The 71,829-nt window shown below is 38.1% G+C and overlaps 5 protein-coding genes across 6 annotated transcripts; 2 read left to right on the top strand and 3 right to left on the bottom strand.

The window, feature by feature from the left end:
• Positions 1–12,515: 12,515 nt before the first annotated feature.
• LOC103403972 (auxin-induced protein 22D) lies at positions 12,516–14,215 on the top strand. The gene is made up of 3 exons (XM_008342822.4): positions 12,516–13,165; positions 13,282–13,590; positions 13,696–14,215. The coding sequence occupies exons 1-3, from the start codon at positions 12,975–12,977 to the stop codon at positions 13,769–13,771; spliced, it is 576 nt and encodes a 191-aa protein (XP_008341044.3). The 5' UTR covers positions 12,516–12,974; the 3' UTR covers positions 13,772–14,215.
• A 3,217-nt stretch (positions 14,216–17,432) lies between these two features.
• On the top strand, positions 17,433–17,912 carry LOC139193030 (uncharacterized). Its single transcript, XM_070815988.1, has 2 exons — positions 17,433–17,595; positions 17,686–17,912. Exons 1-2 carry the CDS (start codon positions 17,433–17,435, stop codon positions 17,910–17,912), a joined length of 390 nt encoding a protein of 129 aa, XP_070672089.1.
• Positions 17,913–25,235: 7,323 nt separating this feature from the next.
• Positions 25,236–27,434, bottom strand: LOC103403973 (putative pentatricopeptide repeat-containing protein At5g37570). Its single transcript, XM_008342823.4, has one exon. It carries the CDS (start codon positions 27,371–27,373, stop codon positions 25,397–25,399), a length of 1,977 nt encoding a protein of 658 aa, XP_008341045.3. The 5' UTR covers positions 27,374–27,434; the 3' UTR covers positions 25,236–25,396.
• A 476-nt stretch (positions 27,435–27,910) lies between these two features.
• Positions 27,911–39,023, bottom strand: LOC103404014 (alpha-mannosidase I MNS4). Its single transcript, XM_008342872.4, has 17 exons — positions 38,778–39,023; positions 37,635–37,754; positions 37,425–37,517; positions 36,779–36,865; positions 35,872–35,962; positions 35,324–35,379; positions 34,987–35,059; positions 34,579–34,688; positions 33,636–33,686; positions 32,932–33,020; positions 32,767–32,848; positions 32,549–32,662; positions 30,162–30,241; positions 29,884–30,019; positions 29,560–29,630; positions 29,178–29,421; positions 27,911–28,862 (listed from the first exon to the last, which is right to left on the bottom strand). The coding sequence occupies exons 1-17, from the start codon at positions 38,907–38,909 to the stop codon at positions 28,623–28,625; spliced, it is 1,869 nt and encodes a 622-aa protein (XP_008341094.3). The 5' UTR covers positions 38,910–39,023; the 3' UTR covers positions 27,911–28,622.
• Positions 39,024–42,968: 3,945 nt separating this feature from the next.
• LOC103403974 (rRNA-processing protein EFG1-like) lies at positions 42,969–47,393 on the bottom strand. Of its 2 annotated transcripts, none has more exons than XM_008342826.4 (8): positions 47,126–47,393; positions 46,643–46,772; positions 46,386–46,513; positions 45,971–46,109; positions 45,573–45,687; positions 44,644–44,707; positions 44,228–44,542; positions 42,969–43,274 (listed from the first exon to the last, which is right to left on the bottom strand). In XM_008342826.4, the coding sequence occupies exons 1-8, from the start codon at positions 47,261–47,263 to the stop codon at positions 43,269–43,271; spliced, it is 1,035 nt and encodes a 344-aa protein (XP_008341048.3). In that variant the 5' UTR covers positions 47,264–47,393; the 3' UTR covers positions 42,969–43,268. The 2 variants fall into 2 exon arrangements, with proteins under 2 accessions (XP_008341048.3, XP_008341047.3); XM_008342825.4 differs by having other exon boundaries at positions 44,228–44,548; positions 47,126–47,392.
• Positions 47,394–71,829: the final 24,436 nt, after the last annotated feature.

The raw sequence follows: 71,829 nt of genomic DNA, 5'->3' as shown, positions 1-71,829 counted from the left end.
TCAAGCATGAGAATAAACAGTTGCACAGGCTCGCACATGACTATGCTACAAACATGAAGAGGAAGCTCGATCAGCTGCAGGAATCTGATGGTCAGATTTTACTTGATCATCAGAGGTTTGTGGGTTTGTTCCAAAGGCATTTATTTCCTTCATCTTCTAGGGCTGTACCGCGTAATAAAGCTCCAAATGATCAACATTTGGTGCCTCCTCCTTCTAGGGTTCTGCCTAGTACTGAGGCTCCGAATAATCACCCTCTGGTGCCTCCTCTTTCTGGGCTCTGCCGGCTGCTGAGACTTCTCCTGAGCAACCTTTGTGAAGGCTCCCTCTTGTTTGTTTATTTTGATTCATGTATATGTATATATTTGTAACTTATCGGAGATATCAATAAACAAGCTTTGCTTCATTTCAACGTATTGTGTTAAATACACCAAGGCCTTCTTCACTAAGTTCTTTGAATTTTTTTTCTTTTGTTGAAGCTTGTATGTTGAAGCTTTGAGAGTGAAGCATGTATGTTGAGGTAGTGCTCCCTTAATTTCCCGAGTGAGGAAAACTTCTTAGTTGGAAACTTGAAAAATCCAAGTCACTGAGTGGTCGTGAGACTTCCGGGTATCAAGGTGCAATAGCATATGGTAGGAGTCCCCCAAGTCTCCGGTTTAGAGAGTTAACGAATGAGGCATTTCCTTTCTAAGTGGTAGCCCAAAACTCCTTCTTCATATATATTTGTTATGAAAGTTGTTAGGCCCAAAGAAGAGGAAGCCTAGGCAATTTTCTTTTGAATTGTTTTTTTCAAATTTTTTTTTTTTTTTTTAATTTTCGAATTTCCGAATTTTTGAATTTTTGAATTTCTAAAGAAAAAAAAAATATATATATATATATATATTTTAAGCTTTGTAGGTGAAGCTTTGGTGTTGAAGCTTTGCAGGTGAAGCTTTGCAGGTGAAGCTTTGTTGGGTACCATGAATTGATTTTGCTTCACACTATCTTGATCAAGATAGTGTGAAGCTTTTGTGTTGAAGCTTTGTAGGTGAAGCTTTTGTGGGTGAAGCTTTTGTGTTGAAGCTTTGTGGGTGAAGCTTTTATGGTGGGTGTAGCTTTTGTTGGTGAAGCTTTTGTAGGTGAAGCTTTTATTGTGAAGCTTGTTTGGGTGAAGCTTTTGTAGGTGAAGCTTTTGTGGTGGGTGAAGCTTTTGTTGGTGAAGCTTTTATGGGTGAAGCTTTTGTAGGTGAAGCTATTGTGGGTGAAGCTTTTGTGGGTGAAACTTTTGTGTTGAAGCTTTTGTAGGTGAAGCTTTGGAGTTGAAGCTTTGTAGGTAAAGCTTTGGAGTTGAAGCTTTTGTTGGGTACCATGAATTGATTTTGCTTCACACTATCTTGATCAATGATAAGAGAATATTTATGCGACTGAGTTAGCTTGTTCTCATGCATTTATGTTGTTATTTCTTAGTTAATTATGTACTTTAAGCTGTTTTCGTGTGTTTGTAGGTCCATAGGCCTTATAAAGCAATAAGATGCATTTTGGTGCATTTTGGAGCAGTTTTGACTTGGAATGAATAGCACATGCATGGAGCAAGATGGATGGACGAAATTGAAGTCTAAAGAGGCTAGGAATGTGTTAAAGAGAAAGAAGAATTAATGTAAAAAGGACAAAGAGCTCAACCACAAAGGGGTGTCACTCCACCATTCACCTTTCCATCATTGCCGTGCACCACCATTGCACTCCCTTTGGATTCCTATGCCGTGCATCATCATCCATGTTCCCTCCATTGACTCATTTGTTGCATCATTCCACTTCCTTTCCTTTGTCTACCATGTGCACAATATCCTTTCACCTCCTTGCACTCATAGATTCACCACTTACTCACCTTTCCACCCATGCCATGCATAATCATCCTTGTTCCCTCTATCCTTTCAGATTTCATGCATCATTACATTGAATCATTGCACTCAATTGCTACACCATTCCTTGTTCCCTCCATCATTTCATATTTCATGCATCATTACATTGAATCATTGCACTCAATTGCTACACCATTCCTTGTTCCCTCCATCATTTCAGATTTCATGCATCATTGCACTCAATTGCTACACCACTCCATGTTCCCCTCCCTTGCCATGCACTTCCTCTATAAAAGGAAGTGTGTGTAACATAAATTTAGTTCATACTTGGTTAGATCATTCACTCCCATTTCAACACAACCTTCATCCAAACACATCCATTCATATTCACATCCATTCCTCCATACAAACAAACCTTCAAACACTCACCAACACCTTGTGCCGTAGCAAAGGAAGGGAAGGAAAGTGCTTGGACGTGCTTGCTGTCCAACTTGGATCATTGGAGTGTTTAGGTGTTTTCTTTCTTTTGTTTCTAATGTTTAAATTCATTTCCTTTCGTTTTGTTGTAAATATGAGTGGCTAAACCCCTCTTGGCTAGGGGTGATTTCAAAGCCATGATTATGTGTGCAATATAATTTGGTAAATTCCAGTTATGAACTCTTGAATCGTGAATGCAATTGGCTTAACTATTTGATTGATAACTTATTTGTATTTGTTAATTAAGGGTCGACACTTAATTGGCATGCATAAATCCATTGCTAGAATATAAGGAAGTTTCACATAATCGTTACAAACTTATATTCACATGTAGTGAAGGTCGCTTATAAACGATCACGTTAAGTTCAATTCCTAGCATGAGTGACATGATGCCATAGTTACAAGTGCTTTGTCAATGCTTATGATTTTCATTAAACGTAATGATCTTTGATTGTATCTCTATTATGATGTCATGTAGGGAACTTTAGAAGAATGTTTTGGGTTGTCGAATGACGTCATCCAATCCAATAAAACAAGGAAAATCTGAGAGTTAACTAGTGATGTCACGGTTAATTTGAAGCATTGTCGTTCATAATTCAATGAAGTAGTAACTGGAAATTGAGTTATTTGCATACATGTCATGTGTGGAGAAAAAGCCTCTAGCTATCCCATCCATCATCTTATTTCTCACATTCGTTTTACAATCTGTCTAGTTTTTTATACTTATTTGTTTGTTACAACTTCATCCAAATCAAAACCCCATTTTTAGTTTCTTGTTTCAAAGTGTTTCAAATCTGTTTTAGTTTGTGTTTTTAAGTGTTTTGATTCAAGTAAAAGTCAATTTTCATCCAAAGTCAGTCCTAGTGTCTAGTTTAAGTTTATTTGGTTGTTTCAAGCTGTTTTGAGTATTTTAAGTTTGCTTTGAGTCTTGTGAGTCTTGTTAAGTGTTTTGAAATTTAGTTTTATGTTTTTGAGTCAGTTTAGAGGTTATTAGTAAGCCCTCTTAATCCCCGGTCCAGAACGATCCCTACTTATACTTGTACTACAATTGTCAAAAAAGGGTTAAATTTGTGTGTTAAGATAATTTTCGCATCAATCAAGATAGTGTGAAGCTTTTGTTAGTGAAGCTTTTGTGGTGAAGCTTTGTTGGGTACCATGAATTGATTTTGCTTCACACTATCTTGATCAAGATAGTGTGAAGCTTTTGAGAATTTGTAGTTGTCCTCTATTGATGAACCTTTGTTGAATTTCCCAATTTTTTTTTTTTGGGAAAACTAGAAATTTGTTGAATTTCCCAATTTCCCTCTTTTTTTTTTTTTTGGAAACTAGAAATTTGAAAATGTGGGAGTGACAACATATAGAAATTTTGCTTCCACACTGTTGAGCAAGAGTTTGTGATGCAAGCCACACCTTGTAGTAGTCGAAGGTTTGGATGAACCATATAAATTGAATTTGCTTCGAACAGTCTTGATCAAGAGTGTGTGAAGCTTGCCCTTCATTGATGAAGCTTTTGTTGGCACCATAAATTGGTTTTGCTTCACACTGTCTTGATCAAGAGTGTGTGAAGTTTTTAAGAATTGTGGTTGAATTCTTTTGATGAGGCTTTTATTGGCACCATAAATTGGTTTTGCTTCACACTGTCTTGATCAAGAGTGTGTAAAGCTTTTGAGAATTATGGTTGAACTCCTTTTATGAAGCTCTTGTTGGCACCCTAAATTGGTTTTGCTTCACATTGTCTTGATCGAGACTGTGTGAAGCTTTTGAGAATTGTGGTTGCCCTCCATTGATTAAGCTCTTGTTGGCACCATAAATTGGTTTTGCTTCACATTTTCTTGATCAAGAGTGTGTAAAGCTTTCTACAAGTTGTAATGTTTGCATTGTTATAGAGGAGAAATGTCTGAAGCAGATGCAAGAGGGCTGAATAGCTTGATCTTCGTATGACATGCACTGAAGTTGTTGTTGTTGGCTTGCAATAAGACTTTATTGGTGCTATAACTCTTGTTTGGCATAAGTGCTCCCCTAGTTGAGTTGTTAAGCCTGAGGGTTTTTTATTATTTGTGAATGCTAAGAGTTCACATGTACACGTTGTACCACTCGTCTTCTGGTAGGTGGAATGAATGATGGGTTGCTTTCATCACTTGGTTGGTGGTACGAATGTGAGTTCCTTCATCACCTTCCATCATATTTTATCACCTGGTTGGTGGCACAAAGATGAGTTCCTTCTTCACCTGGTTGGTGGCATGAATGGCAAGTTGCCAAATGATATTAGAGTACAGGTTGTATATTTCATCACCAGGTTGGTAGCATGAAGGAGAGTACGGGTTGTACATTTCATCACCTGGTTGGTGGCATGGAGATGAGTTCCTTCTTCACCTGGTTGGTGGCATGAGTGGCAAGTTGCCAAATGATATTAGAGTACGGGTTATACATTTCATCACCTGGTTGGTGGCATGAAGATGAGTTCTTTCTTCACATTTCATCACCTAGTTGGTGAGAATAAGGGCAAGGTGTCGAGGCACATTGTAGCAAGTGTCGAATGACACAAAGTATGTTGAACCATTTCGAAGCATATTGTATAGTCTTGTTGACATATACTTAGACTTTATTTCATGTTGTAAACATTCATGTTGAAGCTTTGAACCCGAGTGTTTCATTGCTAGGAATGTAAGAGGATTAGGATTGAGTTGTCTAAATCACCTCTTTATTGAATTTATGCCAAATAGTCTTCGTTACATAGGATGCCGAATGGTTGAAGCTTAACACTTGTACAATGTGAGTTTACTTGTAATAGTACTTCAAGTGATCAGCGTTCCATGGATGGCCAAAGGTCTTGCCATTGGAGCTTCTAAGCTTGTAAGAGCCAAGGCGACTGATGCCAACAACTTCAAACGGTCCATCCCAGTTTGGTAAGTGTTCCTTCACTCGGGACTTTGTCGCAGAGTAATCTTTTCTTCAATACCCAATCCACCACTTTGAAAGAACAAGATTTGACCATTAAGTCATAGTAGTTGGAGATGCGCTGCTTGTAGGCGACATTCCTCAAGTGAGCCTGGTTTCTGTGTTCCTCGACTAGATCTAAGTTGAGGGTAAGTTGTTTGTCATTTTCACTTTCACGTAGTTCTGGACTCGGAACGTTGCTTGCTCAAGCTCAATTGGGACAACTGCCTCTGTACCAAAGGCAAGTGAGAATGGGGTTTCTCCTGTTGATGTTCGATACGAAGTGCGGTATGACCAAAGAACTTGGGTACAAATTCTGGCCAGTAACCTTTTAGCCTTGTCCAAGCTGGTTTTCAAAGTTCGCTTGATTATTTTGCTGATGGCTTCGACTTGTCCATTGGATTGGGGATAAGCTGGGGAGGCAAAACATAAGTTGATGTTGAACTTAAAGCAGAACATCCTGAACTTATTGTTGTCGAACTGTCGCCCGTTGTCAGTGACTATCGCATTGGGAATGCCGAATCTACAAAGGATGTTCTTCCATACGAAGTCTTCTATTTTTGCCTCAATAATGGTTGCCAAGGGTTCTACTTCAGCCCACTTTATAAAGTAGTCAACTGCAACGATTGCATAACAGACCTTACCCTTCCCTGCAGGCATTGGGCCGATCAAATCAAGTCCCCATTGGGCGAAAGGCCAAGGGCTGATCATAGGAGTAAGCGGCTCATGAGGGGAGTGAGGAATAGTTACGTAGTGTTGACACTTATCACATGAGCGTGCGAGATATTATGATGGCATCTTGGTGGAGTGTTGGCCAGTAATATCCTTGACGAAAAGCCTTGTGTGCTAGGGATCGAGATCCAGCATGATCTCCGCAGACTCCTTCATGTATTTTCCAAAGGATAATTTCCACCTCTGCGGGCATAAGGCATCTTAGGTATGGTAGGTTAAAACCCCGTTTGTAGAGTTGGTCATTAATGATCAAATAACGGGTAGCCTTGTATCGAATCTGCTTATCTTGGACTTTATCGTTTGGGAGGGTACCATGCGCAAGGAATTTATAAATCGAGGTAATCCAACTATCCCCTTATTGTAAGTTACACATTTCCGCGGCCATGGTGCTTGGTGCTGCCAACAATTCGACCTGAATTTTTCTCCGAATTTTATCTTTCACTGCTGAAGCAAGGCAAGCCAAAGCGTCTGCATGACTGCTTGTCGCTCGAGGAATTTGGGTGATCTGGTAGTGGAAATGCTTGAGCAACAATTCGGAGTCATTGAAGGTATCAATTCGTTTAAACCCAAGGTGTTTGGCCAAACGTAAGCCTACTAGAAGGGCTTCATATTCGGCCTCATTGTTCGACGCCTTGAATTTGAAATGAAAAGCATACTCCATCGCCACTTTGTCATGGGTCATAAGGACTAGTCCTGCTCCACGACCTTGTTGGTTGGACAAGCCATCAACATATAGACTCCATGTTGGGGCTATTGGTTCTATTTTCTGAGCTTCCGAGGGTAATGAAACCACGTCTTTAGGTGTAGAAACAATGTCAACAAGATATGTGAAGTCGGCGATGAAGTCTGCCACTGTTTGGCCCTTATCAGCTAGCTTTGGTTGGTAGGAGATGTCAAACTCACCCAATGTTATCGCTTATTGTGTCATTCACCCCGAAGTGTCAGGACTTTGGAGTATCTGTCGAATGGGATGATTGGTAAGCACGATGATGGAGTGTGCTTGGAAGTAAGGGCAAAGTTTTCAAGCAGGCATGACCAATGCTAGAGCCAATTTCTTAATGTTGGAGTATCATGTCTCCGCATCTTGTAAGGCCTTGCTCAGGTTTGGAGAGCAGAAGAGGCTTTACTCATGTAGTCTTTAAGGTTCTTGAATGCCTCGACACATTCATCAGTCCATGTAATGTACTTCTTACTTCCCTTAAGTGCTTTGAAGAAATAAGCACATCTGTCTGTGGCCTTAGAGATGAACCTAGTTAAGGCTGCCACCTTACCAGTAAGGCTCTGTATGTCTTTTGAAGTTACCGGTTCTTTCATGTCGAGGATTGCTTTGATCTTCTCAGGATTAGCCTCAATGCCTCGTTGGCTTATCATAAAGCCTAAGAATTTGCTAGAGCTTACGCCGAAGGCACATTTATTGGATTTCAACCTCATTTGACAACTCTTCATAATAGTGAAAGTTTCAGATAGGTTGGTGATGTGTTGGTCAGCATGTTTGCTCTTGACTAGCATATCATCAACATAAACTCCTATGTTCTTCCCAATTTGTTCGATGAACATTGAATTGACCAGTATCTGATAAGTCGCTCCTGCATTCTTTAGGCCAAATGGCATGATTTTATAACAATATAGTCCCTTGTCAATAGTGAAGGCTGTGTGTTCTTGGTCCGAAGGGTTCATGAGGATTTGGTTGTACCCTGAGTAAGCATCCATGAAGCTCAAGAGTTCACGCCCTACCGTAGAATCTATAAGTCTGTTTATGAGAGGAAGAGGAAAGCTATCCTTCGGGCATCCTTTGTTTAGGTTGGTGTAATCGACACACATTCTCCACAAGACCTATTGGAGCAGGAGACTTTCCTTAGTCGGTTTCTTCTTAACAAGGACAACATTTGCTACCCATGTTGGATAATTGACTTCGCGGACGAAGCCTATGCCTTTGAGTTTTTCAACTTCTGCCTTCATTGCCTCGTACCATTCAGTGTCATAAGATCTTCGCTTCTGTCTCACTGGCTTAGTCTTGGGGTCAATACTTAAGAGAGATCAATGTCAACCGAATGGGTGGTGACAAGGTGGTGCCAATCTTCACCATGCAATCTGGATAATCTTTTGAGATAGAGACTTTCTCCAACTCTTCAGCGGGTTGTGTTTACTGGGTGAAAGAGTCATCTCGATGATCGTCGGGTTGACTATTACCACCATGAAGATCCAAGTTGGCTTCGTCTGGGCTGGTCTTTATGACTTGGTCATGTATAGAAAAGTTTTCCTTGGGCACAGGCAGGTGATGTTGCCTGACCAAAGTGTTATAACATGATCATGCACTAAGTTGATCTCCTTTGATGTAACCATTGCCATAGGGGGTTGGAAATTTCATCAACAACATATGTGTGGATACCATGCCCTTGAAATCATTGATGCCTGTGCGTCCGAAGATGACATTGTATACCATTAGGCAATCAACCACCAAGAAGATAGTGGTAATGGTAGATTTGCAAGGGCCTGTACCATTGGTGAAAGGTAAGTGTATGCTCCTCAAAGGTTGCATGATATCACCGGAGAAACTTATCAGAGGAGAAATCGAGCCATCAAGCAAGTGTTCAGCTACATTAAGTTCCCTGAAAGCTTCAGCAAACATGATATTGACCGAAGCCCCCCGTGTCTACCAAGATTCGTCGTACTTTAAAGTTGGCTATGTGAGCTTCCACGATCAGTGGGTCGTTGTGAGGGTAGATGATACCTCTTTCTTCCTCAGGGTAGAAACATATTGGATCCCAGTTAGGCTTTTGATACTTGCCTCCCCTAATGTCTTCCACGTGAAACACTTGGTGGCCAGACCTTAAAGCTCGTTCACTATTTTTCATGGCCCTGTTGGAAGATTTAGATATGGGTGTGCCACCACTACCCAAAAGGTGTTGCACCACTTTAACAAGGATAAAGTGAAGCATTCGAGTACTTCTATGGTTATTCGATCACTAAATGCAAAACGAGATCCCTTCTGTCTGAAGGAAGATGATGAAAAGATTTTAGAGCCTGAAGTTCCTTATCTAAGTGCGATAGGCACTTTATTGTACTTAGCTCAATGCACTAGACCCGACATTTCATTTGCTGTTAATCTTTTGGCAAGATACAGCAATGCACTAACACACAGATATTGGACTGGTGTTAAAGACATCTTTTGCTAACTTAAGGGTACCACAGATCTGGGCTTGTTCTATCCTTATAGATTCTCGAGTGATGCCGCACCCCCTATCTCGAGTCAATTCTCGCCTTGTTAGTTATGCCGACGCATGATACTTATCTAATCCGCACAAGGCGCGCTCTCAAAAGGGTTATGTCTTTACTGTTGGAAGCACCGTAATCTTTTGGAGGCCAACTAAACAAACCTTAGTTGCCACTTCGTCTAACCATGCTGAAATTCTCGCCTTACACGAAGTAACTCGGGAATACTTTTGGTTGAGAGCAGTTGTGAGCCATATTCGAAACTCATTCGATCTTTACCCCGTCGTTAACATCCCGACGACGATCTATGAAGACAACACACCATGCATCGAATAGCTCAAGAATGGTTACATCAAAGAAGACAACACCAAGCACATTGTGCTGAAGTTCTTCTTCTCACGTTAACAACAAAAGCATCAGAAGATTGAAATCACGTAAATCTGTTCACAAGACAATATGGCCGACCTTGTCACCAAATCACTACTGAAGGCGACGTTTCAGAAGCTTATTCAAGGAATTGGTATGCTTAAACTTTCTGAGTTGTAACATTGTTAGTTCTCTTTGGAATTATGTCAAACTCATGAGAGGTATCCTGAAGTATACTTGCTTGATCTTAACGTACTCTTTTTCCCTACGATTATGAGCATTTTTTCCACTGGGTTTTTACTATCTAATGAGGTTTTGATGAGGTACCCACCTTGTGTTGATCATATCCCTGATGATGTCTCGTAGACGTTTCATTTGACTTTGCGTTTCTCACGCATTTTTTTTTAGCCTATGGGTTTTGTCCCTACTCAGGTTTTTACCATAGCCATTAGGTTATTTGTGAGACTTACTTCCTAGTGCAAGTTCCTACCTTATCTGAGACTAGCGTGTTCCCAAAATCAGTGCTAACGAGTCGACTTCCTCAACCCTACATGATGCCGAATCTGCTTAAGTATTTACATATTCAAGGGGGAGTGTTATAAACTTCTTATTTAAGTGTGTTTGTGAAAATCCTAAATTAGATTTGATTCTAGTTATTCTTCCTTATTAGAACTTGTATTCCTTGGAGGAGAAGGATTTCTTCCTTCCCTTATTACTATAAATAAAGACACTGCATAGGGGGGGAAAACACATCCTTTACACAACCCAACAAACACATCTCTCTATATTCTCTCTATGTGCCGTCGGCCATCTCTCCATGTCAGTTAAATATAGACCACAACACTCTCATATATGTTTGTTAATTTTTTTGGCATTAATTTTCTTCAATTCATTCGATCTAATGGCTGAAAATTGAAAAGGGTGTGTGAAAAGCAAAATGAGTGTGTGGATAACACTACCCTATAGATACACTGATAAAGACTAAATTGCATGTCACTAGGTCAGTCAGGTCAACCGGTTTTGGAATTTTTGAGTTACCAAACAATCAACAGCAAGCTTTGCCTGGTCAAGAAACAAAAATGTTACTCTTACTTTATTTTTCATACCACATTTGTGCTATCATTCTAATAGAGACATGATCTACATGTATTGGTGAGCCCTACCTTTATTAGAGATATTGTACATATGGTATGAAAAATGTAATAAGTGTAGCATTACTCATAAACAAAAAAGAAAATTTCTTTGGGAAATTTTATTTAAACTCATTTAACCTCTTTTTATACCCAACTTAAATTTTAAATATTAATTGTCTATTTTACTCTATTGCATAATTACTATTAAGTACAAAATGAAATTAATAATAAAACTCAAATTTATCAATAAACCTAAACACTATAATTAAACCCTATGATTACTCTTTGTTTATCCTACGTTTATTCTGGCTAAAACCCTAATAGCTCTCATAGAGAAAAATAAGTTTTTATTGATAAATGGTGATTTTGAAGTTTTGAATCCTCCAACCAAGGTATGACTCAATTTATGAATTTTTTGTTCGTTTGATTTCAATTTTTTAGAGAGTAGAAGTTATTTATTGTAATTTTTTTCAACAAATACAACAAAGGCATCCTACCTTCCGCTAAAACAACAACAAAAGCATCTAACGATGAATAATGTCCGGTGTGAAAGAACCCAATAACCTAAACTGGAAAAACAAAAACACCAATCGCAGCATCCTTTTTCTTCTTCTTTTTGTTCGTAATTTGCTTTCTCAAATCAGTTGAACACAGTTTGAGGGTTGGCCACTTAAACCAAGCACTATAAGCCTTTGCACCTTTCTCTCTGGCACTCTGAACCATCCAATTCACAGACTGGCTCTCGTAATCAAACATAGTCAACAATTTTTTGTTCGTTTGGAAAGGGTATGATTCGACCAACAATTTAAATGCAGAACCTCTACTCACAGTAAACACAAGACCATACTCATTCTCAGGAATGTTCAAATAATCCATAATCCTAGCCTTTATATCATGTTCCGATAGTGCCTTTCTCAGCACCGCCATAAAGCGCATGATTATTCAAATTTAGCTTCTAAAAATCAAATGGGTGTAAAAATAAATCCACATATTGAATTGGGTTTATGAGGGTATATTAGGTATTAAATTTGGGTTTAAAGAAATATTAATAGTTTAGTTAAAAATCAAATTGGTGCAAAGAGTAAATTGAGTGTAGAAATAGGTTAGATGAGTTTAAATAAAATTTCCCAATTTCTTTCTCTAAACAAACTAGATATTTATGTTTTGAACAAATGATATTACGTACACTAAATATTTTTTGAGTCGAGCGATAGCGTTAATAAGTTAGATATTGAATTAACCACCGACGGAGTTCGAACCCATACCATCATGCAACACGACACCGTTCCACCAATGTGGTAAAGAGTCACTTGCTTATCTACACTAAATATTGAATACAATGAAATTATAGAAAGAAAACTAAAAAGGAAAAAAGGACCAAGCAGAATAATCTTTTGCAAATAGAAATAAAAATTGGGAAGGATAAAGTTTACGCAAAATGAGGAACTAGTTGTGATGTGATTTATCGTAAGAGTAGAGTTAGACTTTTTAACTCAATTTGTTCAAGTTTAGATAAATTAGTTAGAGCAGTGTGTTTTTCTGTGTTTTTTTACATTGTAGTTTTAATGTTCTTTCACGTAAGTTTATATCAGGTCGTGTATAATATATTTTTTATTAATTATATAAATAAAGAAATAAACTCAAATTTTATTATTAAAAAAATTAAAAAAGGAAAGTGCCAAAGTTTAATCTCACATGGTGATGCAAATGTTCATACCAAACATCCATGTGGTCCCATTTCACATGGGAATGCTCCCCCCAACTCTTCCCTTACAATTAAAGGTCCAGATTGCATCCCCCAACGCACCTTGACCGTCCTTTCGAGTTCACAATTTTGCATAGGGTTGGCTGAGCTTGTCTAACTCTTGTCGCCCAAACGCCGAGGCAAAATGCCTCAAAGGTGCTGCTATTGCTACCGACAGCTTAGCTTTCCTTTGTCCGTAAGTCATGCAAATGAGAGAGAGAGAGAGAGAGAGAGAGAGAGAGAGAGAGAGAATAACAAATTAAACAAATTTTAAGGCACACTGCACAACTCCCGCTCCTTCCTTCAATCATATCTATAAAGTACAACACACACCTTGTATTCCCACCTCCCCACAAATCATACACATTTCTCAAACCTCAGCCAAAAAAAAAAAAAAAAAAAAAGAGAGAAAAATTTGCCTTCAACCAGAAAGAAGAACTTGTTCTTTTGGGTTTTGCTAGAGCAGATTACCGGATTTTGTTTCTTGAGGTTCAAGAATTCGTATTTTTTTTTTTCAGTCGAAGATTGTTGGGAAAAATGGAAGGCAAGGCACATGAGAATGATCTCAACCTCAAGGCAACAGAGCTGACACTAGGGTTGCCAGGGAGAGATGAAACTAGTGAGCTTCCTAATCAAACCAAGAAGAGATCACTGCCAGCTAATTTAAAAAATGAAGAAGGAAACCCTGATGCTAAAAATGCTCAAAAGGAAACTGCTCCTTCTGCAAAGTAAGTCATTTTATTGATTGATCTTGTTGAAATGAATTTATATTATAAGAAATATATAGTATGAGCTACATATTTGAGTTGTTGTACTCATAAGTTTTGATGTGTTGGTATGACAGGGCACAAATAGTGGGGTGGCCACCAATCAGATCTTATAGGAAGAACAGCCTCCAGGTAAATAAGAATACTGAGCCTGAAACTGCTGCTGGGATTTATGTGAAAGTAAGCATGGATGGAGCACCTTACCTCAGAAAGATTGACCTTAGGGTTTACAAATGCTACCCAGAACTCCTCAAGGCCTTAGAAGTCATGTTTAAGTTTACTATAGGCCAATACTCAGAGAGGGAAGGCTACAAAGGATCAGAATATGCACCTACTTATGAGGACAAAGATGGTGATTGGATGCTGGTTGGAGATGTTCCATGGGAGTAAGTTCTCTCTCTCTCTCTCTCTCTCTCTCTCTCTCTCTCTCACTATATATATCTCTCTGTGTATCGATATACGTACTCACAAGTCTTCTGTTGCTATTACAGTATGTTCATGTCATCCTGCAAGAAGTTGAGAATCATGAAAGGGTCAGAAGCCAGAGGCTTGGGGTGTGGTGTATGAAAAAGACAGGTCAACCCATAAGAGCAAGGGAGAAGAAAAGATATATCATCTCTCTCTAGATCTCATGATATGTAGAGAAAATTAATCTCACAGCTTGGGTTATCGACAAACTAAAGATATTCAGATCATTACTGACATGCCTTTTCTTGATTTGGTTGGGATTGTAGATAGAAGCAGAAGATAATCTACTGAAGTAAATACAGATGCATTCCACAAAGTTTGGGTAGCAAGATTTGTTTGCGGTATGAGTGCATCTTTGGTCGATGCTATATCGTGTTGTTTCTGATGATTCAGTCAAACCAAACTGCATACAGAGAGGGATTTTGGTTCCAAATAGGTTGTTCAAAAATGAACAAAATATGGCATGTTTCATGTTTTGGTTATGAATTATGTACTTTTGATATTTGGTATGGATATATAATAAAAAGCTACATTTTGAGTGTATATGTGGGTAGACCGCATGCAGATTTTGTACTCTTTTCTTGTAATACAAGTTGAAAAAGATTTCTAGATATGTGCAATAGTTTTCCCTGTTCGATTCCATTCCACTCCTTAAACATGATCAAATTGACTACTGCGTAAAGATTTTGCTGTTATAACAGATTTAAATGTTCAGGATAGCTAGGGTGCAGCAAAATCTTTGAAGGGCTATTGATGCATCTTATCCTATCTATTAATTATATTTTGATCACAAGCAACCATAAATTTCAGTCTACCAAGAACTTCCTGGACATGATCAAGCAGAGTTAAGGCTGTTTAGAACAAATTTTTTAATTTGTTCGCTAGATATTCCCGTAATATTGATCCATAAGACTTGGGATGCAAATCATTTATGAGAATGGAAAAGCAGTCAGCTCAATAAGAGTTTGAATAACCACAAATTGCTCTTTGTTTGGTCATCCAAAGATGCTGAAATTCAGATTTCATGTTTTTCTTGCACACCATAAAGAGCTTAGAGATCAATTGATTATAAACATTCACTCTTGTACCTAAGATTCTGAGTTCAACTCCCCTCCAACTAATATAATGAAATTAAGAACAACTCGTCTTTCAACCCAGTATATGAGCAAGGCAAACTTACCAAGTCATATTGGGAGTAGTACCCCCAATATGCACATGGCTCATGATGTTGGAAGTGTGGAAAATGGATTACCTTTTCTCCTGGCCTTTTAAGATATGGCTGTCTACAAATCTAAACCCTAATTACCAAAACATGTCAGCAAAGTCGGTGATTGAGTAAATTCATTAAACTGTCTCTTTTTGTCTGGAAATCTTAACAGGAAAAGAAAATTATTCTGGAACTAGTAAATATTGTATTAACTATATGTGTATCAGTACTTGGTCATTAGCAGGGGATGCATCTGACTGCTATACATTCTTGGTTTATATTAGATGCAATTTAATAATAAAGTCACCTTTATTGAAGCATTACAACTTTAATTATATTTTAGATTTCGTATGTTTCAAAAAATTTAACCTTCCCTTTTTATTTTATTTTTATTCGAATCGTTGCACATTCCATGTTATTACCTTTTTCATAAAAACATGTTAATGCTGACTTTAGTTTATCTTAGTGTTAGTGTGAAATACTACAAAAATTAGATATGTCTGATAAATACTACAAGCCTACACAGATTAGGGGAGGAAATTTTTACCAAATTACCGTACCAACCATACCATATCAAATTTTTACCAAATTACCGTACCAACCATACCATATCAAATTATTACCAAAAATTTGTACCAATTGGTAATGGTGCGGTATTTGTACCGTATCATACTGTTTCAGTACAGTACTAGTATCCAAAACTAGTACCAGTGGTATACCGTACCTACCAATATTATTAATATTATATTATGTATTTATTCATAGAATTATTTGAGGGAAAAATTAATAAAATTAATAATAATTATTGTAGAAGTGTAAAAAATGTAAAAAAAAAAATATACAATCACTCATTGTAACAAGCATTACAACTTTCATGAAGGGTCAGTGTAACATCTCACATCGTCTAGGGGAGTGATTCTTAAATGTATATTCTCATCCCTACCTAGCACGAGACCTTTTGGGAGCTCACTGGCTTCCGGTTCCGTAGGAACTCCGAAGTTAAGTGAGAAGGTGGCCAGAGCAATCCCAGGATGGGTGACCTTCTAGGAAGTTGCTCGTGAGTTCCCAGAAACAAAACCGTGAGGACATGGTCGAGGCCCAAAGCGGACAATATCGTGCTACGGTGGTGGAACGGGCCTGGGATGTGGTGGACCCAGGCCGAGATGTGACAAATGGTATTAGAGCCAATCCCTGGGCGGAAGTGTGCCAACGAGGACGTCGGGCCCCTAAGAGCAACTCCACCCATTGAGCCTTCCCCCTGGCAATCCACTATTGAATCCACCATTTTGAACAGTAACTGCCTCAAATGAATAGTAACTGCCATTAATGAACAGTAATTGCCATTTGCATCTCCATCCTTGGAGCCCTCCCCCCAGGCAATAGGCAATAAAATATTAGTTTTTTTGTTTGTTTAAATAATACAAAATAAAATTATTTGTAATTTTGAATAAGATTTTTTAAATCGTTCTCGTTGCGCCACGTGTCATTTTATAAAAACAAACAAATATTTAGCGATGGATTTCGATAAGATTTTTATCCAATGTCATCGTGCCACGTGTCGTTATTTTTTGAAAATCTTTGACAATAGATTTTGATCAGATTTTAACTCGTTCAAAATTGCGCCACGTGTCATTATCCGAAAAGATAATTATTGGAGATCGATTTCGATAAGATTTTTATCCAATGTCATCGTGCCACGTGTCGTTATCTTTTGAGAATCTTTGACGATAGATTTTGATCAGATTTTAACTCGTTCAAAATTGCGCAACGTGTCATTATCCGAAAATATAATTATTGGAGATCGATTTCGATAAGATTTTTATCCAATACGATCGTGCCACGTGTCATTATCTTTTCAGAATCTTTGAGGATAGATTTCGATTAGATTTTTAACGAATGACGGCATGCCACGTGGCCTCATCTACAATCCGATCCTTTTCTGAATCGTCCATATAATCCACCATCCATCCTCACAAATCTCACACCAATTTTCTCAACATCTCTATCTCATTATTCATAATTTCTGCTTCTTCTTCACCATCCATCCTTACAATGTCTTCTTCTTCATCAAGGATGATATGGGAAATCGATCAGCAAGAGGAGGAATTGTTTAACCAATCTGAAGGAATGTTCAACCTTCAGATAGCCAAAAATGAGATGGAAGAAGATGAGGAGCGTAGAAGGAGAGATGATGAAACAAGAATGGCCAGAGCCTCACATTCCCGTCGAGTCATCCAGACTGTTGCTCAGATATGCAGGCCCAACCGTTCAAGAAACCTTGATAGAAGCAGGCAACGACAGGGTGAAGAGCTGTTGGACGATTACTTTGTCCATAACAGTGCATTTCCTGATACGTACTTCAGACGCTGTTTTAGAATGGAACGACATTTGTTCAACAGAATCATGACTGATGTTTGCAATCATGATTCTTACTTTGTGCAAAAGAAGGATGCTTGTGGTGTTATGGGTCTCCTGCTTGAGCAAAAAATCACTGCTGCGTTGCGGATGCTTGCGTATGGAGCATCTGCAGACCAAGTGGATGAGATAACGAGGATGGGGAAATCAACCATTCTTGAGGCCCTGATGAGGTTTTGCGGAGCAATTGAATCTTTGTACACCGCAGAGTACCTTCGAAAACCTACTCACGTGGACTTGCAAAGGCTTCTGAAGAAGGGCAAGATGCGAGGTTTTCCTGGGATGATAGGAAGCATCGATTGTATGCACTGGACGTGGAAAAACTGTCCAAGTGCATGGCAAGGCGCATATGGGAACAGAAAATGATCAAAATCTATCATTTTGGAGGCAGTGGCATCTTTTGATACATGGATATGGCACGCCTTTTTCGGGGTTCCGAGGGCTCAAAATGATCTGAACGTCCTTGCCCAATCCCCAGTGTTCAACGACGTCCTGCAAGGAAAGGCACCAAAAGTCACGTACGTCGTTAACAGACGTAGGTACGACGGGGCATACTACCTAGCTGACGGCATTTACCCACGGTGGGAAACCTTTGTCAAAACAGTGCCACGCCCGTGAAGTGCAAAACAAAAACACTTTGCAAGCTGTCAAGAAGGGTGCAGGAAGGATGTGGAGCGTTGTTTTGGTATCCTTCAAGCTCGTTGGGCGATCGTCAGGGGTGCTGCCAGAATGTTCGATGTAGAGTCACTTCGATCCATCATGATGACGTGCGTCATTCTTCACAACATGATTGTGGAAGATGAGTTTGATTATGATGCGGTTGATGAATATGAGCCAGAGGCAGACACGATGAACAATTCAAGAACACGGATATATTGTGCGCATGATGCCACCGAAGAACCCGTGCAACACGAGCCATTAGAAAGGGATAGACGTTACAATGAAAGGGTCATTCAACGATATACTGCACTTCAAAGGTCATCTATGCACAATGATCGGCAAATTGACTTGATAGAGCACCAGTGGGCATTAAAACAAGCTGAAGATACTTAAGTTTATTTAGTATGTTTGTTTGTATTTGGTGTGTTTATGTAATTTTATTTGGTGTGTTTTTTGTAGTAAGTTTTTTATTATTTCGTATGTTTATGTAATTTTATTTGGTGTGAATTATTTGGTGTGTTTTCTGTAGTGAGTTTTTTATTATTTCGTATGTTTATGTAATTTTATTTGGTGTGTTTATGTAATTTTATTTGGTGTGTTTTTTGTAGTGAGTTTTTTATTATTTCGTATGTTCATGTAATTTTATTTGGTGTGAATTATTTGGTATGTTTATGTATTTTTATTTGGTGTGTTTTTTGTAGTGAGTTTTTTATTATTTCGTATGTTTATGTAATTTTATTTGGTATGTTTATGTAATTCCAATTGGTGAGTTTTATTTGGTGTGTTTTATAATTTCATTATACGTGAACAATTTGATGAAATAAAGATTCTATTATTAGGATAAATATATTACGAAATTAAATACATGTACTCTCACTTTAAATAAAGTACTAACTTCAATAAAATGGAAACAACATAAATAATAAATTACAACCCAAAGTGATTGGAAAACTATGGGCTCCGATTACAAAAGTACCCTATTCCTCACCACTTAACCAATCTGTGGTGCTAGGATCATCTTGTCTTGTTGTGCTAGGACCATCTTGTCTTGATCTCGCTTCTCTTGCACGCCTCCTTTGCACCACATCCGCTTTCTCCGACTGCCAAAAATATTTAGAATTTGGAGACATCCCTTCTAAACGCGTGTTCATAATGTCACGATCTCGTAGTGCAATTCTTTCTTCTCTAAGCAACTCCCTTTCTTGCCTAAGTAGCTCTCTTTCCCTCTGTTCAGCTTGAAATGCTTGTTGAATAGCTGCAGCTTTTACCTCTTCTCTAGCCTTGTCAGCCTCATATTTCGCCAATTCCCGCGCCAACGTCAATTCACCTTGACGAGCAAGTTCTTGCATGTACTTTCCATAATCATTCTTGGAAGCACTCCCTTTCCTCTTTGAAGCCTTCTTACCTAGAGGCCTAATTGGATAATGGGTCGACCCCGACGCTTGTTCAGGAATGGGCGTTTCAGGCACTTTTTCTCCATCTTCTTCATCAACATGGGAGCCATGATCGTGTGTAGAGTGTGGAGAGGTGTTGTGTACAAAGGTGTTGTGTAGAGGGATGTTGTTCATGCATACTTCTGGACCAACAGGCACAACTTTGAATTTAGGACAATCTTTAACAATATTCCAGCATTCCCACCGGGTGAATGATTTGTTTCTTGATTTGATTTTGGCACCATACCATGCTTGTGCTTGAAGTTGCTACAAATAAATAATATTGAAATTATTAGGTAACAAATAAATAATACAAACAAATGAATAATAATGAAATTATTAGGTAACAAATAAATAATACAAACAAATAATAATAATGAAATTATTAGGTAACAAATAAATAATACAAAAAAATAATAATAATGAAATTATTAGGTAACAAATAAATAATACAAAAAAATAATAATAATGAAATTATTAGGTCACAAATAAATAATACAAACAAATAATAATAATGAAATTATTAGGTAACAAATAAATAATACAAACAAATAATAATAATGAAATTATTAGGTAACAAATAAATAATACAAACAAATAATAATAATGAAATTATTAGGTCACAAATAAATAATACAAACAAATAATAATAATGAAATTAGGTCACAAATAAATATTGCAAACAAATAATAATAATGAAATTAGGTAACAAATAAATGAAACAAACAAATAATTATAATCAAATTAGGTAACAAAATAATAATACAAACAAATAATTATAATATATTCTTACCTCATCCGCATAATTTGCCCCACTTCGAACATTATTACTAGCTTGTGTCAAGGCATCTCTCCACGTACTAAAGGAATGGCTAAGTATTTTCCAACGACTGGATATCGATTCTTTGGTTCTTTTCCCACTCATTTGCTCAACAAATTTGGTATGAATTAAACTCCACATTTCTCGCAATTGCATCTCATTACCCGTAAGGGAATTATGAGTAACTTCAACCCAGCTAGTGCACAACGCAACATCTTCAAGAAGCGACCAATTCGAACCTGCATCAGTAGCCATTTTGTGGAAAAAAATTGGATTGAAACTTTGAGAGAAAGATAGGAATTTGATTGAAAGTAGTTGAGAAAATATGAAATTGTGGTGTAAGGTAGATGGAGAAGAAGTGGTATTTATAGAAAAGTAAAAACAATTTTTTACAATTTTTTTTCAGATTTTTTACAATTTTTTCGGATTTTTTACATTTTTTTTTAATTTTTATTCAAATAATTAATCTCTGCCGTTGGATTTAAAAAATTTGAATTCCAACACTCCAGATTGTGCCACGTGTCACAACGGTAACTTTTCTTAATTTTAAAACTATTTTTTCTTTATTTATAAAGCATATTAATATCGACCGTTGATCTCAGATCGAACGGTTGATATTAAATCAGATTTTTTTTATTTTTTTTACCGTTGAGATCCAACGGTCCAAATGAAGGAGCAGTTGAGATCGAACGGACCGTGGGAAGCCACGTGGCTTCCCAACGGTAACTGTGAAAAGCTGTAAAGCTGCCTGTTTTTCTGAAAAGCTGTCGGGCGACGCGCCCCCACGCGCGAGTGGGGTGCACGCGCCTGACAGAAAAAAATAAAAAATTGGCTTGGTGCTCGGGCTCCGGGGCTGTCACAAATTGACAGGCCCCCTACTCAGGCCTTCTCCACCAGCTCGGGCCCCTTGTGGCTGGACCCAGTTGACAGGCCCTCAGGCCTTTTGATCTCGTCTGTCCCCCGGCCAATTGACATGGCTGGAAGTGCTCTAAGGGGAGTGGATTATAACATCCCACATCGCTCAAGGGAGTGATCCTTAAATGTATATTCTCATCTCTACCTAGCATGAGCCTTTTTAGGAGCTCACTGGCTTCCGGTTCCGTAGGAACTCCTAAGTTAAGCGAGAAGGTGGCCAGAGCAATCCCAGAATGGGTGACCTTCTGGGAAGTTGCTCGTGAGTTCCTAGAAACAAAACCGTGAAGGCGTGGTTGGGGCCCAAAGCGGACAATATTGTGCTATGGTGGTGGAGAGGGACCAGGAAGTGATATATTCTCATCCTTACCTAGCAATAGGTTTTTTGGGAGCTCACTGGCTTCGAGTTCCGTAGGAACTCCGAAGTTAAGCGAGAAGGTGGCCAGAGCAATCCCAGGATGGGTGACCTCCTAGGAAGTTGCTTGTGAGTTCCCAGAAACAAAACTGTGAGGGCGTGGTCGAGGCCCAAAGCGGACAATATCGTGCTACGGTGGTGGAACGGGCCCGGGATGTGGTGGACCCGGGCCGAGATGTGACAAATGGTATTAGAGACAATCCCTGGGCGGAAGTGTGCCAACGAGGACGTCGGGCCCCTAAGGGGAGTGGATTATAACATCCCACATCGCTCAAGGGAGTGATCCTTAAATGTATATTGTCATCCCTACCTAGCACGAGGCTTTTTAGGAGCTCACTGGCTTCCGATTCCGTAGGAACTCCTAAGTTAAGCGAGAAGGTGGCCAGAGCAATCTCAGGATGGGTGACCTCCTAAGAAGTTGCTTGTGAGTTCCCAGAAACAAAACCGTGAATGCGTGGTCGGGGCCTAAAGCGGACAATATCGTGCTATGGTTGTGGAGAGGGCCTAGGAAGTGATCCGCCCCGAGCCGGGATGTGACAGTCAGCTTCAAAATCCAACACTATAATCCATAAACCTTACATTTATATTTAATCGTCGATTGTCATTTACGCTTTATTCTTCTTACTGCATTTCTTTTTTTAAATTTTCTTTTTTGAAAACATGATCATCTGGCGGATGTAAGAAGATAAACGGTTTAGATATTTGATATCACGTTTCGATATTTACAATTAACTAAAATATGAGTCAATGTCATATAGTTTATAGAAACTTTATAAACGTCAAGCAATATTTTCACTAACCGTAAAACTCTAAACATACTATCAACGATCCAAACCGTTTATCTTCCTACATCCTCTAATAGATCATGATTTCAAAAAAGAAAATCCAAAAAAAAAAAAAAAAATTGATGAGAAAAATGAAGCGTAAATGTAAACAACAATCAACGGTTAAATTTTGATCTATAATTTATATGATTATAATGGTGAATTTCAAAGTTAAGCTCAAAGTTGTACAGCTTATCATTACGAACGTTTATATATTTTTTTTCTATATTTTTTACACTTCAACATTAATTAAAAAATATTAGATTTTGGGCAAACTAAGTGGCTTAAAACAAAGTGGCAATTACCATTGGCATATCATATCAACCAAACTATTTGGTATTCCGATATTCGGTATACCGAAAGTTTGGTACGGTAATGTTAATAGATTTTGCCGTACTAAATATTTGATATGATAATTGGTACAGAAGTTTTGGTACAGTAATGTCCCAAAACCACCCCTAACACAGATTACTCATATTCTGAAACATTGTCATGCCCTTATCCTGAAATACATCCAGAACTCGTACATAACATATCAGTGGAAACGAAATTAAAATAAAGTAACCAACCCTACTGTCAAGTAAGATTTAAACCAATACGGAAATGATTTTCATACAACCTTGATCTACTTATGCACATATTTGATTATTTCCACCCCTTGATTCTCTTTTGCTCCCGATTATTCTTTTGGCGGCCTCCATCATCCTAGTAGTTGCCCAAATTCTTCTGCCTAATTTCCCTAATTACATATGTTGCAAATTCAAGTTATATCCACAAGCAAAGATAAGAGATTAATACGGCAGAATAGTTTAAAAAGAAACTGTGGTTCAAACTTGTAAGAGAACTTTCTAACACAATATCATTACAAGCATATAGTTTTCGTTAACCCACAAAAATCCAGTAACAAAGATGATACAAATAAATAGTAAGTGTAGCACTAAAATCGAACGGATTTCACATCGAACACGCATCTCATAGAAAAGTGGAACTCTTTGGATAATCATGTAGTCTTGTATTAATCGGAGATTTATCATTTTCTAGTCTTCTAACTCTTGTAAATCACTTCATCATTTGTGTAATTATCTCATGATGTGAACCAAACCCTGAGAAATATATACCAGAGGCCGTGGCCCTAAAACGGTTTTAGGGTGAGATTATTGCTCAACCAATATAGTATTTTCGTTTTTGCTCAACCAATCCAATGGGAATTTTCTCAAAAAAAAAAAAAAAAAAAAAAAAGGATCATTTTTCAGGAAGAAACTTTCAAGAAAGAAGACAAAATTCCAGTCGGTGAGATTATTGCTTTCTTCATGCATGGACTGCTGTTCAGGGAGGGATTTCGATTTTTTTGCAAGCATATTATTGGCTCCTATATTGCTATACGTAGAGAATTAGAGTCAGTAACTAGAGCGATCGATGAAAAGGTCGAAGAGATTAGGCTAACATGGAGGTAGGTAGCTTATCTTATATTTAGTTTGTTTCATACTTTTTCTGTGACTTTTCATCTTACTGTGCTACATTTTAATTTGCGTACCATAATTGTGGCTTTCTTTTCATTTGATTAATTCAGAAGTGGTTTCGTTGGGTGAGGTTGGTTTTCCCTATCATGAATTTTTGTTTATCAACGGCGAGAGGGGATTAATTAAAGGAAAACTAATGAAAATGGCTTGAAAACTTTTAATGATAAGGACAAAATAAAGGGTAAAATAAATAGTATCAGGTTTGACTTTTTAGTGTAAAAATATGGTTTTTCTTTAAAGTGAACAGTACCGCGGGCTTTTCATTAAAACTCTCTTAATTCAAACTTGGGACTACTACTGAATTTTATGACTTGTTTAGAAATGTTTTTAAAATTACTGGAAGCGTTTTTTATGAAATTAGTTTTGGCACTTAACGTGTTTTTTTAGGATCCACTTGGATTTTTACCAATGATTGATTTCAAAAACAAATTCACAAAAAGCGGTTTCATGTCGTTTTAAAAACACTTCCAAACAAGTGTAAGTCATTGTGGATCTAGAATGCGTATATTATATTAATAATACCTTTGGATTTCAATATATGTCAACAGCTTCAAGAATGTTATGAACCTCATGGTCAAGACAAAGACTTCTTCCTCAAACAATTTGACAACTGGAGGCACTATATAAGTACTCCATTTTTGCTTGTAATTTTATGTTCCATTTGTTTCTGCACATTTCGTGCTCATAATGTGACATTATTCTATCTTTTCTTGCGTATTGGCTATAAAATTTCAATTTTAGATTGTATTGCTTTAGCATATGTATGTTTTAATTTGGTATGGATACGTTTAATTAGACATGAGTACAATAAAAATAAAAAAAATAATTACAGTGCCTAACGTATCCATATCAAATTAAAACATACATATGCTAAAACCAATTATCCTCTTCAATAAAAACAATTTTTTTCTCCGTCTAGCATCAATATCATTTGCTAAAATTTCTATTCATTGACCTATAATATTGATCGACACAATCCTAAAACTAAGAATAATTTGTGACCAAATAAATTACCTCATTAAAGAAAAGCGTTGCGCACATGTAAAGATGTTCTTCCTTTTTTTTTTTTTTTTTGCTACCCCACTTGTAAAGGTGGGGTGCCCCTATTAACCCGAGGGGCTTAGGTAAAGATGTTATTCTTGAATCAAGCAGATAGCGCATGATTCAAAACAGGCTTTTTGTGTGCGTGTAGGGAGTCTAGTTCATAAAATACATGGTTTGCCCTAGTTTCAACTCTCCAGTCGCCACCCAAACAAGTATTTTACTCGGGCAACATGTTCGTAGAACTCCTCCCAGTAATCGCTTGTCAAGGGCATTTTACGACGTTGGAACAATTTATGGACTTGTGTTCCAAATCTAGACTACAACGATAAAGATTTTCATTTTTACTCAATTATCGTTGCTATAATAGACGAATTGCGAAGATTTAAATTAAATTGTCACAAGCAAAAATAAACTTGGAATGTGTATTTGCTCAACAAGGTTCGAATCGCGGCAGCGGAACATACTGTTATCGAACTACTGAACCTGTGTATAGTTTCCAGAGCTTGACAATTCTGCTTTCTGTTCGCTGTCAACTAAATAACCCAGAAGCTTCATATCTTCCCTAAGCAAATCCAGTACAAGGTATATCCTTTCTGAATCAAAATGTGACATATCTCCCATAACAAACTCATGGATTTCACATCCCAACTCAATCCAGCTCGACCCTCTATTTTTTCTAACCCCATGCTCTCTAATCAACGCTCTTACTTTCGCCACGCCATCCCACATTCCTGCAGCAGCATAGGTATTGGATAACAGAATATAATTGCCAGAATTGTCTGGCTCAATCTTGAATAATTCGGCTGCGGCAACTTCAGCCAGTTGGACATTGCGATGGACCCTGCACGCTGCAAGTAAAGCGCCCCATACAGCTGAAGGAGCTGCAAACGGCATCTTACATATAAGCTTGTACGCTTCTCTGAGGCATCCGCCACGACCAAGAAGGTCAACAACACATGCATAGTGTTTTACAGAAGGATGAATTCCATGTTCAAATGTCATTTGTTTAAAGTACCTCCTGCCCTCGGTGACTAAACCAGCATGGTTACAAGCACTCAGAACGCTAAGAAAACATATGCCATCAGGTTTTATGCCTTCCCTCTTCATCTCCTCAAACAAAGAAATGGCATCTTGACCCAATCCATGGTTGGCAAAGGCTGAAATCATGGTGCTATAACAAAGCAAATCCTTTTTTCGGGCCATTTCAAATATTTGTACAGCCCTTTCAATGCTCCCACATTTTGCGTACATGTCTATCAAACTAGTGACCACTTGCAGATTAGACAGAGTTGATTGTCCCAAAAAATCACCCACAATGGATTCTGCTGTACCAAGAACTCCTAATTGTGAGCAAGCCGAGATGATTCCCAATACAAAAGTCTCATCTGGTCCAACTCCTAGCTCCTTGAAGTGTTTGTACATCTCCAAAGCTCTGCGAGGCTCCCCATTTCGCGCATAACCCCCAATTATGGTAGACCATGAAACCAAATTCTTCTCTGGCATCTGATCAAATAAGCTCCTCGCACTAGTAATATTGCCAGATTTTATATAGCCATCCATCATTATAGTCCACGAAGCAACATTCTTATTTGGCATAATATTGAAGAAGTCTTCTGCAAGTTTGATATCCCCTGCTTTACATAACCCCGAAATCATCAGATTCCAAGTCCCAACCTCACGGATTGGCATTGCTTCAAATAAAGAGAGAGCATTACCAATTTCACCGGCATCAGTGTACCCAGAAATCATCACATTCCATGACACCAAGTCTTTGGTTGGCATTTTCTCAAAAAGAAACCTTGCCTCCGCCATGTCCCCAGACTTCACACATCCACATATCATGCTTGTCCATGAAACTGTATTCCTCTCAGGCATCCAATCAAAAAGCTCCCTCGCAACATCAACTCTACCATTACCTCCATAGCCTGAAATCATCGAATTCCAAGAAACCACATCTTTTTCATCCATCTGGTCAAATACACCCCTAGCGACATCAACTTTGCCACATCTCATAAACAAGTCAATTACCGCATTTTGAATGGTCAAGTCAGAACCGAATCCAAATTTCAAGACAAACCCATAAATTGCTTCCCCATCTTGAACTCTACTCTGCCTAGCTAAAGCCTTAAGCACGGATGCAAAAGTAAAATTCAATAGCTCAACGGAGTCACCATGCATTTGGGAAAACAGAGACAAAGCAACTTCATATCTACGATTCTCGACATGCCCATGAATCAAGGCAGTCCAAAGAAAGGAATTTGGTTGAGTAATTTCATCGAACAGCTTGCGGGCATAGTCGATAGCTCCAAAGCGAGAGTACAACCTGAGGAGCTTGTTGAGGATATGGTGGGACGAGAGGAACGAACCGGTGACTAGGAGATGGGCATGGATGGATTTCAGTGGTCTGAGAGTTTGGCATTTGTGCACAAGTTTCAGCAGCGAGTGATTCATTTCATGGTGCCAAATGGGAGGAAGAAATTCCTACTTGTAACGGTCACATAAAGTAGTTAAAATTAAAGGCCGGCTGGGAAAATGAATAATGGGCCTTGTGCATTGGGCCCACTGGATTGATGGATCTCTCACTACTTGTATAAGGTGTTGCAATTGTTACGAACTTATGGTCACAAAGATTATTCAATTAAATAACTGAGCATTGGTTTTTTTACAAGACAATAATCTAAATTACTCTAACCCAAAATTGCACTCAAGTGTCGTCTAGTTCAGGAAAAGATAGTTAATTAACCTCTTCTTAAGTACTTTTTTCTTACTTTTACCCATATGAATTTAGTCATTTTGGAAGTGGTTTATTTGTTCTCTAATTGGAGAACAAAATTAATTACCTATATATAACTACACTCCGTAGCAACAGAGTTCAAATGATAGAAAGGAGGACCCAGTAGGAGGAACAAAATGCAAGACCGTGAGTAGCATGTGTGAATACTCTTAACCACTTGAGCTACAATGCCATTGGAGTTCAAACAATCGATCTTGAAAACCGTAAAGGAGTAGATAATGGGATTCAAAACAACTTATAATTCTTAAAAACAACCTTGACCTCAAAGTCGCCAATCCTCCACCAAACGGGCATAAGCCAACAAAGAATCAGCTGTAACTCTATGTAAGCCTCTCACCTGTGTTTGTATTTAGAATACATGTAAAACTAAGGTATCTCACTATATTCGGTCCTCTGACATAAGTTCCATGAGCGAAAATGTCCAGCTCCTTCCCCTTCTCCAAGAATATCTGAATTCCTATTCATACCGAAGCCGATGACCCCCAGTTTCAAAAACAGACTTTTGAGACCTACCGGAAAGAAAATGAAAATGTACGTATGTTATGCTACAATACGCCGAGTTACATGAGCCTAGCAAGTGACCACATGCCAGTGTTGGGGTATCAGGGGCAGTAGAACCAGCAAGGCAGATCTTCAACATAACTTCATTGTTCATGTTTCCACCCGTGAGCTCCATGTTTTCTCTGTAAGCAATTTCCGGGTAATTTACATGAAGTCCGAAGTTAAGAATCTCAAGCAGTTCCAGGCTTCTAGATAACAGAATGAACAAGTTTGACATACCAGCCCCTTTACCAGAATCCCCCTGTTTGTCAAAGACCTATTTGTAGAACTTAAGAATCACCGAGGCAGCTGAGATTGTGATTATTACGAGGCTAAAAACAAGTTCAATCGAATAAAACAGCGCTGTCATGATTTTTGAGGTGTGTTCCTCCCTGGTCTTCCGTCACTTGATTCCGGAGATTTCTCATGGTAATTCTTGTTCTCTGATGATGAATAATCAGAAGTTTGGCTTCCGACAATCATCACTGACTGGCTCTCAGCAACGTTCGATTGTCTTTGGTTTCTGGACTTCTCAGGAGCTTTGTGGCTTGAGGACACATATGATATACCAAATTTCTGCCCATGAGTTAGTCCTTGGCAAACCCCCTGCACAGAGAGAAATTTTCAGTCTGACTTCAAAGTGATACTATTACAACACATAAATTTTACGACCCAAACAAAAAAACTTAATTATGTATTTTCTGTAGTTTTTAGTTTCCAATTAGAAACATTTAACTTTGCTATAATTCCAAAAAATACCCCAGTTCCTCATCCCACTAAATTTAACAAAAACAAGGCTTCAAATTATAAGAGCCACAAGCACATTAAAAAAGAAAAGACTGCAGAGCGAGCACGAACTAAAATCCAGTAGGACATGCATAATAGATTCAAGAAGAGAAACGCCTGGTATGCAATTCTCACTTTTATCAATCCTGATATAGAGGTAGAATCCAACAAAGACGAGTCTGAAGGAATTCCAGTGCGGACCCTTCCATATAAGCTACCATCATAAGTTTCTTGAGAATTACTTGGAACATCGGAAGCTTGAGATTCATTTCTAATGTTGCCAGTGTTACAATAAGCCCCAAAATATGAACAATGTTCCTGCGCAAGAGCTATTTCAGGGGTTGCAGGCAATAAGTGGCCTTCGGTACTAAATATGTACCTGCAAATGTAAACATTTTCACCAAACAAGGCAAATATGAGACATTTTCACCAGATATGGAAAATATAGATATCTTAGCTCTTTTATTGAGATAAGTTCCCGCACTGAAGCATCATGAAAGGAATGTGCAGAACTTACTTGTATGGCCCATTTTCAACAAGGTTATCTGGTCCCACAGCCAAATCAAAAAGAAGCCACAGGTATTTAACCTAATTATACTACAGGTTGTTAATATTGTGTAATAGAAGATGAAAAAGAAAACAAAATAAAGATAAATGATTGTAAAAATCGAACACGATACAGTGATGCTAGTAGCAGCAGGATAAAGAGTACCCAAGACTCTCAACTCCCAATTAACCCACTACCATCAGACGGATATTTGTCAATAATAATCTTACTCTACTGAGAGACTACATGAAGAAAAAAAGAAAAAGAAAAAACATTCGACTTCAAAGTTCTTACCGTTTCTGCCAGGAAAAAGCTCTCCATGTGATCTTCCTGCTTGTGGAACTCAACATCTGATATATGACAAAATCCACAGGGGCATCGTGCACTGTGCTGCAAGCTGGCAATCATGTCTCGTCCAGCATCAAGATACCTACAAAAAAATACAAAAGATGACTAAAGCCTATACTGAAGTGTCATTTTCTTTAAACTAACGTAAATGTCCTTTTTTACATATTCCCTTTATAACAAAACCTGAAAAAGGGTCCCAAAATTAGAAGTATTTCTGAACTTACTTTGGATCTCTAGTTGCCTTATAGAGCCAATATGTGCTCTCCATTAATTCTGGACGCAGTGGATAACTTCTTTGTCCATGCTAAAAACAAATGTAGACTTAAATATTACAAACGGAGTTGATATAGTAAAGTGAAGGGTAAATTACACAAAACTACCTCAACTATAGGTCGAACGACACTATCATACCTCATCTTTTAAAAATGACAATGTCATACCTCATCTTACGAATTTGTTCTAATGTCAAACCTTCGTCAGTTTTTCTGTTAATTTCTCTGTTAAATGCTGACGTGGCTAGAGATGGAGCCCACTCACTAATCCAACTAGATTAAAAAATAATTAAATATATTTTTAATAATTAAATATTAAAAAATTTTAAAAAAAAATTATATATAAAATTGTGGGATCCACCTCTACAAACCCTTCCCCACCCGTCCCCCCAACCTTCCTCCACCCGTCTCCCCCATTCCTTTCTTCTCCGATGAAACCACCAACCCAGTCCTTGTCTCCAGCTACCCCCCCTCAACCTCTCTTCTCCGACAAAACCACCAACCCAGTCCTCGTCTCCGGCTACCCCCACCTCAACCTCTCTTCTCCGACAAAACCCAACATCGCTCGTACAGACCTCGTCATACCATCTTCCAATATATCAATCTCCTCATCATCCCACCCCCTCCTCCCTTTGACAAATCTGAAGCCGTCGTTGGGCTTCCCGAAATGCGAGGCCATTCCCTGTGACCAACTCGAAGTCACCTTCCAGGCCGTCAAGCTCTAGATCGCCAACCTAGAAGTTTTTCCGATCGAAAACTCCTTTGATGGGGACGCAGAGCTCCGCAATTTGACGAACCTCGAGGAATGGCTGGGGTTCCACGGCTCCGTTTTGGAGGGAGGGAAGGTGAAAAAATTAAGAAAATGGCCCTCCTCCTAGTGCACATGGAAGGTTTGTCCGTGATGGTCTCTCTGCAACTCATGGCATGCAAAGCCCTGCCACTAGTTCAAAGTATCCAAAAAGTTTTCCAATTTCGAATTTCGAATTTCTATGAAATTTTAGAACTTTTTGGCTTTTGGGTTCTGTTTTTGGTGTTGATTTGTTACTAAATTTATTGGTTTTTTAATGCGGATTTGTAATTGAATTTATTCGTTTTGGGGGCAGATCTGGGTTTGCATGTAATGTGCTCTGAAATTTTGATGAATTTTGCAATTTTTTAAAGTCTTGAATGTTACATGGTGTTGTTTCATGTTTTAGGTGAAGGAAATTTGATTGTGTTTAAGGAGGAGGAAGAAGGGGGACAGAGGAGGGAGCGAGGGAAGACGAAGGAGATGACCGGTGTTCTAGAGAGAAAAGGAGGAGAGATTTGTTCGATCCCATTTCCCCTTTGAAATCCCATTTCCATTTTTATTTCCCAGATTTGTCAGACAGAGGAGGGAGTGAGGGAAGACGAAGGAGACGACCGGCGTTCTAGATTCTGTTTTTGGTGGGGTAGCCGGAGACAAGGACTGGGTTGGTGGTTTCATCGAAGAAGAAAGGAATGGGGGAGACGGGTGGAGGAAGGTTGGGGGGACGGGTGGGGAAGGGTTTGTAGAGGTGGATCCCACAATTTTATATAAAAACATAATTTCATTTTTAATTTTTTAATATTTAATTATTTTTTAATCCAGTTGGATTAGCGAGTGGGCCCCATCTCTAGCCACGTTAGCATTTAACAGAGAAAATAACAGAAAAACTGACGGAGGTCTGACATTGGAACAAATTCGTAAGATGAGGTATGACATTGTCATTTTTAAAAGATGAGGTATGAAAGTGTCGTTCGACCCATAGTTGAGGTAGTTTTGTGTAATTTACCCTAAAGTGAAATTTAAAATCCATACTATAGAGAGCATAATTCCAAGAAAGTCAAAACAATAAAAATATGAAACAAAAAACCGAGAGAGTGAGAAAGGACGGATGTGCTACCAGAGAAGCTAAGTTTAATTAATTTGTTAATAGGGACACTGGTCTAGAAATATTCATGGACTGCCTACTATTCGTGAATTCATATAACAGCTCCATATACCAGAGGCTTAAACAGGCCAAAAGTTCACACCTCAAACTACAACCTGTCTGACCATCTAATATTGCCTGTGGGATAAGAAGAGCACTATGGAAATTTTTACCTAACCATTCACAAATCAAAGCTAGAACACAAGTGCTGATAACCTTACGAAAATTTTTATCTAACATACCCCAAAATACAGCTATGTAGTTTTCACTTATGAAAATTGGTTTTTAATTAGATGCATCAAATCATTCATAAAGACACAAGCAAGCTCCTATTCACAGTACTATTAGTAAAATAAGAATGATAAAATTGGTATTAGGATAGGGGGAAAAAAAACATTATTATGGTACCTGCACACTGAGCGTAGCAAGATTAAAGCCCTCTGGAGTAAAACCATATCTTTTCCACACACTAAAGAAGGCAGCATGTGTTCGAATGGCAGGATCAATATCTCCAGCTAAAACCTTCCAAAATATAAGGTAATCAGTCTCACTGAAACCTAATGGGCAATTTTGAATTATCCAGTCTCCACTGTAGAAATGTTAATCTTTAACAACATGTTACAAACCTGAAGTCCGGGCCAGAATGCTTGCAAACTGTTAAATAATGGCCAGACAACAGCAGCAGAATCCATATTTACCTCTACATACCTACAAGCGTAAGTAAAATTGGCGTGCTATTAGTTAAGGAGAATAAAAACCTATAGAGAAATTAAAATAGTTACAGCATTTACCAAGGATCATTGTAAAGATGGTGCATAGCAGCGGCATAAGCTTCTTGAAATATGAAAAGATACTCTTCATCTCCAAACAATAAATAAGCCTGTAATGGTAAACAATGATAGTAGGGGGGAAAAAAAAAAAAAAAAACATAAAAGGTCGTACCCAGTGCACAAGGCTCCCGCTTTACGCAGGGTTTGGGCTATGAATACACAAAAACCATGTAAACCCAATATAAAATAAAAACATACGAGTCTACAAAGGCTTAACCACCAAATCAAGGCTTAGAAAAAACTAGGAAGGGGGACTATGGTTTTCCTGCTAAAATAACTATAAAAAACAAGGACTCCTCAACATCACTTATTGTAAAGGTCCTGAGGGGCTAAACCAAACTGCTGAAAATGACAGGTCAAAGCTCCCTGTAATCAAACCACAAAACTTTTACATTAACAAGAATGCATTGTCTTCCAACAATCACAGTGATTACTTTGTCTGATGTCTCCCTCTTAACCCCAAAAAATACCAAAACTAGCACTGCAGCTTTTTAGTCCTAGTTACCTTATCTTTCCAATTTAACTTCCAGGAGCTTTTGTAATCAGTGCTGACATAAGGATATCAAGTATCGGACCTAGTGACTGAAAACGTGCTAATGCCCATTTCAAAAATATAATTGTAATAGCTACAGAAAAGTTTCACCTTTCCAATTGATGTTACACACCTTTAGAAGATACTCATAGAAAGAGTCAATACTAGTTCCTATTCCAGCATCCTGCATAGAAACAGAGAAACATAAGTATAGGTAATGCTCACGAAGAACATAGCAGAGAAGAGTGCTTGATGCCGGCACAGAAATCTAAAGAAAAAAGAAAATACCAACACATCATAAAAAAGTGACAAAAAAGAATAAACTACTAACTACCCTATAAATAAATCTAATTCAGGTCTTTCGAAGGTCGGACTAGACATTCAGATAGGATAAGAACCCCAGTTATGCATTTGGGACACAATTTAGGCAATTTAATGGGACAGTGGGATCCTTGCAGGTTCACAATCCCAAGTTAGCAGGATGACCAATCCCACTTAGTAATAATGGATATCCCAGAAGCATTGGCTTAGCATGTTTAGTCTAGTACAATCATATCAGGTCCCCAAAAGATGGCCTAAGGGTCTGTCAAACTAACAACATAGAAATCAATAATGTGGTAGTAGAGATCCTGCGAGGGTGAGTTAACTCTAAATCCGTCAACTGCAAGTTGTTCAAGAACAGTGGCTTGAGTTTCTCGACTTTTCCTTAGGATTAGTTAGTTCTATTTCTCTATAGCCGATTGGAGAAGGTTGATCAGTATCATTAATATAAAATCGAAACAAGGATATACAACGTTGTTTAAAATAGTAAGGTGAGGCCTACCCCTAATGTATATGCCAACTTCTATTTCTTAAAGTAGAGTTATTCACAACATAAATGCCCCAGTTTCAAGCCGGAGTAAAATTAACCACTATTATTATTGCGGTCGGCTTTTCAAACTCCAGATGAATTAACTTAAGTTTTATATCTGATTTTCCCATAGAGTATGATGATTAAGAACCCCTTATCTTGATACTACATCTACTGACTCAAAGTTGCATGTTTTACAAAGTAATAATGTTAAAAAGAATGTTACCTTCTGTGTCCATTCACCTGTAAAAACATTAACGTGAGCACCAACTAAATTGAGCCTTGAACGGCGAGCCCAAAGTCCACGCACTGCATTCTTGGTAACTTGTTCAAAAACTGCAATCCCCATAAGATGGAAAAAAGTAAACTCTCCCTTCGTTGAGAAAGAAATCCAAAAACAGACAAAATGGAACCGACCAGTCAGAGATGAAATATAAGGGAATGTAAGATGGTAAAGAACACCGTACTTCAAATATTGGCTCTAAAGATGAATTATATGAAAGAAAGGTCACAGTTGCAACTTCAACACCAAAAAAGATTGCAAGTAAAAGTGAGCAAAATGCATTTTGGTCTACAGGCGAAACCCAAGAGCATGCTTCTTAGAAGCCAGGGTTCAGAGGTAGCTAATACTTACTGGGATCTTTTGTCAAACGGCTGAGCACTCCAAATTCCAAAGTCAAGGTCCCACCACCAGCTGTCGATGTTATCTACACAAACTAAAACTGAAATTTAAAAACGTTTGCCCAAACTAACAAATAAATACTAGTCTTGATGATGGTTTATAAACAAAATTAATTGAGTTTGGTTAACAATTTAGACCTTCACTTAAACTTCAGCATGAGCATGGCAAACTTACTTATCCAGAAAAAAAAAATGGCGGATCTACTCTTTAGTTGTTGTAAAAAGTGTAACAGACACAGGAAAGAGTAAAGAAAATCGGACATAAAAGAGAAAATGTTGAGAGGCTTTGCCTTGCTTTCATGTTCATCAACTCCATGCATTAGATTGACAGATCCAAAAGGAATTCCTGCAATACAAGACCGTTTAATAAGGATATTTAAAATACCAGTACTATTCATACACTTCTGCAACTGGAAACAAAAAGTTTGACATTCAAGGTCCGGTAGACAATTCAACCTTTAAATAATGCATTTATAATTCAGTTAGCTACAGCATGCTTTCAATCAAGTTAGTTACAATCATCCCATATGGCTTGTTATGCCCTTTTAAGCCTTCTTGTCCATACCAAAATCAATTGGTGTTTTTTAAACATATGGCTTGTCATTCCATATGATCTTATCTATTACTATTTTTACCAGAAAAATAAAAGACACTCATAATTGTATTCCCTTCAGGATCTTTACAAAAGAAATGTCAGCATTTTCCTAAATTCATATATTTTGAGCAAACCTCTAAAACATTGGGAATGACAAAGACTGCAAAACAATGAAGGTTCAGACAAAAGAATCTTGCAGAGTTTTGTGTGTACTAGATGAAAAGAATAATCCAGTAAGTATACCTGAAGGAGTATCAAATGCAGGTAACAATCTCCGGGCAAGATCCTCAGCTAAGGTAAGTAATTGATTGTCATAGGTTGGAATTTTCATGCCCTGAAATGGACGGATGTAGAAATAATTCAATAATGATCTTCAAATATATATATTCTATGACATTGCACTCCGACCGATTATAAATGAAAATAGACAACCAAATTTCTCCCCAGTAAACTTCGATAGAAAAATCAGATAAGTGATATTGCTATATGTATCTTACAAACTAAAACATCTCCTTTCTTGAAATATCAGACAAGTGATATTGCTATACGTATCTTACAAACTAAAACATCTCCTTTCTTCAATTTTATCCTTCTAATATTTATATGTTTTCTTTCTTTCTCCTAGAAAGTAGAAACATAGTTAAGCCAGAGTCAAAATTGAGCTCATAGCAGACATTCATTATATCAGCACTAAAAGAAATTAAAAAACTAATCTTACAATGGTGCCATTAATGCTGAGTAGGCAGTAGGGCATTTACTTAGTATCATAGATAATCAAGAGAGTTAAGGTTGGTCCCAGGAAAGTTTTATTTTTAATATTATATCAATGAACCTAGAATTTCCCATCCCTTCTGGCCGGTAAATTTTCTTGCTAACTACTAATTGTTGGTTCTTCTTGAAATAGCGAACAAAAGAGAAACAAAACAGCCACAAACCAATTCTCTCATAACTCATTAGCATTACTCAGACCAGGTGACTGCCAGTTCTATAACCCCTACCTATGTTTATAACTTTGTATAATAATGTGTGTTCGTAACTACTTAAAAAGAAGGGCACTGTACACTGTTCACTGATGGCATATAAAAGGTGATTTATGGATGTGATAAAAAGGTGAAAGATTGAAACATAGAGGTACACAATTAATTATTACCGTGGAATAATCACTTGCTATAAGATGTGCAGAGAGTAAACCCCCAAGGACGCGGATGGTTGTCTCAAAAACAGATACTGTCTTATTCTGCATCAGTACAAGGATCCCTAGTTAGATTGACAATGTCGTCTACCATCTAGAATTATTTAATTTACAACCAATGCAATAGTAAAAGTACACATAAATTTATGATAACAGTTACATAAGAGTCATAAGGAAACAAAATTTCAAAATTAGGAAAGACCAACATATAAAAAGGAGAATTTAAATAAAAATCAAAAGAGCAATACATCAGATTAGAATGAGAACAGTCTGCCACTGTATCTCATGAGTCATGATATGTTATTAAACACATACCATGTCAACAACTGCCACATTTCAAATCATGTAAAACAGCCTTATGCGGTGTTAATTAAAGTTAGGGATAACCTTTGATTTGAACCGGACAACCCATCAACCTAAAAGCCCTGTTGTCAAGTGAGCTAACTAATTATTCCACAAAAGTAAACACTTGAAGAATCTAACCAATTATTCCAAAAGAAAGAAAAGCAGTTCAATGTGAACCCCTATCTATGAGCATCACTTGTGTATCCTGAGTTCAGATTACCAATTAAGAGGGAAAAAAGGAAAGAAAAAATCTACTCACTATATCAAACCGTAGTGTTTTACCAATCCATTCAACAGAGGCGGCAAAGTGTTCTCGATCACCAAGTAAAGCTAGTGTGTCTAAGGAATCAATCTGCGACAATGGTTCGGCAGAAGCATCACATTAGAGCTTAGCAAAAAAAAGGTGTCTTAAACAATAAAGTATATGTAGTAGAGAAATTGGAAAATGAGAATTTTTTATTTGGATTACCAAAGTTAGGGCATAACCACCAAGCGAATCTTCACCTGCACAAGAATGAGGCCTTAACTCATCCAAAGGAAAAGCATGCTCCATATATCCATTGAATGCATGATAAAACATTTCCCTGACCTACAATTGAAAATATATATTTCCAAATTTTTAGAACGCCACATTGTAAGTTGCAACAAATGACAAGCTAGCCCACCAACTATTAGTGTTCTTTAGAAAATTTCACATGGACCACAAAAATATATAACAGAAAGAATCACAATTTATTACTTTGATACAGCATAATAAAAATACAAGAAGAACATCCTACATTCTTAACATGTAGATTCTCAAAGGGAGAATCCGAAGAAAAAAGGTTTCTAGTGTCTTTTTTATTCACATACAAATGCAATGCAAGACTGAATCGAGAAAGTTATTAAAAATGTGTAAAATTGAAGCAAACTGATTACAAAGTGGATATTCATAAGGCTAATAAAAAAGAAAAATGCTTAGCTACTCAAGGATGAGTAGGAACTCCTACTGAAAACTCTGTGTTTGAATCACAAAGTTTTCTGCTTATGATCAGAACCATTCATATTGTGAATCATACTGTAAAGACCTAAGTTTTAATTTACTTTTTGCAAAGGCGATCTTTATAGAGTGATTTATAATATGAACAGTTCTAATCATAAATACAAAGTTCTATGAATCGACAATGAACAATTTTGAGTAGGAACTCCTACTCATTCTTTGAGTAGCCAAGTATTATACAATAGAAAATGTAAGAAATAATAACAATAATTAGTTCACCAAAACCAAAAAAAAATTATAAAAAAAATGAGAAGTCCTGATTATGATTCAGGATCCAGAAAATACACTAACAAGCAATCATGGGTGACCTTCCAAACTCAAAATCCAAACTTTTACAAATAGTAATTAAAAATCGAAACTTTCAGCAACTGGCTAGGTGAACTACATTATACTTGGATTAAATCATTATACACTCAAATCAATTAACTCAAAAATTGCAAACACCACCAATCCTTTGCAAATTAAACTCTGGATTGTTCCGAAAATCGGGTTTTTACAACCAAACGGTCCCAAAACCGCTTCAATCTCCCTAAACCCTAATGACGAGAAATGGATGGTGAATTGAGGATTTACCTCGTCCCGGAGTTGCTTGGCTTCGGCGGGAGTGACACCGTCGGCGAGAGCTGTGCGGATGAAAGAATCGGAATGGAGTGAGAGCAACAAGAAGAATGATAAGATTGGAAGTGAAGATTTCAGAGCTTCCATTGCCGCAGCCAGTATGCGTTTCGGAATTGGTGTTAGCTGTCGGGTAGGGAAGGAAGGAAGAGTTGTACAGTTGCAGTAGTTAACTCTGTTACAATCGGGTTTTTTGGTGCTCTCGGAGCGCCGGTTTCGGGTCGGCAAAGCAAGTACTTGTCTAATTTAATTTGATTTTTTTTTTTTAATTCAATGGTAAAAATAAAGAAAGTGCAGATTTTCATAAATCAAACTTGGAAATAAAATAAAATAGAAGTTTTTAAGGAAAACTAATGAAAATGACTTGAAAACTTTATGTAACATCTCACATCGTCCAGGGGAGTGATCCTTAAATGTATATTCTCATCCCTACCTAGCACGAGGCCTTTTGGGAGCTCACTGGCTTCGGGTTCCGTAGGAACTCCGAAGCTAAGCGAGAAGGAGGTCAGAGCACTCCCAAGATGGGTGACCCACTAGGAAGTTGCTCGTGAGTTCCCAAAAACAAAACCGTGAGGGAATGATAAGCCCAAAGCGGACAACATCGTGCTACGGTGATGGAACAGGCCCAGGATGTGGTGGACCCCGGGCCGGGATGTGACACTTTGAGTTTTAACGATAAGGACAAAATAAATGGTAAAGTGAATAATAGCAAGATTGACTTTTTAGTGTAAAAATGTGGTTTTTCGTAAAAACAAATAGTACCAGAAGTTTTTCGTTAAAATTCCCAAGTTTTTATTGTATTGGCATAAATTATAAGTTAGAATGTCATTAAATGGCTGTGACACACCCCAATCTGAGATGTTCACTAGGACTCCGAATCGAGTTGTGATGGCCGACACCTAGAAGGTGACGAAGTCATAAAGTATAGTGATGTGGAAAATGTGAATAAATTTAAACCTAAAAGTACCTCAATACAAGAGTGCACTGTGAGCGGGAATGAATCCAATTCACACGTGATAACAGAATATAAGTACAATACAGTAAAATAGGGAAAGAATTATATCATCAATGGTAATCGTCTACACCAAGTTTTGCCAATAATCCTCGTCGGTACGCAATCACTGCTACTAAACTTAGAGGGGAGAAAAACAAGGATGAGTGGGCTTGAAAATAAAGTTTTAATAAAACCCTTTGGAAAACGTTATAACCCCTTGTTGTAAAACCTATATAGTTTCCAAAATATCATACTACGTAGGTATGAAAACCAATGCACAAGAGCAGCAAGAACTGAAGTATGCCATGCCATAACATCTCAGCAATAATAAATATAAGTTAGGTGTGAAACCAATATAAAATAGTATGCTAGTCGAAGTCACCTAACATGACCTATACGACTGGACCTGTAGCTCATCAATCTAGGCTAACACAAGAGTCGGAGTCACTTGGTATGACCTATACGACATCCTGGGTATAAATATGTATGATCAAATGCTACAATCACGTGAAGGCTGTGCGATAATTCGCGAGTCACCTACGAGTCAGAACCATCTATTGTGGTCTGTACGACAGGCTATCACCAGACTTGGATCCAAGGTGAGCGTACGGTGCAACCATGATGAGCTCTAAATAAATGTGTGCATACCAGTGCAATACAACCCATTCAATCACATAAACTCACCTGAAGATTACTAAGTCTCCGCAACATCACACAATACAATTCACAAGTGTAACAATGCAATATTTAAAATGTAACTTATTTACAACATGGCAAGCAAAGCATAGTTCCATATAAAAACGTTTCTGGAAACTGTATATATATATATATATATATATATATATATATAAACAAATGCCCACTCACCTGAGGTCCACGCTACAACTCCCTAGCGCGAATATCGAGGTGTCACGAATGATTGTCGCCTAGAACAAATATTCAGTCATGTCTCAGAATTCTTATCGATAGAACATATAACTTACATAAAACACATCCCCAAGGACGTTCTAGAATGATTTGAGACCTATTGACCAAAAGTCGTCCGTCGATCAAAGATAGACGGTAAGGTCCACAACCCTACGTAACTCGATTCGGAAGATCTGCATCACAGATTTCCAATCCTTATCTTCCAAAGATCCACATTATACTTCTAAAACATCATACTAAAGTTTCATTACGATCCAACGGTTGGATATCCGCCAATTGTAAATTTAAGTGGCGGTCAACGTTTTATTTTATGAACTTACAAATTCAATTCGGGAAGATCCGTACGTCGGATTCCCGATCCATAAGTTCCAAATTCGCTTCTTCTTACGCCTACGCGTCAGTATCGTCGAAGACTTCAGGAATACACTAAAAGAATATTTTGTACATCTCACTATACGTTGGCCAACGAAAGTCAATACCTTCGCCTCTAAGGGCATTTTCGTAAAATCACGCTTTTAAAATTTATAAAAACGTAAAATTAGGGACAGGTCATCACAGCTGTCTATGTATGAAAAATGAAATTAACAGGGTCATTTTAATATCAAATTAAAAAGGTGCACCTTAGCGCGGGCGAAAAGATGGTTCTATTATTGTCTATATATAAAGAAGGGTAATGTTATAGAAATTAAATTTGGAGACTAAATTTGAAAACTAAATGATGTGTTATCAATAAGAATGAACATGTTTATCAACGCTTAAGTAATAAATCAATCATCAACTTCTATGTCCTTTAATTTTCAAAATTTGTCTATAAATTTAGTCTCTCTAGTATTATCCTATAAAAAATAATTATTTACTAAATTAGTAAAAATTAAAGGACTTGCTTCATAACATTTTTGTTTGTCAATAACATTAGTATTGTAAGTTTAGATAATCGATTCCTTTGATTACTATTTTATTTTTAATTTTAATTTTAATTTTGTATAGTAGAGATTGAGAATGTATATTTGGGATCTGAAGAAAGGTGAGGAGAGGATGGTAAAGAAATTTGAAAGGATGTAATGACATGGCAAGATGAAAACGAAACATTAAAAACTGAATACACAAAAATTTACATGGGCGCATACAATAATAAATTAAATTAAATGTTTATCAAACGATAGAATTTGGAACAAAGAGTCATATTTACACGCGCGTCATCCTCCCCCTTCAATGAGTGAGTGTAAATAACTTCCACATGTAGACTTTTCATCTTTATATATAGAGCGAGAAGGCAAATTTAGTAAAATATTTATAATACCCAAAATACCCATTCCTTCTTACAACTTTTAAATAATTTAATTAAAACGGACAAACTAGTAACATAATAATAAATAAATAAACCCTACAACAAGTTACTAACCAATTTTTTTTGGAACAAATGATATTATATACACTAAAGAGTAACGGAGTGAGTTAAGTCTCACAATGAAGTTGTAATAATATGATTAAATTTGCCTTTAGGGAGAATCGAACTTCATTGTAATCAAGTTTGTTCTCTTCAAATAAAATTAAAATATCCAAAAAATAATAAAGATTAAGCTAAAACATAAAAAAAAACAAATTGCCGCACACACTAGTGTGTTACAAGAGGCTTTTAAATGACTAAAATCATTTTTAGATTTAAAAAGCACTTAAAGTACTTTTTTTCAATATTAGCTTTGCATTACTACTAAAATTTGATTTCAAAAACATTTTCTTTAAAAGTTTTTTTTTTTTTTTTTTTTTTTCTGAAAATGCTTTTAGTCATCTCCCAAACAAGCCCGTAGTTTTCGAGACAAGCAATATATGATTTCAATTTCTCCCTTACAAAACAATACATGAGCACTATGGTATCATGCCATGGCCTGCATTTGTCGTCGGCCGCATAAAAACAAGCTGGATACGAACAAAAAGCAATAAAAAACACATGCCCAGGCAAGCACATCATAGAGGAAGAGCTGGTTTGATATTGTTGTGCTTGAAAATAAAACTGCTTCTGTTATGCTGTGAAAATAAACTTATTTTTTCTACTTCACGTTTTCAGCTTTTTTTCAATCAATACTGTGAGAATAAGCTGTTTTTAAATGTTTACCAAACATATTTTTAAGCTCAGCTTTTTTTTATACCCACTTTTTATAAAAGCTTCTCAGTACCAAACTAGTACTAAAACGGTTTTTTAAAAGCAATCGAGTATAAACACACGTAAATAAACTAGGGCACGATCCAATTCCAATATGAATTTCTCAATGAGCACCAAGAAGTCCGTGCCGTGCCATCCAGGGATTTAGTGATTCTCACTACATCACAAGTGTGTACAAATTCTCAAAATAAATCAAGCCTAGCTCGGAGTGAGTAGGCATGGAGTTAAAGACTAATTGTTACATAGAGCGGTAAGCACCGCCTTCCAACTTCATTGTCAAGACTGAGCTGTAAGAATTCCGCATAAGCAACTCAAGTGATCGAATCCTTAAAAGCGAAGGGTCTCATCGGCACCAAGCAACTTCCACTCATCCCTGCAAATATATAACTAGTTATGAAAAGGAATTTACCAACTGCATTAAATCATTGATAAATCACATCAATCGTACAAAAAATGCTAGTATGAATCAGACTTTTGACCACTACGAAGAGCTAGTACAAAATCAGCTCTGAAATAAATAAAAGCAAGCACACCACTCACCATATTGAACATAACCCATACTTGAAGAAATCCACTTAGCATAGTATGGTTATTTAATGATAAATGAAGAATATGCATACAATAATGGCCCATACTTGAATTATACTCAGTTTTCCGGCTTGAATAATTAGCTCAAATCAATCGGGCCGAGATATACATCCAACTTCTGTAAGTTAGCCAAAAAATGCCCAGCCACTGCTATTATGCCTATCTAAGCGCAGATGCACATCAATTCAACCTAAATCAACTCCTTAAGAGATTTCTAATGTGGCCCCATATAACAATATGGCATATGAACTTCATAAATCACAGGAAAAGGAATGTGGCCACGTCCTATCCTACCAGGCAATTTTGACCCTCTGTGTGCAAGAACACCAAATCCCCCGGTAATTGTGCACTGATAGCATATATTTATCATCCATGGTCCATGGAAACGCGTGGGTAGTAAGTGCTATATATGTGTGCTTGACCCAACAGGCCCAAAACCTATACCCCCAGAGTCAGATAAAGCGCAGGTACTCATTTTAGCTCTTCTCAGAGAGATCTGTAGCTGAAGTATGAAAGGAGGTGCATATTCTTATAAAAAATGAAAACAGATACTAAAACCAAGTAGCCCTGTAGGTTAACCAAGACCATTAGCAATTTCCATGTTTTTTACTTCATATAAGGATATATGTTACTAGACAGACTTTTAAAAGCATTGTAACAAATTTCCAAAAGAAAATACTAGACCTCATGAACAGATGCAAAACCTTAACACATCTAACGTTAACAAGTAACCCGAACCTGCTGCTTTTTCTTCTTTGGCCTCCTCTTTCTACGGGGTTTATGAGCATCAGAGTTGGAGCTCAAATTACTACTTTGACCTGCAGTTGAATTAGAGGATCCCCTAGCTTTGAACGAAGTTCCACTTCTGCCACTTGATGTATTGATGGAAGTTCCACTTCTGCTATTTGATGTATCGCTTGATGTGGCCATTTCAGTGATGCTTTTTGAGGAATTTTTGCTTGATGAAGGACCAAACCTTGACTGAGCACGAACAGAACTTGGGTGAGAATTGCTGGATGGCCGGGGAGGAGGCATCAAAGCTCTAGCAGAAATCTGTCGCTATTTAAGAAATTCAGGTGAGGCGACAGAAATATAAACAATCAATAAGTACATATACTTAATCACAGCAGTACAATAGTCAACAGATGGGAAACCTGATTTCTCTCATCACTGGACATGCCGGAAGTTGCTTTTCCTGAAGCACTGGACACCTGTTCCCTGCAAAACAGATAGCGAATTTCGATGCAACTTCCATCAAAATGGACCATATTTTTAATAAATAAGCAAAGTACATGAAAACAAAACAACAGATTATACACTAATTTATATAGGTTCTGTTAACTTTCAGCTTCGCCAAGTAATATACAGCCAGTGGGATTGTGTAAAGAGAAAGTGATAATGATCGAAATCCTCAACAGTAGCCTAATCAAATATAAGCTTTCTATTCAACAGAGTATGTATCAGAGCCTAACCCTGGCCATGGTGTGCCGACGAGGACATCGGGCCCCTAAGGGGGATTGTAACATCCCACATCGCCCAGGGGAGTGATCCTTAAATGTATATTCCCATCCCTACCTAGCACGAGGCCTTTTGGGAGCTCACTAGCTTCGGGTTCCATCGGAACTCCGAAGTTAAGCGAGTAGCGCCCGAGAGCAATCCCATGATGGGTGACCCACTGGGAAGTTGCTCGTGAGTTCCCAAAAACAAAACCGTGAGGGAATGGTAAGCCCAAAGCGGACAATATCGTGCTACAGTGGTGGAGTGGGCCTGGGAAGTGGTCCGCCCTGAGCCGGGATGTGGCAGTATGTCCACTTTTTTTTATAAATCTGTTTTTTTTTTTTTTTTTTTTTTTTTTTTTTTTTTTTTTTTTTGATAAACGAGAACTTACACTAACCAATCAATGAGGGAATATCAACACAGTCCATTACAACAAATCAAACATATAACCCTATCTCAAAGTCAAAACAAAAAGTTCTCAAGAACAAATTATGACATCCCACTCTCAATTTTAATTATTAGTGTAAGAAACAATTTTACTGCTAAAAAAAACAATAAACTACGAACAGAACAAGTTGTAAAATACTTTGTACTCTTATCTGTCCATTCATCGTCTGCATCTGCTTCATCACTAGAACTCCCATTTAGGAAGAAATCATCTTCGCTCATATCCACAAGCCCATCGTCCTCACTCCCTGTTTCTGTAGGAAGTCCAAGAATAGACAGCATTCATATCAGTGTAATAAAATAGTTCAATAATTTGTAACCCTCAGATCATGTTCATAATTGATAAGTAAAAGAAGAAAAGGAAGGTAAAACAAGCCTCCTGGAGAGAAAACATAAAGCATCTAGCTTGGCAGGAATGCGGAAAGAATAATTTGGTAGGTGTTTTTGTTTGATAGGTTATCTTGCAGCCATTCTTACCTGTACGGTTAATTTCATCTGAAGACTAGACGTTTTGCTAGGTATTTATAAAAGAAATACCTTCCAAATCCTTTCCGCTAGCTGCTGCAGCAACTATATTGGCCTTAATCTGCTTTCGCAACCTATTTCTCGTATCAATCACATCTGTATCTTCACCTCCAGTAAATAGAGAGACGTACTTTTCAGTCTTGGGAAAGAACTGGTGGTAAAAAAAATATCAGCCTTTCAGTTCAACATTATTGGAAACAAGTACCATGTTATTTCAAGAAACAATTTAAAGTCTGTAACAAGCAAAGTGAAAAACATTCGGCTCTTCTCTAGTAAGGCAAGTCAAGTAGAAATTCACATTTCAAGTCCAATATCAGCTTAAGATACTCGCATGACAGAGAAAAAAAAAACCAAATTCCCAATTACAAATGCCATATCCCCGCATCCACATAAAAGGAAATAGACCAAGGACGATTACATAACTTACCCTAACATATTCAAGATCTTCTTTCAATTTCGAAAGGTTCACAGAAACCTCTGCGTCTTGTGCCTGACCCGATGAAGCACGTTGGAGTTTCTCCAGGCGTCTTATTCTTCTCTCTATCTTTCTTCTCTCTACAAAAAGCGCATGCTATTTTCACCATTCGAGTAAAACACAAACCACTGATGCAATTAAGCCGCACATCATACACGAATTCACCTATAAAATAACTAAAGTAACAAACAAAATCAGTTCATCCGTACCAAAAAACTTTATCTTCCTGTCACGCATAAATATTTTGCGTTCCACAGCGAGACGGGAATGAATCTCCTGTTGTTTCTTGAATCCTTCCAACTTCTTTTCCTGAGCCTCCCTAACTTCAGCTGGTAGATTCTTAGAACAATAATCGTCGTGTTAGGCCACACTTCACAATGATTATCACTTCATCAATAGCTAAAACCAGAAAGATCGACAGAATATTAATCCAAGCGGTATTGGGTCAGAAATTTTCCAATTACTTCAAATTCCTATGAAATTCAGAATACTGTATACAGTTTCCTCTCTCTCGCTCTCTCTCTCTCTCTCTCTCTATACACGCAACAGGGCTAGCAAAGAACTCAAGGTGACTGAAACCCCCAAACCACACAAACCCTCACCCTAAAATCGACCCCAACTGAAGCAAAATCGAAATGGAATAACGGAAAACTGAAAGTGGTGGAGATTGGGAAGAAAGATTTAGGGAGTACCTTACGGAGCATGCGCTCGATGGAGCGAATCTGGTTTTTGAGGGTGACGGACTTGGGCTTCTTCTCCGGGCCCAAGGCCGACTTGGACCGATGTCCGGCGGGGTTCACCCGCCGCTTGCTGTGGCCACCGTGAGCCATGGCGTTGCCCCTCTAAATTATCGCTGCGAGGGCTTATAAGACACACGGACAGTAGACAGCGAGCAGCAATTTGTTTTGTTTAAGAGTTTTTCTCCTTATTTTAAAAAATGAAAAAATATACAAAAGTTTTCCACACGTCGTTTGACCTAATTCCGTTACAAATTGGTTTTTTTATTTTTTTATTTTTTATTTTTTATCTAAAATAGTTTTTGAGATTGACATAATTTCACTTTGATCTCTAAGATTTAAAAGTGGTAGAACTAGTCCTGAGTTTATCCACTCTCAATTATTTTTGTCATTCCGTGAAAAATCTTTATTAAATAAGGACTAAAACTACAAAAATACCCGCAATTTAATACACAATAGGCCAAAATAATTGAGAAATACCTCAAAATAGGACAATTTCTTAATCTTGGGACATAAATAGGACAAACCGGCGATGCGCAAGCCATGCACACCATGCCAAAACCGAAATTACTAAAATGCCCACATATAAATACTACATATCCTCAGCTCATTTCATCAATGTCCTCATTTGCTGGAGAGGGATGTCGAGAGCTCTGTGAGCTTTCTAGATTAAGCTCAGATCTCTGAGTTTCGATTTCCAATAGAGGGAAGTTAAGAGTGAAGCTTCGAAGTGAGGGTTTCTTGTTTGCATCAATGTTTCATCCTTAAAGATATGGTTTTTATACCAAATTTTGCATTTTGGCCGGAAAGTTCCATTATTTCCAACTAGTGAAGCTTCGGCAACCATATTTCCACTGTCATCAGGTTCGTCTGTCTCTCTCTCATCTCTTTCTCTCTCTAACTCAGTCATTGTCTCCATTTCTGCAACTAATTACTTGTTTGTTCAATTAGGTTTTTTGGATTTGCAGATATGGGAAGTCGAACAAAAGAGGAATGGAGAAGAGAGGGCTCGAAATGTGTTCTGGAAATCTTTATTTGTTTATGGGTTTTGTTATTTTAGATTTCTGGGTTTCAATCTTAAAGTTTTTGCGGTTTAATTGATGCTCAATATTTGTTAATTTTGTTATGAACTTGCAAATGTTTGTGAATTTGATCTCGAATTGGTGTTTGTTTGAATTAGAAGTCTTAGCACAATATGTACGAAATTGTACACGGAATGCACAATTATCTTACTTAAGGCATTTGCGTTGGCACAATTATCTTACTAGAGACAATCTCTTTTGTGTACAGGTTGGATGAAGAAAGTAAGAAAAGGGAATGTCAACAATAAATTTGTGGGATCTTGGTGGTTAACCCAAGTTTCTAATCATGCAGGAAAGATATTGCCTTGCAGTTTCCTCTATTGTGTATGACAGTTTGTAGGCATATGATTTGACTTTTTTTTTTGTTTCCCAACTATGACAGTAAACATTGTAGTTATTGATGGTGAGACACTAGAATTGTTAGTCTTTTGTTTACATATGCAGTGATACGATTGTCAATCTTCCATAAGATGTTGTATCTTCCGAAACCAACTTTGCGTTATGTTGAATTTGTCCTTTTTTCACGTTGTAAGTTATGTTGTGGTTGCTGCTGATTGTGATAACTTGCGAGTCTGAAAAAAGAGAACTTGATGACCTCTTAAGTAAGGCATCGCTAATTGGTATTCCATTGTTGGTACTACGTAACGAGATTGACAAAAAAGGAAGCTCCGTCTAAAGAGGGTTTGTCATAAGAAATGTAAGTGAACATTTTCATACTTTGTAAGGAATACAGTTGCCCATTGTGATGGTTTACTTTGAACAGATCGATGTTTGTGTTATTTGTTACATATGATTGTGTTTGTTTTACATATGAATTGTGTTAGTTTTACATACGAATCGTGTGTTAACCAACGTATATTGCTGTCCAGGGATCTAAAATCCATCACCAATAGGGAAGTTTATTGGTTCATGATATCCTCTAAGAACTCCATAAACATTGACAGTCATTGACTATCTTGTTAAGGATTTGAAGTCAAATATTTGAGTTTTTTCTTGTTGGGACTGATGATATTACATTTCTGAGAGTGGATTTCAACAAATTTATTGAAGTGGTTATTGTTTGCTCAGTTGGTTTTGTCGATATCCAACCATCCATCATTGTCTTCTGTTATGTGGTTGAGACAGACATATTGGGTTTGTTGCAGTAGCCTTATGTGAATATTTTGGTTTACACGTATACACTTTGACTTTGTGAATTGTAAAGTACACACTACTGTCATTTCATATGATATGATTATTTTGGTTAACGAATTTGACATTGTGAGTTGTGTAATGTGCAAATTGCAATCTTTTGGATATATGTGATCCTTGTGAATTATGTTGTAATTGAATCCACTATACGAATAGCGTGACGTAAATGGTGTCTTATAAATGGTATAATCAACTTGCTGCCTAATCTCCAGTTTATGCATAATATATGCATATAGCGTATATTTTATGTTCTTGTCATGTGCATATATTATATATTTTATGTGCTTGACATGTGCATTGTATGTACATGACATGTGCATATCCTTTGCATGATGTATGCACAGTGATATAGTGTTTATGTCATCTACGTCGTACGTATAGTGTATATAGTGCGTATTTTCATATTTCATACTCTTCACATTAAGGTACTTTAGGACATGGAACGCAGCTCAAATAACAAACACACGGAGTCCTTATTGTTTATTATCGTATAATAGTTAGCAATACATTCCACAATACTATTATCACCATTTAATAGTTAGCAAAACGAGGTTGTACCACAGTTTTAACTCGACATTAAAACCCTCAGTTTCATGTCTCCACTTGGACATTAGGTGTTGTGAATTGTTTTCGCTATCTGAGAAGTGGAATACCTTTTCAGTATGATGTGGATCAAAAGCTGTAGGAATTCGTAGCAATGCTTTTTCATCCCAACTTCAATGTTGCTTCCAATATGTGAGAAGAGAAAAGTCTACCCCTTCTTTACCTTATATACAAGGTAACATATCACTAAGTACCCAAACAAAACCCATTACCTTTATAATATATTATTATTATTGAGGGACCTTTGTAGGTTTCCCTCTCTTTGTACATGGTTTTTTGGTTTTGGAGGGAACCCAAGTTGACAATAAAGGTGAGGTGGTTAAGATAATCCCTAGGCCCCGTATCTCATTGTTATATTGCGCATATGATGTGCTTGTTTGTATTTTAATATCACAATCACGATTGTTACTAGTTCTGATGCACCTATGTTATGTGTAATTTTAGGTTTGTGGAACAAAACATGGGGGAAGTACATGTAATGATTTGTCATAATGGGAGGTGTGTTACATCCGATAAGGAAAAAAAAGTACGTAGGCGGTGAAGAGAAAGGAGTTGTTGTGTCTAAATCTATAAAATTGATGGAGTTTTTGGAGATTGTTTTGAAGATCATGTGTTGTGGTGTTGACATGATTACTCTTGCCTACTCAATTCCAATGGGGTCCCATGCTAACAAACTTGTGTTCATTGGGGACTAAAGTGACATGTGATATTTTTTTTTTGTGTATAGCTTGGTAGTTATTGGTACGAGAGTGACACCTATATATGTATCCATGCTCCACATCTCGGGTAATATGAACCCACATCCCACTAAGGTCACACTATGGTCAAATGCAATGTTTGAAGTAACGGCCACTTTAACTGGCAAACAAAGGGTTTTGGGTACTACGGAGGTGCCTTTTGAATATGGCAATGACATAGATTGGGTTACCATGGTGGACTTTGAATTGTGGCAGTACGAAGTTGATTCAATTGTCGTGACCACTTTTACAACTTAAAATGTGATGTCTATGGCTAACAGTAATGAGGTACAACCAAATAGAGGTGTACGAGTTGAAAACCGAAAGGGCAAGAGAAGTACGGTTGCAGAAGACACGAATGAATCTACCATCAATTCTTATGCTTACGTGAAAAGCCTAAGCTATGGTGTTGAGGGAAATGCGGATTGGCAGCCGTATTTGAATAAGGGTGACCTTTTTGTTGACAAGTAAGATCTGTCTAAAAGGCTTCGATTGAAGCAATTAAAGGGAATTTTCAGTAAAAGGTTGATACATTTTCGAAGGGGCGTCTCATTGTCATGTGTAAGGATACCCGGTGTTTATGGCAAATTTTTGCATACCGAAATGGTAGTGAGAAGTTTTGAATTGCCAAAGATGAAGTCTCTCACCGGTGTGATTTGGCTTTATTGAAAGATTGTTACCCACAAGTCAACACGCGGCTTATTGGTCACATGATAAGGGAAAAGTTCAATGATCCAATTACAGTGTACAACATCAAAGATATTGTGCGCGATATTAAAACCACTCTCAGGGTTACCGTTAGCTATGAGTCAGCATCTCGGGCTAGAGGACTGGTATTGGCATCGAGATGTGATTCACTTGAGGACTCATATGCCAAACTTCCTACTTATTGTGTCAAATTTAAGAAGGTAAATCTGGGCAGCAAGACATCCATTCTAACTGATGGAGACCATCATTTTCGATACTTCTTCTTCACAATCGGTGCATCAGTTAGGGGTTTCTTGTCATGGATGCGGCCAGTTATTGTAGTTGATAGATCTTAAAGTCAAAGTACAAAGGTGTCCTCTTAGTCGCGATAGTGTTCGACTACAACCGTAACATTTACCATTTGGCTTTCAGCATAGGTGACACAAAAAATGAAAATTGCTGGGAGTTGTTTTTCAAGCAACTCCATAGAGTGATTGGGGATGTACTGAATTTGGTTATAATTTCGGACCGCAACACAAGCATTGTAAACGTGGTCAATAAGGTTTTCAAAAAAGCTTAACATGATTTATGCATGTATCACTTGAAAGGGAATATTAAGGCTTTATGCATGCATCACTTGAAAGGGAATATTAAGGCCAAGTTTCACCTAAAAAAGAAGGACAACTTTTTCTACCATTAACACAAGGCAGCTAAATCCTATTCTCGTGCCGAGTTCGACACAAACTTCATCAAGGTGAGAGACTTGGTAGCAAAGTACCTAAATGATGTGGATGTAGAGAAGTGGTTACGGGCTCGAATGAATGGGAAGAGGTACAACGTAATGACCACTAACATTGCTAAGAGCATTAATGCGATGTTGCACTTTGCAAGGGGGCTGCTCATACTTGATTGATTTCAATAGGGTGGTGTTGCAAAAATAGTTTTGTTAAAGGCGAGATATAGCGCGTATGACTACTACCACGTTGTGCCCCAACCTCGGTGAGAAAAAAAAAATTAAGAAAAAGGGTATAGGATGCAAGGCACATGCGTGTCTATAAAGTAAGCAACATTGAGTTTCATATTTGCCACGCAGACGATGAAGCCATGGTTGATATATGCAATAAGACTTGCATTTGCCATAAATTCGATCTTGAGCAATTGCTTTGCAAACACGCCATTACAACTTGCTTATTTGCAAACTGCAATTTCTATGAGTTGGCTTCAAACTACTATAGTCGTACAGCATGGAAGGCAACCTATTTTGATTCCATATACTTGGTATTCCCCGATCTACAATGAAACGCAAAACGTGCAACCAAACGCACGTTAGTCCTACCTCCGACAGGGAAGGTACTAGCCGGGAGACCCAAGAAACAACGTATCCCATCCTAAGGAGAAGATATAGTCCATCGAAAATGCAAGCGTTGCCGGAAGCTTGGTCATAATCAACGGACTTGCAGGGAACTTATTGATATCCCCAACACAACATGTCTATTTCCCTTGCATGGGGTGTGCCTGTAATGTGCATGTCATGTTATATTTGGATTAAAGTGTGTTTTTAAAAAATGGTAGAAACATCTCTTTGTGCATGGGTTGTGCTTATACTGTGCATCCATTCAATCGTGCATTTGTTCTGCAAATAAGAAGGATATTCGGTTATCATGTTTATAACCCACATTGAATGGAATGGGGTCCGTGTGAAAAAAGATATTTATACAAGTCTACCATGATGTGGGTGAAAACCTATTGGGTCAAATTAAATGGCCCAAATAAAACCGTAATTAACACTTTTTTTTTACAACATATTATTATTAAACATTTATGAGGTAACATGAGAAGAAGGGACATCTTACACATTTACATGGAAATCACACCTCAAGTAGGTTAGGATGAGATAGGATTCTCACTGGATCCTCTTTGTGAGGATCCCGATGATCCTTTAATTATGTCTTTTCTTTGTACATCGTACGGTCATAAATCATTTTAAATTATATTATTTAAAATTGAACACAAATAGTACCTGAAGAAAAACTAACAGCACGATGAACGGATAGGATTAAAGGATCCTTGGAATCCTCATAAAGAGGATCCACGCGAGGATCCTATCTAGAGTAAGACAAGACATAGAGGTGAGGTCATGTACAACTCATCTACCTTGTCTTATCAATCAAGTTATGAAGCCAATCAATACTGTTGATGCACAAAATCAGTGAGGACTTTGGTACAACAAAAAATGTTAAGTTTGTGACCTTCGCTAGATTACTCCGGTCACTAGTGTGGATAAGTATGTAAATGGATAGAGACAAGGAAGCAAACACAAGATGTACGTGGTTTACCCAAATTGGCTACGTCCACGGAGTAAAGGAGTTCTCATTAATTGTGAAGGGTTTATATAAGTACATAGGTTCAAGCTTTCATTTAGTGAGTACAAGTGAATGATTTAGTACAAATGACATTAGGAAATATTGTGAGAGAATGATCTCTATTTATAGAAGAGAGTTTCTAGTTTCATTCTGACATTGACACGTGTTGTGTTGTGATTGACTTCTGATGTTGACACGTGTCGCGTTATGATTGGCTTCTGATGTCGACACGTGTCGCGCTGTGATTGGCCTCCTGGTTGGAGGGATACTCTTCTGGGTCCTTGATGGTATAACGTTGACTGGTGCTCAGTAGTTTTGGGATTGGTCAAGTATGGTACAAATAATGCTCATTTAAGTTCCCGAGTGAGGGAAGCTCCTCGGTTTGGGACTTGCAAGATCCAAGCTATTGAGTAATCATGAAACTTCTAAGTACCGAAATGTGGTATCATTTTCACTTGCCTTATCTGTCTCATATGTAGATGTGGCATCTTCTCTGGAAGTAATTTTCCTCCATCCAGAGGTGGTATCTTTAACCGATGAAGATGCATAAGGTAATGTATCAATTTCACTTGAAGTTTACTTGTAGTTTCGGGCTTGGTCAAGTGCGATACAAACCTTATAGTAGGAGTCCCCCAAGTCGCCGAGTTAGGAGATTTGCCGAAGGAGGTAATAGACAAGCAATCAGACTTCCAAGCAAGTAACCTGGATCAGAGGTTTGACTTCGACTTCCGGTTGATTGTTCTCATTCTCCTTGTGTTGTAAACAGCAACAAGGATAAGGAGAAGCAAATGGAGAAGAGATGATATGAGATACTTTTGCCTTTAAAGAAGTAACTTTCCACAGGTTTATTCTTGAACTGGGCCGGAGGGTTTTCTGATTTCCTTGAAAGTATAAGGCCGACTCAATAATTTGAGGGTCAAAACAAGTCCATCAAATCTAGAGTACGTTCGACCCTAATGATATGTGATACTTTTGATGTTGACAAAGTAGTGGATGTATCGGCATGTGTTCTGTTACGCTTGTCTCCATATGCTTCCTTGTATCCTTCTCACTTGCCCTATCTGTTCCTCAGGCAGATGTGGTATTATCTCTGGAAGCATAAGATGTTGAAGATGAGTACTCGAGAGCAATGACAGGTAAGTAATCAGGCAATGGGTTCCAGGCAGTCAGTTCTTGACTGGAAGTTTGATTCCAAGTGCTAACTGATTGCCCTATTTCTCATTGTCTTACAGGTAAGAACAAGGCCAAAGGAAAAGACAGGGAAAAAGCATGATATGTGATACTCTTGCTTTTAACCCTGATGATATGAGATACTCTTGCTCTGGTGTGGCTTGTTTGCAGAGGTATTATTGGGAGGAAAAGAAGCTGAGTGTTTCGAGAGACTCTGCTGAAAGTGCCCTCTCGGGTGTGAAGAACAATTGAGCATTTTTTTTATTTGCAGGTCTGCCTGGCTGTGGAGGATGGAAGTCGACATATATAGGAGTCTCCCTAACAATAAGTAGTAGTGTTATTCCTTTACCATTCTTGGTCATAGCAATGTAGTGGGAGCTGCAAACTTCACGTGTTTTAACTTTGTCAGAGCACTTTGAAAAAGTGGTATGTGGTATCTAGAAAGCTGATGTTGCGTGTGAAGATTGCAGACAAGCTTTATCCGAGGAAATCTGGCTCTCGAAGTTCGGAGAGCGGTGCCTCTTCGATTTTCGAAACAAGCAATCCTGTCGGGGATCTAGCTCTCGAGATTCAGAGAACGTGCCTCTTCGATTTTTGAGAAAGCAATCCTGTTGGGAGTCTGATTCTTGAGATTCGGAGAGCAGTGTCTCTTCGATTTTTGAGAAAGTAATCCTGTTGGGAGTCTGACTCTCGAGATTCGGAGGGCAGTGCATTTTTTATTTTTGAGCACGTAATCCTGTTAGGAGTCTGGCTCTCGAGATTCGGGGAGCGGTGCCTCTTCAATTTTTGAGAAAGCAATCATGTTGGGAGTCTGACTCTTGAGATTCGGAGAGTAGTGTCTCTTCAATTTTTTAGAAAGTAATCCTGTTAGGAGTCTGGCTCTCGAGATTCGGAGGGCGGTGCATCTTCGATTTTTTAGCAAGCAATCTTGTTGGGAGTGTTTTCTCGAATGTGAGTAAAGGTTGGGCATTTTTGCCAGTCTGCTTTGCCACGGAGCATGGAGGTTGACACACATTGAGACTTTCTAGTTATCGAGCAGTGGTGCTGTTCCTTTACCCTTGTGGGTAATAGTAGGGTAACTGGACCTTCAAAATTTATGTGTCTAAACTTTGTCAGAGATCTTTGGCAAAGTTATCTGTGGTACCCGAGGAGCTGATGTTACGTGTGGAAAGTGGTGCCTCTTCGGAATCCGAAGAGTGGTGCCTCTTTGATTTTTAAACCAAAGGCCCTGTTGCCATTTCTTTTATAAGGGCACCAATTGTGTGCAATAAGTACATTCAAAAAGTTATTTCTTGTAGGAAATTTCCCCTTACTTTAGAGATTTATTGCACCTCATTTCTCCTTCATCATTTATGAGAATGTTTGGCCCATCCGACCGTCGTTTTGACTTAAACTTTGGTGAAGAGGCAGCCATGCCTTCTCAAGACAACATATGGCACCCATCCTTATTATCCCCTACTGGTTCTCTTACCGTTGGGGATTCTGTGATGAAGAATGATATGACCGCTGCGGTGGTGGCCAGAAACCTTCTTACTCCCAAAGATAACAGACTACTTTCCAAACGGTTTGATGAGTTGGCTGTTAAGGATTCTCTGGCTCTCAGTGTTCGGTGTGCAGGTTCTGTGTCTAATATGGCCCAACGCTTATTTGCTCGAACCCGCCAAGTTGAATCATTGGTGGCTGAAGTGATAAGTCTCAAATAGGAGATCAGAGGGCTCAAGCATGAGAATAAACAATTGCAGAGGCTTGCACATAACTATGCTACAAATATGAAGAGGAAGCTCGACCAGCTGCAGGAATCTGATGGTCAGATTTTACTTGATCATCAGAGGTTTGTGTGTTTATTTCAAAGACATTTATTGCCTTCGTCTTCTGGGCTGTACCACGTAATGAAGCTCCAAATGATCAACCTTCGGTGCCTCCTCATTCTGGGGTTCTGCCTAGTACCGAGGCTCCGAATAATCACCCTCTGGTGCCTCCTCTTTATGGGGCTCTGCCGACTGTTGAGACTTCTCCTGAACAACCTTTGTGAAGGCTCTCTCTTGTTTGTTTATTTTGATTCATGTATATGTACATATTTGTAATTTATCGGAGATATCAATAAACAATTTTTGCTTCATTTCAACGTATTATGTTAAATACACCAAGACCTTCTTCACTAAGTTCTTTGAATTTTTCCTTTTGTTAAAGCTTGTATGTTGAAGCTTTGTGAGTGAAGCATGTAGGTTGAGGTAGTGCTCCCTTAATTTCCCGACTGAGGAAAACTTCTCGTTTGGAGACTTGAAAAATCCAAGTCACTGAGTGGTCGTGAGACTTCCGAGTATCAAGGTGCAGTAGCATATGGTAGGAGTCCCCCAAGTCTCCGGTCGAGGGAGTTGACGAATGAGGCATTTCTTTTCTAAGTGGTAGCCCAAAACTCCTTCTTCATATATATTTGTTATGAAAGTTGTTAGGCCCAAAGAAGATAAGGCCTAGGCAATTTTTTTTTTGAATTTTTTTTTTGAATTTTTTTTTGAATTTTTTTTTTTGAATTTTCGAATATATATATATTAAAGCTTTGTAGGTGAAGCTTTGGTGTTGAAGATTTGTAGGTGAAACTTTGAGATTGAAGCTTTGTTGGGTACCATGAATTAATTTTGCTTCACACTATCTTGATCAAGATAGTGTGAAGCTTTTGTAGGTGAAGTTTTTGTGTTGAAGCTTTGTAGGTGAAGCTTTTGTGGGTGAAGCTTTTATGGTGGGTGAAGCTTTTGTGGGTGAAGCTTTTGTGGTGGGGGAAGCTTTTGTGGGTGAAGCTTTTGTTGGTGAAGCTTTTGTTGGTGAAGCTTTGGTGGGGTACCACGAATTGATTTTGCTTCACACTATCTTGATCAAGATAGTGTGAAGCTTTTGTGGTGAAACAACATATACAAATTTTGCTTTCATACTGTTGAGCAAGAGATTGTGATGCAAGCCACACATTGTAGTAGTCGAAGGTTTGGATGAACCATATAAATTGAATTTGCTTCGAATAGTCTTGAATTTGCTTCGAATGTTTGAGAATTGTAGTTGCCCTCAATTGATGAAGCTTTTGTTGGCACCATAAATTGGTTTTGCTTCACACTGTCTTGATCAAGAGTGTGTGAAGCTTTTGAGAATTGTGGTTGAACTTCTTTGATGAAGCTTTTGTTGGCACCATAAATTGGTTTTGCTTCACACTGTCTTGATCAAGAGTGTGTGAAGCTTTTGAGAATTGTGGTTGCCCTCCATTGATGAAGCTCTTGTTGGCACCATAAATTGGTTTTGCTTCACACTGTCTTGATCAAGAGTGTGTGAAGTTGGCACCATAAATTGGTTTTGCTTCACACTATCTTGATCAAGAGTGTGTGAAGCTTTTGAGAATTATGGTTGAACTCCTTTGCTGAAGCTCTTGTTGGCATCATAAATTAGTTTTGCTTCACACTGTCTTGATCAAGAGTGTGTGAAGCTTTTGAGAATTGTGGTTGCCCTCCATTGACGAAGCTCTTGTTGGCACCATAAATTGGTTTTGCTTCACACTATCTTGATTAAGAGTGTGTGAAGCTTTTGAGAATTGTGGTTGAACTCCTTTGATGAAGCTCTTGTTGGCACCATAGATTGGTTTTGCTTCACACTGTCTTGATCAAGAGTGTGTGAAGCTTTTGAGAATTTGTAGCGTTTGCATTATTACAGAGGGGAAATGTCTGAAGCAGATGCAAGAGGGCTGAATAGCTTGATCTTCGTATGCCATGCACTGAAGTTGTTGTTGGCTTGCAATAAGACTTTGTTGGTGATTATAACTCTTGTTGGGCATAAGTGCTCCCCTAGTTGAGTTGTCAAGCTTGAAGGTTTTTGATTATTTGTGAATGCTAGAAGTTCACATGTACAAGTTGTACCACTCATCTTCTAGTAGGTGGAATGAATTGTGAATTGCTTTCATCATTTGGTTCGTGGTATGAAGGTGAGTTCCTTCATCACCTTTCATATCATTTCATCACTTGGTTGGTGGCACGATAATGAGTTCCTTCTTCACCTAGTTGGTGGCATGAATGACAAGTTGCCAAATGATATTAGAGTACGAATTGTACATTTCATCACCTGGTTGGTGGTATGAAAGAGAGTACAGGTTGTACATTTCATCACCTGGTTTGTGGCGTGAAAGAGAGTACGGGTTGTACATTTCCTCACCTGGTTGGTGGCATGAAGATGAGTTCCTTCTTCACTTGGTTGGTGGCATGAGTGGCAAGTTGCCAAATGATATTAGAGTACTGGTTGTACATTTCATCACTTGGTTGGTGGCATGAATGAGAGTACGGGTTGTACATTTCATCACCTAGTTTGTGGCATGAAAATGAGTTCCTTCTTCACCTAGTTGGTGGCATGAGTGGCAAGTTGCCAAATGATATTAGAGTACGGGTTGTACATTTCATCACCTAGTTTGTGGCATGAAGGAGAGTACGGGTTGTACATTTCATCACCTGGTTGGTTGCACGAAGATGAGTTCCTTCTTCACCTGGTTGGTGGCATGAGTGGCAATTTGCCAAATTATATTATAGTACGGGTTGTACATTTCATCACCTGGTTGGTGGCATGAAGGAGAGTACGGGTTGTACATTTCATTACCTGGTTGGTGGCATAAGTGGCAAGTTGCCAAATGATATTAGAGTACGAGTTGTACATTTCATCACTTGGTTGGTGGCATGAAAGAGAGTACGGGTTGTACATTTCATCACCTGGTTGGTGGCATGAAGATGAGTTCCTTCTTCACCTGGTTGGTGACATGAGTGGCAAGTTGCCAAATGATATTAGAGTACGGGTTGTACATTTCATCACCTGGTTGGTGGCATGAAGATGAGTTCCTTCTTCACATTTCATCACCTGGTTGGTGAGAACAAGGGCAAGGTATCGAGGCACATTGTAACAAGTGTAGAAGACACAAAGTATGTTGAACCTTTTCGAAGCACAGTTGGCTTATGTATAGATGTGTTGGAATGTATGATGTTTATGTATGAATGTGTTGGAATGTATGATGTTTATGTATGAATGTGTTGGAATGTATAATCTTTATGTTGATTGATATGAGTGATGCTTATGAATGTTTTGCTATGCATGAAGGGATCCATGCTTTTGATTTGTGAACCATGTTGGTTATAACACTTAGTATCACATACTTTGTGTCAAAGTACGCATGTTGAAGCTTTGAGTTGGAGTATAAGGGTAGGTCAGCAGAGACCAAGTGTTCCAGTGCTAGGAACGCAAAAGACTCAGAAGTAGTTGTCTGAATTCCCTCTTCTTTAAATATTTACTGAATGGCTTGTGTGACAAAAGATCTCAAGCGGTGGAGAGTCAAAACATTTGTAATGTGTATGCCTTCTTATAATAGCATTTCCTTCAGTACCTAGTCATCCACTTTGAAAGAATGAGGCTTGGCCCCATAGTCATAATAGTCGATGGTACGTTTACCCCTAGTTGTCTTGATACGAACTTTTATCCCTATTGTTGTAATGTGCTTGCTGAGAGTAAAAATCCTTCCTCTTACCAAGAGACAGATACGTTTGGTGACTTAGCGAGTAGCTAAATGAGGCAGAAGATGATGCAATGGGTGTCTGTATGGCCAATATCTCCTCACTTGGTAGAACTTGACTTCTACTTCCCATTTGTTGATAGGGGTTAACCATATATGGGTTCTCTTGGTATATCCTTGCTTCGACGGATACGTGGTTGTAAGCCTGTGCCATCACCTCAGAGTAAGTCTTCCAAGTGTTGGCATTGATCATGTACTTGAAGAAACAATCACGTAGGCCTGCCGTGAAAGCCTTGAGGGCGGTCTTGTCATCTGCCTTAGTGCAGCGAGAATACTCATGGCTGAAGCGACCAGCATACTCTCGTAGTGACTCGTCCGGCTTCTGGCGAATAATGTACAAGTTATCTGCAGAATGCAAGTGATCGGTCTGGAAGATGTGTTGAGAAAGAAACAGTTTCCTCAATTCCTCAAATGAGTCTACTGTCTCAGGTGGAAGACGACAATACCAGTTTAGAGCTCCGCCAGAGAGGGTGGAGGGGAAGAGAAGACATTGTTATTCGTCGGTGTGCATCCAATATGCCATGGTGGACTCAAAGAGGTTAAGGTGTTCAATTGGGTCATCCCTTCCAATATAGAGTTGTAAACCAAGCTTTTGTTTTGTCTTCGCTTGAAGGGGGTGTCGAGGATCCTTCTTGTGAGAGGTCCAGGCCTGGGTTGGTTCCAGTTAGGTATATCGGCCTGACGTTCGGTCTTCAACTTATTTACTTCCTCAAAGAGCTGTAGGACAAGGGGGTCCTGAGTGGAGTCATGTACCACTGGAATTTTCTTTCGTAAGTCTCTATCGCCTCTTGGAAGTAGGAAAGTTTGAGCAAGGGTGTGTTGTTTTTTTCTTGGACTCGCCGTACTGACTTATAGGGTGAGTCTGTCAGAATACCTCAGAGTCCCCTGTACCTTCATGTTCCTCTGGGACCTGTCGTTCCTTCCCTAGATTGACAGCTGGCTTGGGTCGTGGGAGGAGACCGAGTCTTTCAGAACCCTTGTGTCATTGATCTTCGAGCATCTGTGGACGAGATTCTCTTGACGTTGCTTTAGAAAGTCTCGGCAATCATGATAAACGGATTTTGATCCTTCCAACCCTTTTGCAAGGAGGTGTCTTCCTCCACTTCTTCTACTTCTGGTCGAAGCATCTGGGTTGAGAGAAGTCTCATGTTAATTAATGTTTTGATGATTATCTCACTCCTCATCAGGGATATCCATGTCGAATGGAGGTGACCTTCCGTGTTGGGGGGAACCCAGATCATGGTTGATGTCCACAGGGGCAATGAGCTCACGTGTTTGAGTATGCCTAGTTTTGTGGAGCGACTCAAATAGCTTCTCATACTGCTCCTACAGGACCTCATTCTTCATTGCTATTTTGTTGTTCTGAGCTTCTAGCTTATCGAGTTTAGCTTGAAGAGTAACCCTCTTTCATTCATTTTTTCATTGCTTCGCACTAGTGCAGGAGGGGTGTCATTCTATGTGCTGTGGCTTCCTTCGGTCCCCATGTTGGAGAGGAAAGCCTGGTCAAAAGAGAGTGTACGAATGGTGGAAACTAGCTTGGCAAAGCTGAAAAGAGTTGGAATAAGTGTCGTTCCCACAGACGGCGCCAAATGTTGATGCACAAAATCAGTGAAGACTTTGGTACAACAGAAAATATTAAGTTTGTGACCTTTGCTAGATTACTCTAGTCACTAGTGTGGATAAGTATGTAAATGGATAGAGATAAGAAAGCAAACACAAGATGTACGTGGTTTACCCAGATTGGCTACGTCCACGGAGTAGAGGAGTTCTCATTAATTGTGAAGTGTTTACATAAGTACATAGGTTCAAGCTCTCCTTTAGTGAGTACAAGTGAATGATTTAGTACAAATGACATTAGGAAATATTGTGAGAGAATGATCTCTATTTATAGAAGAGAGTTTCTAGTTTCATTCTGACATTGACACGTTTCGAGTTGTGATTGGCTTCTGATGTTGACACGTGTTGCGCTATGATTGGCTTCTTATGTCGACACGTGTCGCGCTGTGATTGGCCTCCTGGTTGGAGGGAAACTCTTCTGGGTCCTTGACGGTATAACGTTGACCGGTGCTCAGTAGTTTCGGGATTGGTCAAGTATGGTACACATAACTATATTTGCAAACAAACCATGGAAGCCAACTTTTGCTAACCAATTTCCATTTTTTAGCTTGGAATTTACACAACTATGAGGATGGTGCCTTTTCCAATAAAAGAAACTTTAAAATAATGGGGTAATTATCATCTATTTTGCCGTCAATTGTTGAGGAGAATCCCAAATCGTACATTACATTGCTCTTTATCACACATTTTTTGTTAAAAATTGGGGAAAGTATCCCACCAAGGTATTTTTTGGCCCCATGTATCCATCGTTTGTTTAGGGAACCAAAACAATTTACTGGCGCCAATTTTTTGCCTTTTTCAAAGTCAATCATGTCTTTATTCACCTATTAAACCACAATATTTCACATAACTAACTCCACATATGCGCGCGCGCACACACACACACATGCACTAACACATCGCAAACTTTATCACAAGATCAGCCTCCCCGCCTGAAATAGTTCAACAATGTCTGGTTATACGACATCGACAATAAAATCTGACCACGAGAACAAAGTCATTAGCAACTTCGATTTCAATGTGGCAAACCTCGTGGCTAGAGAACTGGCATTTTTCAAGACTCGAATCGCCGACATTGAAAAGGAAAAAAGGCATGTAGGGCAAGAATTGAGCTGCTGAAATCTATCGAGGATGGCCACAAACTCTGAGCTTGAAAGAACCGCTTCAAGGTTAGACTTTTGAAACACAAACTGAAACAGTGTTCGTATGAGGACAATATTAGCTAGTTCAAGGTCTCCAAGGAGCTTAAGATGAAGAAGAACAAGAAGGCCTATGAGGAAGGAGTTAAGTTGTTCTGGGCATACGCCAATCTTCACAGCGGCGCCAAGGCCAACAAGGATGGGCTTGATGTTGACGTGACCGACAAGCGCAACCTCATTCGTAGGCGTTTGTTCTAGGCATGTCGTTTTTTTGTGTAGTCTTCCGAAGTTGAAACTTATAGAGACTTTCTCAACTTGCTGCACCACTGTCCTTCTTCTTAAATTAAGATATTGGCGCATCAAGATAATACTTTTGATCACTTTGATGTAATATGCATTGCTGCTCGTTGTAATGAAATGAGATTAATGACTACTTCCACTTCTGTTTTTCGCCATTTAATGTACCATGCTTTTAGTTATCCTTAAAAGAAGTTAATAAATTTTTGACAAAAACTAAAGAACTTAAGAAAATATACGAAATTCTATCTGGACAATATGTACATATCATGTGCATGTATTGTGCACATCATGTGGATGCATGGTACATGCATGGAAAACTCATATGTACTTTGCATGGGACGTACTTAGAATGTGCACGAAAATTTCAAATACTAAATTTTCACAGTTTTTCCAAGTAGGAAATTCAAACCACCACGAAAATTTGGGGCCCAATTTTTAATTTTGGGAAATGTACGAGACACCTTATTTTTTTTTTAAATTTAGTTGTCCTTTGATTTTGGTGATTTTGGATGTATATAAGGAAACACAAAACACCCCATTCTCTCATCCATCTAACGAAGAAATCCATACCACAGTCAAGCAATGAAACCTTCATCTTCCCGTTCTCACCCTTGGCCCCCTCGCACTTTCGCCCATAAATATTCTTCTTCCCCTTCCCACTCATGCTAACCTTTCTCCTCCCCCGAACGGAAGACATAGGCTTATTTGAGCAGTATGAGCTTGAAACAATTGTAGGAGGGATTACTCAGCACGAGGAAGATCATGCGAAGAACACGCATCTTTGAAGCGGAAATTGAAAAGGGCTCGTCGATCCATGGAGATGTTAGTGGCAAAAAAAAGTTCATATCATCTGAAGCGTACAATCATGCCTTGGCCGAGCAATACAAACAAGGCTTTCGGTCGGGACTTAGTGAGGGGTTTGAGATATTTCGCCGCTATGCAATGAAAGTGGATGTTAATGGGAAGTGGCTGACCGTTGACTACTACAAAGCTCTTGCCGTTGGGGCCACTCACTATGAATAATTTAATTTGAAGTCTTTTGTGGGTCCTTTGTATTTTGTTATATGTTGACATTTTGCGTGTCGTTTGTCATAAATAAGAAGGACCTTAATGTTTAATTAGCTCAATGTTATCTACGTATATTAATGGAATTCCTCTATCATTTTCGATGTTGGTTTTTTTTTACATACAATACAATAACCGGTACTAGACATTATATGTTCAAGTGATGCACACAACATGTACACGTCATGCACATTGCATGTACATGTCGTGCACATCACATGTATATGTCATGCACATGAAATGAACAGGACGTTCATATACATTGCTGCATTAGGAAGCCTTAGAAGTACAAATGCCAACATAAGGCCCTTGAATGCTAAGTAATAAAATAAGGATTACATGCTTAATACATAAGCCATGTGATTGCAAAGTGTACTAAAATTAGACTAACAAGCTTGATGGCAAGCTTCAGTCTGAAAAAGGCAAGTCCTCAAGTTGTACGTGGTCAATTTCCAAGCCCAAGGATAGGTAGTCAACAAATTTAACTAAGAAAACTCTACAGTCCAACTACCAGAAAACAAAAACTCCAGGTTACAACACAATACATATTGAAGACATTTACAATTAAAATTGAGATAAGTACAAAAGGAACGCACCCATTCTTTTGTCAGTTGCAGTTTACCCTCGCCAGAATCAAATGGTTTATCCATCACTTTTGAGGTTAGGTTCAAATCACTTCGTGTAGCATGAAATCTCGTCGCCTTTAGAAGTTAGGGTATTACGAAACACATATGAGTAAGTTGTTTCTTCATTTTTGACCACTGCAACCTTGACCAATCTGAATCGTAAATCGTGATCGTGCAAAGTAGAAGATAGACATCAACTAACGTCCAATGGTCATCATTCACATGACATGGGATGAATACTTGGTCAACATCATTCCATGCACGCGTGTAAATTCAAACTACAATTTATAAGGATTTATATACTCACCGCTGACCAAGACGACGATGGCAATGCTTCCACGCTCGTGTGGTATCCCTTATTCACATTCCCTTTCCGTTCGGATGAAGGCGTGGCCTTGGAGTCTTGATCAGAATCCACAATACCTTTACTTTTGTCCTCCAATGTTGCATCCATACTAGCCTCAACATCATCAAACATGATGTTCCAGTGACGCGTCATCTTTTCTTCCTCGATTGGAGTAATCGGGGTGGACAACAACCTGCATCAGACAAAATCGGTGTTGCTTATGTATGTACAACCAATTCGTAATACAAAATTCACTAAGTTTATTAAAACTTGAACAAACACATACCCTTTTTTGAGCAAAAATACCACTTTTTAGCTTCTGATGGGACAAATTTAGGTAGGTGTCCCAACGGCAAATCCAGGGCAATAACTGAAGGTTTTCCGTGCACGCATTCGCATAGTTTTTTGACCTCAAGTACGACGATGTTTCAAAAAGCCAAATCCACAATATTTAAAGTGATAATGTGAATAAGTTGCAACAAAAAACGAATGCAAAAGTACGTTCAACTTATAACAACAAAATAAAAGGGAAATTACCTAAAAAGCATAAAGAAAGCCCCCTAAAATTATAGGAGTCCCTGATCGTACCCTTCGGTTTCTCTGTAGCTTTTTTTTACAACCTTGTGGAGGGTCAAAGCGTTTGCGGATATGCTTGGCATCAACGCTTGAAATGATGCAGTTCCCTAGGGATATCTTTCCCATTTTTCTTCATCTTCTACCAATTGAAGTAGGTGGTGGTCAATGGTTGACTCTTTCTCCTTGCCTAAAACAACAAAGTGGGTGAAGTACATTAGACCGAACTTGTACCTATCTTCTAGATGTTGGCACATGTTGAATTGCTCCTCCAATTGTTTCAAGGTTATCTTCTTCTTTCTCTTGAAATCGATGTCTCTAAGATGACATTCATCATCATTCTCTTTAAGGGGGAATTCTCCAAAACTGAGTCCCATCACCAAACAGAATTCCCAGCTCTTGAAAGTCGCAACATGTTCCCCAAAATGGAAGGAGACGAAATCATCACTCACTATATCCTTAATAGCCCTAAGGATAGTGTAGTGGGTGAGTTGCCCGAATCAGTCAGCGATTCACATCAACCAAATAGCCAAAACACGAAGCCTCAATTTTGTTCAATAGATCCTTTGTAAATTGGCCTCTAATATTACCCAGACACCCCGAGGCACATGATAGACAATAGATGGTTGTAGGAAACACCTCATCCAGTGGACACACGAGTGCTGTTGGAGACGCAGAGTTGACTTTGGACCTGCAATATTTAGAACATAAGTAAACCAATTAAATAAGATAAGCATGCACATAGGATATACACATCATATGCATATTGTTTGCCCAAATTAAACCAATTCATCAACCAAATACAAGTATGGTGAACATCAACACGTGCAGAGGATATGCACAATATATGCACATACTATCTACCAATTCATGAACAAAATTCAATTGAATATTTCCAGCAATATCAAAAGGATATGCACTGAATATACACATAGTATGCACAAATTCAACAAATTCATGACACAAATTCAACGAATTCATGACCCAAATTCAAGCGTGCCTAATATATAGTCATGCACGGATTATGCACGAATTGATGAACATGTTTCAATCAATTAATTTCCACCGACCTTTAAACCACATGCACAACAGAAATTAAAATCAAACAACTTAACTGTACAAAACACTAATTCGCACCCAAAACCCAAAATTCCCAATTTTACAAAACCTAGGTTCAAATAATTAAATTTCATTTCATTTCAAGATGTAGGAAAAATCCTATTTATTCCAATTGTTGTGCATCGTGTGCACATTGCATGTGCATATTTGAAATGTCTTATTTCTATTCCAAGATTACAAAATTATCCCATTTTGAGGTATTTCCCAAAATAACTTGACAAAAATTGAGAGTATTTTTGCCAATTTTTTCTTATCTAAAGGAGATTTTTGACTGAATGACCAAAATGATTGATGACACCAAATTTAGGTTGGGAATGAAGTAAAAACATTTGGGAGCATCATTCAAGTTGAGGGACAAAAAAGTACTGTTAGGGATTCTTACAACTTTTGAAGGTCACATGCATCACATCCTCACCACATAAACACCTTCAACACTTCCCTCTATTACCCAACTGATTTCATCTTCATCATGGTAGACTTGTGTATAAATATGCTTTTCACACATAGTTGCAATAACCATTAACCCCCTTTGAAAAATTAGACTTCTCAGACAGCCAAAACAATTAAGAACACAAACATGTCCAAATTCCCACATGAAACTAAGGGCTTTAATGCGGCGTTCCACGGGTGGTACAACATGGAACCTCCTCCACTTCCGGGGTTGCCGAAGGCAAATCCTACATCATCGTTCAATTGTGTGAACTTAAAGACACCGCTGAAAAGTATAGATCAAGTCCGTGAGAGACTTGACTATGAGACGAGCATCGGTAAGTATTGGAACCACAAGCTAATGAAGGCAGAAAAAGAGCTTGTGGACATCAACAGTGAAGCTAACGAAGCGCTCTACTGTGTAAACAACCAGAAAACAAAGGCTGGCACATTTATAAAAATGATCACATTCCTAAATTTTGAATTGTTCCAGAAGCATAGGGGCCATATTGAGTCATATGAGCGTTCATAGGAGAAAAAAGGCCGAAATAAAGGAGGAACGCAACAAGGGCTTTAAGGATTCATGTTGACTAGCGAAAGGAAAGAAACCGCACCAACCATAATGGGATTATATGCCATTTTATTGTTGTGCAATGTATTAGCTAAATATTTTATCATAATAAACATGTGTACTATGTATCCTTGTTATATGCACATTAAATGCACATAATATGCCATGCACAAGAAATGCATGTAACCTACACAACATATGCACATCGGAAAAATTTTGTGAAATTTCTGCAATTAAACAGAAATACAAATTGGAACATACCCAATATTGTACCACATCAAAAATCAATTTTTTTCCACACATTACTATAAACCCAGTCGGCATTAGCATGTTGGCCTTGGGATTCTCTTCAAGACCAGGCACCAAAAGGGATAAGAATTACCCCATTATTTTAGAGTTTCAAATCTGGGAAAATGCACCATCCTCATATTAGTGAAATCCCAAAAAATAAAGTGCAAATTGGATAGCAAATCTTGTCTTCCATGTTTTGTTTCTAAATGGATTGGTTGGCAAACTAGTTAGCAAATTGGCTAGACAAAGTAGATACGGTGTAGATGTGGTGGTACACATGACCCTTATGTCTTGTCCTAACCTACTTGGCTCTGAAATCTTAGTAGTGTGAATCGTTGGTAGAACACCTCTTTTAGACAGATGGGTTGCCTATCCAGTCTTGAGCAATTTCTGTTTCATCATGGAGCTCTGAAATCTCACGGATTTTTTTGCTATTGAATAAAAATAAAATCGAACCGGGCCGAAACCGAATCGAAAAAAATCGAAAAAAATTTGAACCGAACCAAACCGAAATTTCGGTTCGATTTCGGTTTTTGCAAAAAATCGAACCGTTTTGAACCGAACCCAGCCCTAGCACCAAGAACCAACATAACCAATGCAAATGATATGATGATCATTGTTATGTAAAATCTGGATTCAATGACCAGTCAGTTTCTCCAGTCAAACATTTGAAGGAAGAAACTTATGAGAATCATAAAACAGGTCTATATATGGATTTGAAACTTAATGCAAGACTATGAAAATAATGCAAACCAACTTCCTAATGATTGGTGATTAATGCATGAAGAATGTTTGGCAATTAGGGTTTCATAAATGGAGAAGAGGCAAGCTCAAAGGTCTCAAAGCAACTCCCTCACTCGAAAATAAATTCTAAACCTATAAAACAAAAACCCTAGGAAATAAATATACTGAAGTAAATCTGATTTCTATCAGCCAATTTGTGCCTAGGGCACTTGTGGGCTGCAAAAGGGATCTAGGCAGATTAATGGCCAGCAACTGACCACCAGCAAAAAGATGTCAGTTAGCCCATGTGGGCTGTCTTAATTTATGTGCCTAGATAGTTGGAAGCCAGTGTGCAAAACTGACTAGACAATCAAACTAGATAGAATGCAACACGAATATAGATATGAAATGTACATGCATGAACAAACCTTTTGAGGTGAAAAGTGCCACATCTTGAACATTTAATCCAGTACCAACAACCCATAAACATAGTATAGCCTAAAACTATATTGAGCATGTGTGTGGTTCAATTACAATATTTGACAAGGAAAGCCAAACCTAAAAATCTTGACTTCACAATGACCATAGGAGATCATTCAGTGTGCATAATATGTGGATATATTACACATGTGTTGTGCATATAATGCGCATGCGTTGTATATGGAGGGTGGTTATCATTAATTTACTTATGTAATGGTATTGGGTGGTTTTATTTTTGAATTCTTACGTACATAATAAGTTAACTTTTTGTCATGGGAAGTTGCACCGTTTGAATGACCTTTATTCATCATCTATTTAAGTTGTCTTGTGGGTTTGTGTTTCATACTTTGTTGCTCTTGGAGGAATCACCAACTTATTAGCAATCAAAATGTAACAATTGTGACCAAATCTTGGAAGAACTATAATATTATTTCCATGTTCATCCACAATTCTACAGCCTTTCTTGGAGAAGCAAACTTCATCCATCACTTCATCACATAGTTAACTAATGCTAATGAGACTTGACTTCAAACCTTCCGCATAACTAACGTTCTTAAGCTGAGGTAGACCAAGAATATTTACAACCCCTATTGCAATGATTTGGGACTTATCTCCACTACCAAAAACAATACTACCACTATTGAAAGGTGAAAGGGATAGGAAGACATCCTTGTCCCCAAACATGTGATGAGAACACCCATTATCGAGATACCACACATTTAGCTTGGAGGCAGAGCATGCATTGAGAACAACCAAACATCGATTAGAGACTTTCTAAGCCCATTTGGACCAAGGCTTCACACTTCCCACACTAGATGACTGCACAAGTTGTGCAATTCTGTTGACTTCATTAACCAGTTGGTCCACCTAATTCTTCAACGTATCATTATTCCCATAGTAGAGTTTCTAGCACTTCAGTCGAATGTGGCCTAATTCACCATAGTGATGATATGTGGGAATAAATCTAGTTTTCAAACTTGAATTGACTTTAGAGATTACAGGAATAGATTCTTTCGCCAACTTCAATTTTGTGATCATTCAGCTTAAGACACCTTCTATATATCTAAGACCACATTTGTCACCATGTGGTTTCCCAATACTCAACATCTTGTCATCTCCAATGGTAAGACGAATAACTTTATCATTTGCCTTATTCAATTCAATTAGTTATTTCTGGTTAGCCTCATGATACAACACATTATTTGCCTTCAACACATGAATTTAATTTATCAAGTTTTCATGAGACACCATCAAGCTTTGAACCTGATCTTCAAGACCAACAATAATATCATCTTTCTCATCTTTGTCACTAACATTAGACCTCTTCTCATTTAGTTCCTCAACACGAATCTCAAGATAGCCAATCTTTTCATTCAGTTCAGAACTGACTAGACAAAGAAACTTGTTTTCTTTTGAAACTCATCAATCTTCTTAGTTAGCTTCATCTTTTCCACTTTGTAGTACAGGTCTCGTCAAAGAGAATATCATACTTAATGCATAATTCATCCTAAGTCATCTCCTCACTGTCATTTAGTATAGTATCACTATCACTTGGAGGTACTTCCTGGATTGGAGCAACAAAAGCAACAATATTTTCTTCATCATCTGACGATTTATCAAACATGACAGAATCTTGATCATCACTATCATTTCAAGTAGCCATCATTGCTTTTTCATGCTTTCGTCCAAGGAATTTGGTGTTAACACATTCAACAGCATGGTGTCCACTTACCCCATATGTAAAACAGGGACCAAGTACCTTTGACGAACCTTTGTCACCTTTTCTAGTGAACCATTTATGCTTCACTCAAGTATATTGTTTGTACCAACTGTTTGATGACTCATCAAACCATTTAGAATCTTTTCCATTGTTTTTAAGAATTCTTCTGAATTGTTTGACGAATAAGGTAAGATCATTTTCTAAGGCATGTCTACACATATCACCAACAACCTCACAGTTCTCAAC

This window comes from Malus domestica, chromosome 16 (assembly GCF_042453785.1).
Source record: "Malus domestica chromosome 16, GDT2T_hap1".
NCBI classification, from domain to species: Eukaryota; Viridiplantae; Streptophyta; class Magnoliopsida; order Rosales; family Rosaceae; genus Malus; species Malus domestica.
This window is presented reverse-complemented; position numbering and strand designations above follow the sequence as displayed.

Excerpts from the sequence above, each read along its gene's own strand:
- LOC103403972 (XM_008342822.4), top strand. The coding sequence starts at position 12,975 with ATGGAAGGCAAGGCACATGAGAATGATCTCAACCTCAAGGCAACAGAG. Across the intron at positions 13,166-13,281 it reads GAAACTGCTCCTTCTGCAAA|GGCACAAATAGTGGGGTGGC; the intron begins GTAAGTCATTTT and ends TTGGTATGACAG. Across the intron at positions 13,591-13,695 it reads GTTGGAGATGTTCCATGGGA|TATGTTCATGTCATCCTGCA; the intron begins GTAAGTTCTCTC and ends TTGCTATTACAG.
- LOC139193030 (XM_070815988.1), top strand. The coding sequence starts at position 17,433 with ATGGGGAAATCAACCATTCTTGAGGCCCTGATGAGGTTTTGCGGAGCA. Across the intron at positions 17,596-17,685 it reads GATGATAGGAAGCATCGATT|TGGCATCTTTTGATACATGG; the intron begins GTATGCACTGGA and ends TTTTGGAGGCAG.
- LOC103403973 (XM_008342823.4), bottom strand. The coding sequence starts at position 27,373 with ATGAATCACTCGCTGCTGAAACTTGTGCACAAATGCCAAACTCTCAGA.
- LOC103404014 (XM_008342872.4), bottom strand. The coding sequence starts at position 38,909 with ATGGAAGCTCTGAAATCTTCACTTCCAATCTTATCATTCTTCTTGTTG. Across the intron at positions 37,518-37,634 it reads GTGGTTATGCCCTAACTTTG|ATTGATTCCTTAGACACACT; the intron begins GTAATCCAAATA and ends CCATTGTCGCAG. Across the intron at positions 33,021-33,635 it reads TCTATGAGTATCTTCTAAAG|GCTTATTTATTGTTTGGAGA; the intron begins GTGTGTAACATC and ends TTACCATTACAG.
- LOC103403974 (XM_008342825.4), bottom strand. The coding sequence starts at position 47,263 with ATGGCTCACGGTGGCCACAGCAAGCGGCGGGTGAACCCCGCCGGACAT. Across the intron at positions 45,688-45,970 it reads TAGCGGAAAGGATTTGGAAG|AAACAGGGAGTGAGGACGAT; the intron begins GTATTTCTTTTA and ends GACTTCCTACAG. Across the intron at positions 44,708-45,572 it reads TGGACAGATAAGAGTACAAA|GGAACAGGTGTCCAGTGCTT; the intron begins GTATTTTACAAC and ends TCTGTTTTGCAG.